This window comes from Grammomys surdaster, unplaced genomic scaffold (assembly GCF_004785775.1).
Source record: "Grammomys surdaster isolate TR1022 unplaced genomic scaffold, NIH_TR_1.0 126278, whole genome shotgun sequence".
In the NCBI taxonomy this organism is placed as follows: Eukaryota; Metazoa; Chordata; class Mammalia; order Rodentia; family Muridae; genus Grammomys; species Grammomys surdaster.
The window spans coordinates 4496696-4563478 of NW_021621078.1; the positions used below are offsets into that span (position 1 = coordinate 4496696).

General features: G+C 50.1%; 2 protein-coding genes across 5 annotated transcripts in view; both read left to right on the forward strand.

Annotated features, from left to right (window-relative positions):
- The window catches only part of Slc13a2 (solute carrier family 13 member 2), a 25022-nt gene extending 5832 nt beyond the window's left edge, over nt 1-19190 (forward strand). The window contains exons 2-12 of one of the 2 annotated variants that reach the window (XM_028759405.1): nt 8726-8854; nt 10895-11031; nt 11126-11325; nt 12093-12270; nt 12389-12511; nt 15404-15622; nt 15790-15878; nt 16123-16244; nt 17126-17287; nt 17887-18024; nt 18431-19190. In XM_028759405.1, the coding sequence (XP_028615238.1) occupies nt 8726-8854; nt 10895-11031; nt 11126-11325; nt 12093-12270; nt 12389-12511; nt 15404-15622; nt 15790-15878; nt 16123-16244; nt 17126-17287; nt 17887-18024; nt 18431-18598 (1665 nt within the window). In that variant the 3' untranslated portion in view covers nt 18599-19190. Of the gene's footprint in view, nt 1-8725; nt 8856-10894; nt 11032-11125; nt 11326-12092; nt 12271-12388; nt 12512-15403; nt 15623-15789; nt 15879-16122; nt 16245-17125; nt 17288-17886; nt 18025-18430 lie in introns of both variants that reach the window. The other variant, XM_028759406.1, reaches the window with a different exon arrangement.
- A 10930-nt stretch (nt 19191-30120) lies between these two features.
- Nucleotides 30121-58729, forward strand: Foxn1 (forkhead box N1). 3 transcript variants are annotated; one of them, XM_028759355.1, is made up of 9 exons: nt 30121-30234; nt 44608-44759; nt 45137-45598; nt 47574-47687; nt 49406-49536; nt 50326-50422; nt 54679-54886; nt 55027-55518; nt 57251-58729. In XM_028759355.1, exons 2-9 carry the CDS (start codon nt 44637-44639, stop codon nt 57568-57570), a joined length of 1947 nt encoding a protein of 648 aa, XP_028615188.1. In that variant the 5' UTR covers nt 30121-30234; nt 44608-44636; the 3' UTR covers nt 57571-58729. The 3 variants fall into 3 exon arrangements, with proteins under 3 accessions (XP_028615188.1, XP_028615190.1, XP_028615189.1); XM_028759357.1 differs by having other exon boundaries at nt 45140-45598; XM_028759356.1 differs by lacking the exon at nt 30121-30234 and having other exon boundaries at nt 44616-44759; nt 47577-47687; nt 57251-57570.
- Nucleotides 58730-66783: the final 8054 nt, after the last annotated feature.

Genomic DNA, 66783 nt, shown 5'->3' on the forward strand with positions numbered 1-66783 from the left:
CAGGCAGAACCTGCAGCAGGTGCAAAGTGCCATCGCAGGGGTGAGCTTGGTGAGCTGACAGGGCAAACGGCAGTGCTGAGGTAGGGGCCTGCGCAACAACAGTTCTGTGTCAGTCAAGTTCAGAAAGAAGGGGAGAGGGCAGCCAATAGCAGCCCTGTGAAGCTGGGGGAGAAGTGGGGGCTTCCTGCTTCAGGCAAGAAGGGATAAATAACACATTCAGAGCCCTATAAATGTCAGTCAGGAATGCAAAACCTCTTGGAACCTAAAAAGAACATCTGCAAAAAAATCAGTGACCGTGCCATGTTGTCTGGAGATCATCTGAGACAAGCATGTTAATGTTAAGAACAGGAGAAAGCAGAATTTCCTAAGCATGGCCACAGGACATACAGCTCTGGGTATTCTCCAGACAAGCTATTCCTGTCCCTAAAGCGGGGGCTCCTGTTCAAGGGATTTAGACTCTCTGAGAAGACAGAGAGTAGAGCATGGCTTTTGGAGCCAGGTAGATGACAGAGGGTTCTCACCCACTCCAGGACATTGCCACACATCTGCAGACCTTCCGATCAGCGAGTGCCATTATGAAATGGAGATGCAACCCCAGCACCCATCCCAGGCTGGGTGTCCCATCCCAGGACTCCATAAACTCCACACACCCCTTCCCATCTGCCCCTGGCTCCTTGAGAGCACAGAAGCCCTTGGGCCCTGTGTGGATACCACACTTCCCCACAGCTGTTCAGATGAGCTGTTAGCCCCACCTTGGATGCAAGGATGCTTCTATGAAGTAGAGAGGTGTGTCTTGTCACATAGCCCCAAATGGTGAGTGGTGGTCCCCAGCAGACGGGGGAAGCTGGGATGTGTGGAGGTAGGTTTCACCTAGAAGCAATTAGAAGCAAGATTTGAAAGAGTCATTCTCCCCCACCCTCCAAAGCCAGGAGATCCCTTGAAACAGACAGAAAGTACCCTCATGTAGATTTTACCCGCTGCTTACTAAATCATGACCTGGCTCATCAGCACCCCAAAGGAACATCATGGGAAAGGAAGATAGAATGTTTGATGGTAAAACCTGATTACAATCTGCATGGAGACCCTGGGCTACCGGGAGGATTCAATTCCCAGCAGGCCATGGGGATGCCAGTTCATGTCACTCAGCCTGAATAAGTCCACTCTTCAGCAGCTGTAGCAGGCCTAGCTCCAGGCACAGACTGTAAAGTCAGGAGTCATCCTCAAAGCTACTTGGTGGACTGAGGCAGGAGGATTATTTGAACCTAAGAGGTCAAGGGAATCTTGGATAATATAGTGAGACCTTGGCAAGGAGAGAGGGAAGGAAAGGAAGTTCTCTGACAATGGCAAGTGATTGGTTAAAACTTTGTGACTATGAAGAGTTGGAGTGTTGCAGATCAAGAATTACTCAATTATCTTTAGTTCCCTTAAAGGCCATTTGATACCCGGCTTGTATCTGACCTAACATCTCTGTGATGGCTAGGAAAGGTTGGTGGAAGTATTGCTAAACTTAGCAATCCTAGTACCTCTTCTAAGCCTGGTGCTGAGAAAGCTATCAGTCGGCGTCTAAGTGAGACCCATAGATGAGCTCTTCCAGCTTGGCTGCTGCCTCTCACTGCCAGTCCCTCACAGCACATTCAGAAAATGCTTTGGTTTCTGACTGTCTTTCATTCTGAGATCAAAACTGTGCTTGTACCGGGTGGTGGTGGAACATGCCTTTAGTCCCAGTAGTTGGGAGGCAGACAGGAGGATCTCTGAGAGTTGGAGGCCAGCCTCATCTACAGATGACCAGAGCTATATAGAAAAACACTACAGAAAAAAAAAGTGCACAGCCTTCCTTCTTTGCTTCATCATCTTCTGTCTTTCTTGGGCTGAGATGGAACCCAGCACCTCTTGTCTGTCCAACTTCACCCAGCCTTCATGTAATTGCTTGATTAAAACTTCAGCCTGACTCCTCTTCCTCCTCCTCCTCTTCTTCCTCCTCCTCCTTCCTCTCTCTCTCTCTCTCTCTCTCTCTCTCTCTCTCTCTCTCTCTCTCTGTGTGTGTGTGCTTCAATCCTTCAAAGGCCTTCCATTTTCACTGGCCTATCTTCTAGAGAAGGTTCTAGATCTCTCTCAAGGCAGACAAGATTTTTGTCAAGTATACAGCTCTCAGGCACCTAACCTTTCTGCCTCATTTCCACCGCTCTGTATCTACTCTCCACCCGACTTCTGCTGCCCACCAACTAAACTACACATCCCTACGCTCCCGCTCAGCATCTCCTCCCTAGAAGTCTTCCTCAGTCCAACAGTAGGGGCTCAGAAAAGGGCATCTCCTCTTGGGACCCTCACTCTTCTGGGCTTTCCTTTGTAGTGGTGCTTGACAAGTTGCCACCTAAATGTCCTAGCTTGATTGAAACCCTGAGAATGTCTCTGTGCCCCGGTAGCAGCATCCCCATTTTCTGGGGCTCAAGGGCAGTTGGAATGGCTCGCTGTGAGCCTGTCATCTCCACCCCAGGTTAACCTTCAGTTACCAGGAGGAATGACCTAGGGCACCATTGAGACTGTGGGCATTTGCTACCACCTCAGAGCTGTGCTGTGTCTGTGACGAGTAAAGGCCATGCCATCCACAGCCCTTGTCTTCCCTGGCTCCTCTGGCACCGACATTTCCATGTGTGTCTCGTATATCTGCCTGATTCTCTTGAAGGCCAACACTTACTCTACTCTCAGACGAGCCTACCTACTGTTCACCAGGTACAGTCCATTTCTATTCAGCCATACCTGTTAGCCCACTTCCTCCCTATCCAGGAAAGATTTTTTTTTCTCTTCCCATTAAGGAGACACATCTGTGTATGGCTGGGGAAAGAATTCCTTTCATGTTTTTAGGGTATAAAAAAATCCAAGGATGCGCCGACCATGCTGGGTCTGGGCACTCAGGTTTTGAGCAGATGTGTTCTTTCTACAGTGAAATAAGTAAGCCCTCAGCCTCGGACCTGGAGGCTCCTGTAAGGCACTAGTCTTCCTATCTACTTCTGGCTTTGCAGGCCATCCCACGTAGCTAGCCCACAGAGACTCTGGGACTCCCTGAAGGCTAAGCCGGGCGTGAATCATATCTTACAAGGCAGTACATCTGCTCACTCTTTTGTCGGTTCGTTCTTTTAGCAGAAGCAGATTTGGACAGTCTATGGCCCAATGACAATGATTAATATTCATGTATTTCATAAAACTGAATGCTGCCAGGTCTGGTGGCCAACACATGTAATCCCAGCCCTTGGGAGACAGAGATTCCATCATGACCCTTAGAGTGAGCCTCAGTCTCTAAAAGATGGGGGAGGGGCTCCCTGACAAAAGAATACCCAGTGAAGATCTAGGAATGAGAGGGCATCCATTGGGCAAAATGGAGAGGAAGACAAAGTCCAAAAAGAGGGACTTCTGTGCAAAGGTTTCTGTGGCCAGAGCGAGAACAGAGGACTTGAGGGAGCCGCAGGAGAGAATGTCTGGCCAAACTGGAGCAGAGCCCAGAGTGGAGTATACAGTACAGGGCACCCAGACTTAGTACAGGACTCAGAGAACTTGGGCAGGCCATGCCTGCCAGCACTGAGCCATCAAACAACAAAGAATTAGTTACTAAGACAAGAATAAGTTGCTTTAGTGTTACAATGTGGACCCATAGCTGGGAGCAGCTCCCCTCCAGGTCTGAAGAAGGAAGAGGCAAAAAGAGCTCAGTACCAAACTCTCTGCTATTGCCTGAGCTCTGGGCCCACTGACAACCCTGGCTCTGCCCTCCCTCCAAACAGAAACTGTGCCTCTGAGATCTGTGTCACCCAGTGGCCCTGGGGAGCTGCCAGAAGCCAGCATGTAAGCCTCTGGGGCTCCATGTCAGGGCTGCCTGCCCACATTCACAGTTTTCAGCTGTGAGACAATGAGCCTTAGTGAGGCCTGGAATCCCTGAAGTCCTCGTCCCTAGAGCCAGGGATGCCAACTTGGAATCAGACATAGTGTGGTGCAGAAGAGAACGTCTCCCCAGTGCCCTGCCCTCTGGCAGTGACGAGGGTGGCACCTAACCACAGAACCCTGACAGCACCCTAGCTCCAAGCTGGACTCTCCCACCTTCAAAAAGTGGGTTAAAGGCATTGCCAGACCTCCCTCACTTATTCCAAGAATATGACTTGAAAATGCACAAGACAAACAATGAAGACTGGCAAAGGAAAACAGTTATGAATCATGGTTTCCAGGAAAACCCCACTGCGGTTTAGAAATAATGTGTTTCCTTGCTGGTGTCATTTTCAAACACTATGCTGAGATGGATCCGGAGGTGACAGGCAGAACTCATGTGGGCAGGTGTCCAGTATCTGATAGCTACAATCCAATGTTTCTAACAGACCCAGGCCTTGTGGCACATGCCTATTGTCCCAGCTACTTGGGAGGCTGAAGTGAGAGGGTCATTTGAGTCCCAGAGTTTGAGGTTAGCATGGACAGCTTAGTGAAACCCTGTCTTAAAAACAAAACATCTGTAACAAAGTCACCAACCGAGAAGGACAATGGGGAGCTGGGAAGACAGCTCAGTGGGTAAAAGGATTGTTGTGTAAGGGTGAGTTAGAGTCCCAGTGTCTGAGTTTTAAAAAGGAGCACAGTTGGCATACACCTGTGATCCCAACACCTGTGATCCCAACACCTGTGATCCCAACACCTGTGATCCCAACACCTGTGATCCCAACACCTGTGATCCCAGCTGTGTGGCACTGAAGCCAGAAGGATTCCTGGAGCTTTGGGGCTAGCCAGACTAGCCTAGTCAGGAAGATTCAGTGAGAGATCCTTTCTTAAAAAACTAAAGTTGGCCGGGCAGTGGCGGCGCACACCTTTAATCCCAGCACTTGGGAGGCAGAGGCAGGTGGATTTCTGAGTTCGAGGCCAGCCTGGTCTACAGAATGAGTTCCAGGACAGCCAGGGCTATACAGAGAAACCCTGTCTCGAAAAAACAAACAAACAAAAAATATGGTAAGATGTAGAAGGTAGGGTAAGGCATGGTGAGGTGGTATGATAAGGTGTGGTAAGTATGGTGAGATGTGGCAAAGTATGGTAAGGTATGGCAAATATGTTATACTGTGATAAGGTATAGTAAGGTGTGGTAGCATATGGTTGGCAAAGTATGGTAAGCTGTGTTAAGGTACAGTGAGATATGATGGTGTGTGGTAAGGTTTGGTTTCTGGTGAATGGTTCTCAGTGTAAATACGATGTGCCAGACTCATAGTGAGCCTTCTGTGAGCCAGGGCAGCCTGTGCTGACATTTTCCCTGGCTGTGCTCATAACCCTCACTAGACGCATCTGAAGGGACAGTATAGGTCTTCCATCTAAGTTCAAGATCCCAGGATTCCCATAACCCAGGAAGAACAGGTGAGCAGGATTCACTGTGCTTTGGTAGACTGTGGAATGGGGACACAGGACTGAAGCCGCCAGGGTCAAGGAGGCTAGATGGGACTTTGAGACGCATTGGAGGAGCTAGGCATAGTGGGTGAGGGTAGGAGACCCGTGCTAGACATACAGGACCCGTAATCTTTCCAGGCAACTGCCTCCACTGTGATAATGGGGTCTCAGAGACGAAGCACCTTGCCCGGGTGTGGGTGACACACGCCAGAAGACTTAGGCAGAAGAGTGGAGTGAGACCCGGAGTTTGCCTCAGCCTCCCAAATGCTAATCACAGGCATGAGCCACCTCACTGTGCGAGTGCTTGGGGGACAGTCCAGTTGGTAAAGTTCTTGCCGTACAAGCATGAAGACACAAACTTGATCCCCAGCACTCACAAAAAAAATCTGAATATCGTGTTCCATGCTAGTAACCTCAGTGCTGGGGAAATGGACACAGGAAGATCCCTGGGGCTCACTGGGCAGCCAGCCTCACCTGACAGGTAAACCGTAGGACAGAGAGAAAAATCTGGCTGACGGGTGGTCCCTGAGGAGCAACCCTGATGTTGACCTCTGGCCAGCACACACACACACACACACACACACACACTTATAAATAAATAAAGCAAAGTCCCTTGATGAATCTGGACAGTAGGAAGTGGCAGAGAGATTCAGTAGGAAGTGGCAGGCTCTGGGAAGGTGATGGCTTGGCTTCAGAACTCCAGTTCTCTCCCTGTCCAGTCACAGGAAGCCACGCCCCTTGCAAAGGGGAAGAATTGAGCAGAGGCGGAAGGTAAATGCAGAGCCCAGGAGCTAGATGGCCTGGTTTGCCCACTCACTATTTGTGTGACTTTGACATGTTGACCTCATCAATCTGCACCTTTCTCTTTTTATCTGTGAATGGGAGGACAGCAGTTAGGACCTCAAGGAACAACTGAATGTGACTGAAAAGCATTCAAAACCCACAGGGAGTGGAGCCTGGCAGGGAGACATCTTGGGATACCCAGCAAAGCTGTCTTCTAGAATCAACAGTGTTGACCTCCAACCTCCTGTCTTTGAACTTGCAGTTCTAGGGTTTGGGCCACAAAGGTCCAGAGGGGATGGCCTGCCCTTAGTCCTGGGGTGGGTAAGCAGTTGTCTGTCCAGCCAGGGCAAGTACAGAGGAGCAAGAGAAAAACTGGCATCAGCAGAAACCAGCTGGCTGAGGAAGCAGGATGTGCTCTGGTCAAGGGTCATAGGGGCCCTACCCCTGGGCTAATGAGTTCAGGCCTAGGACTGGAAGGGGTAGAGGTTGAGTGTGTTCAATCAATTCTTGGTATCTCTAAATTAAATGAGAGCTTGCCTGGAGACAACCAAGAGACTCTGCAGCTCCAGGAGCACCTTTGTATCTATTTCCAAGGGCATGTCCTCTGGAGTACATGGCCTTATGCAATCCTGCCACTCAACCGAGTGCCTGTCCTAACTAACTCAGCCACTCCCTAGTTCTCCAGAGACCTTGAGCAAGCCACTTGCTCTCAGGAACATTAAGACCACCACACCCACCTTAATGGTACTTACGTTTTCAACCCAGAAGTCCTAAAAGTTGATCAATAACAACTTCCTCTTCCCTGGAGCCTCTCCTCCTCACTCTCCAAGAAACTGTCTTCATCAGAGTACTAAGGCTGCTGAGTATAAGGAGAAAGCAAACAATTAAATGGATAAGGGTCCCAGCCCACAGCCTACAAAACCCCTACCTGCCATCCCTTTCTCGGCAAACAGTCTAGGCAGGTGTCCCTACCCAGAGGCCTCCCTCTGGCTAATCATTCCCTGGCCCTGGGAGAGGCCCTGCCAAGGAGGCTGGACCCCTGATGTCTTGGGCCCATGTCTGGTCTCCAACTATTCTAGGCTTAAGGTCAGGATCTGTGGGCTAGAAGAAGGAAAGAAAGAATTTCTGGTACCTCAAATCTGTGCCTCAGAGTAGCCTCAAATCTCTTACATATTCAAGGCTGGAAGAAGATTTCACATAGTCTGTAAAAGTGAATTGTGCCTTGGTTTGTGTGCTGAGTGGTCCAAGCACAAGGCAGGAGATCTATCTGTCTCAAAGAACTCCTGGGGATTCCGTCCCTCAGACAAGATTAGCTTCAAAACTGAGACCCATAGATCCTGGGCACCAGGGATCCAGATGCCACCAAGCTGACCCTGTCCTGGGATAGGACTCAGTGTTAGAAGCCTTGCCCAGCATGCATAAGGCGCTGAGTTCCACTCCCTCTCCAGAACCACTAAATAAAGAAACATATGAAAAGGATCAGAGTCCTGGGCAGGGCCAGACCCTCTCTGGCAACCCTTCTCTCAGCTGCCTCTCCTGGGACCATGGAGTCTTGATCTAAGTGGGGCTTGTTACAGTATCTTGGCCCCACAGGGCAGTGGTGGTACATGCCTTTAATCTCAGCACTCAGAAGGCAAAGACAGACAGATCTCTGTAAGTTCAAGGCCAGCCTGGTCTACAGAGTTCCAGGGCAGCTAGGGTTGTTATACAAAGAAACCTTGTTTCAGGGAAAACAAAACAACAACAGCAACAACAACAAAAATAAGCAAAATTTAAAAAAAAAAAAAAGTCTTAGCCCCAAGGTCAAAGACAAGAGGAAAACACCTTACTTAGTTTGGGACAGGGTCTCACTGGTGACACATACTATTATTCCTGTCACTTAAGAAGCAGAGGCAGGCAGATCTCTGTGAATTTCAGGGCAACTTGGTCTACAAAGTAAGCTCCAGGCTAGTCAAGGCTCTGTTTCAAAATGAACAAACAAACAACAAAAATAAATAAATCAAAACTTAAGAAAATGTTTCATGCCAGGGAGTGGTGGCGCATGCCTTTAATCCCAGCACTTGGGAGGCAGAGACAGGAGGATTTCTGAGTTTGAGAGTTCGAGGCTAGCCTGGTCTACAGAGTGAGTTCCAGGACAGCCAGGACTACACAGAGAAACCCTGTCTCGAAAAACCAAAAAAAAAAAAAAAAAAAAAAAAAGAAAGAAAGAAAATGTTTCATGCATAGCCCAGGCTGTCCTCAAACATGCTCTGTGGTCAAGGATGACTTTGAACTCCTAATTAGCCTGTGTCTACCTCCTTACAGGCTACATGGCGCTTGGGATTGTATATGAGGCACTATGCATGCTAGGAACACTCTACCAACTGAGCCATATCCCTAGCTCTTCTTTGTTCATTTCCATCCTGAGATGGGACTTTGGACTTGGGTCAAGTGTTCCCAAGCTCTCCTCATGCTCTACAAATGGCCTGGTCTGTTTCTCTGGAGGGTGGAAGGAACCGTAGCTGTGCCATCAACTGTTATGCATCTCTCTTCCTACCCACAGGAAGCCTACTGTGCTTACACCATCATCCTCATGGCGCTGCTGTGGTGTACCGAGGCCCTGCCCTTAGCTGTCACCGCCCTGCTCCCCATTGTCCTCTTCCCCTTGATGGGTATCATGGACGCCTCTGAGGTGAGCACATCCGTCCATAGGAGGAAAGACTACAGGGAAAGGGGAAGTCCTCCCTAGAGCCGTGGAACCAAAGAAGTCTCATCACAAGGTCATGGAAGAAGGCAGAGGGCATGAGGGAGGATCAGCCAGGAGGCAGAGAGTATCCTAGCAACATGTGGCTGTTGTGAGAGTTCATTCACGCCGGGCGGTGGTGGCGCACGCCTTTAATCCCAGCACTTGGGCGGCAGAGGCAGGCGGATTTCTGAATTCGAGGCTAGCCTTGTCTACAGAGTGAGTTCCAGGACAGCCAGGACTATACAGAGAAACCCTGTCTCAAAAACAAAACAAAACAAAACAAAACAAAAAAAAAGAGAGTTCATTCACAGTAGGAGGGATGAGGCCTGCCAGAGAGGTGCAAGGCATGCAACAAGAAGAGGCCTACAACAGCCAGCTAAGGGACTCACCCAACACCTGGTCCTGGTAGCACATTACTGTAAGGCTGGCACCAAGAGGCTTGAGACAGGAGGATTTTAAGTTCAAGGCCAAACTGGGCTATGTAGGTACACACTGTCAAAAACAAACAAAAAGATCAACTGTCCTATCTATCTATCTATCTATCTATCTATCTATCTATCTATCTATCTATCTATCTTTCTCTCTCTCAGTCTCCACAGAGCCAAAGTTTGTTTTAAGACACCCTTTGGATTCCATTATCCCAGGATGCTCCATTCTCTTACATAAGATGCATAGTGTTTTTATAGTGTTAAGACACATCTTCCTTGTGATACCTAAAATGAATAAATACTTTCTATAATGTATTGGAAAATAGGTCTGGGAGATGGCTCAGGAGATAAAGACACTTGCTGACAAGCTTAACATCCTGAGTTCAATCCCTGGGATCCACATAGTAGAAGAAAAAACAACCCTGTAAGTCATCTACAGACCTCAATACTTGAGCCATAATGCACATACACACACACACACACACACACACACACACACCACATACACACACTCATGCATGCATGTAAATAAGTGTAAAACTTTAAATAATGATGTACAGGAGAGTCTGTACCCTTCAGAATAGGTGCAAGTTCTGCCTGACTATTTTCTATACAAGGTTACCTCATCCATGAATGCAGGCACCACATACAAAAATCTAACAGAGGGCTGGCTACATATTCTTTTAAAAAGATGTATGTGTTTGATGTGTGTATTTTGTCTGCGTGTGTATATTTATGTGCATCACATTTGTGCCTGGTACCCTCAGAGATCACAAAAGGGCACTGGGGTCCCCTTGTGTTAAAGATAGTTGTGAACCGTCATAGAGATACTGAGAACTGAGCCTGGGCCCTCTGGAAGAGCAGCAAGTGCTCTTAGCTGATGAGCCATCTCTCTGGCCCCCAATTCTATACTTCTAATGTAATGGCTCTTGAATCTGAACCACACCAGAACTATCTGGACTGAGGAGCAAACCACATAGATGAGCCTATGCCTGAGCTCACCCAGATCTAAAGGATTTTCCTCTCTGTCTCATCCCTCTTTCTCTTTCCCTCTTCTTTTTCCTCCTTCTCTCTTTTTCTTCCTCCTCCCTCTCTTCTTCCTTCTCTTATTCTTCTTCCTTCTCCTTCATTCTAACACAGCTTCTTGCTGTGTAGCCCAAGCTGGCCAAGAATTCACAGCTTTCCTGCTCCTGGGACTTCAGCAGATCGACCAGGCCTAGCTGAGCATTTGGCTTGTAACCGGTCTCAGGTGATGGTGATGATACTGGCCCAGGGACGACCCATACTTTCTAGAAAGAGCAGAGAAGTAGTTATCTCCCAGTTCTCAGCTTGAACCACAACTGGATTCAGGCTAGAGCCTCCCAGTCTTAGAGAGGAGAAAAGGAGTGAGTTTGGTAGGAACCAGGAACCTGGCTCCGGTCAGCGGTCAGTTGCCCAAAGACTATTTCCATTTGGTTCTGAGGTCTGAAAGGAATACCAATTTGTAGATTGTTCCCCATAAGCTCAGTGGTATCAGGAGGAGAGCCCAGAGTCCCCTCCTGTTCGCTGTCCTCCCCAGGTCTGCATAGAGTACTTCAAGGACACCAATATATTGTTCGTCGGGGGGCTGATGGTGGCCATCGCCGTGGAACACTGGAACCTGCACAAGCGCATTGCCCTTGGAGTGCTCCTTATCATCGGAGTGCGGCCCGCCCTGTGAGTCCATGCTAGCCAGGGTGGGAGGGACAAACAGGCATCCCATGTCTGGAAGAAAGCTGGAGCAGCAGTGTGTCTGTCTGTTTGCCTCTAGGCTGCTTCTAGGTTTCATGTTGGTCACAGCCTTCCTCTCCATGTGGATTAGCAACACTGCCACTACAGCCATGATGGTGCCCATCGGGCACGCAGTCTTGGAGCAGCTGCAGGGCTCACAAAAGGATGTGGAGGAAGGCAACGACAACCCCACCTTTGAGCTCCAGGAAGCATGTTCCGAGAAGGAGGTGCCCAAGCTTGGTAAGAAACATGAAACAGACTCTGCCCTCAGCCCCTCCGTGCTTGGGAAAGATCTAACATGACTACAAGAGTAGTCATCTTGGAGCCCATGGGGGGGAGGAGAGAGAGAGATGAGTGGCCGACCTGTCCGGGTCTTACCGAGGCTTTACCAGATTTAAAAATCCAGTGGAGGCTGGTGAGATATCCCAGGAGGTAAAGGTTCCTGCCAGCAAGCCTGAAGGCCTGAGTTCGATCCCTGGGATTCACATGATAGAAAGTGGGAACTGACTGCTGCAAGTGTAATAATTATTAATAATAGCAACAATAATAATTTTGTCTCAAAAATATTAAATGCCAAGATCCATGGGCTAAACCTGTAGCTCAAGAGTAGGGCAGTTGCCCAGCATGTGTGGAGCCCTGGCAATACAACAACAATAACAACAACAAACACACAAACACCACTGACAAAGCTAAGAATTCTGTGCTAGGATCCTTCAGTCCTAGCAATCCAAGAGTTTGGCAAGAAGTGATCTCAAGTCTGGGAAATGGGAAGTGGTTCTGGGCTTTATTCCTCCTTTCCACATCTCTGTGCCTCAGTTTCCCGAGACATGTTGAACCAGATTGTGTCTGAGAAGCCTAAAGCTCCAGAGAATGCTGGAATCTGGAGACAGCCTCTGCCCACTGTCAGCTCAAGTTCACTGACCAGGGACCCTGGAGGCCTCAGGAAACAGCCAAGACCCCTGCAGTTACTCTTGTCCCTGTCCCCACATGCTTTTCCTGGTTCACAGATAACGGGCAGGCTGTATCTGTTTCTTCGGAGCCAAAAACACAGAAGACTCAAGAGCAAGAGCATCACCACTTCAGACAGGGCCTGAGTCTCTGCATCTGCTACTCAGCCAGCATTGGGGGCATTGCCACCGTGACGGGTACCACGCCCAACCTGGTGCTCCAAGGCCAGGTCAACTCGTGAGTGCTGGTGGTGGGGGCAGGATGACAAAGGGGGACTTGCACTCTCACTAGTGGCAAATGGGACCAGGCAGTTTCAGGGACACTGTTACACAACAGTCCATGTTCCCTTAATCAGGATCTTCCCCGAAAATGGCAATGTGGTGAACTTTGCTTCGTGGTTTGGTTTTGCCTTCCCCACCATGGTCATCTTGCTGCTGCTGTCTTGGCTATGGCTTCAGGTCCTCTTCCTGGGTGTCAAGTAAGTGGTGCCTTAGGTAAGAGAAGCCCAGTTTCCTGACAATACCCCCAGGGAGCCTCTGTTTCATACAAATGTGGTGGGGAAACAAGCTGCGAGAAGCCTTCTCACTCTTTAGGTGCTTGGCCACCCACATGAGAGAATTACTGGGTGCAGAATGCTGCCCCTGTTAGCAGACAGGCAAGATGAGTCTGATGGAATGGTGAATTCTGGGAAGGAACATGATGCCTCCTCTCTGTGTGTGTGTGTGTGTGTGTGTGTGTGTGAATGTGTGAGAATATGTGTGTGTGTGTGTGGTGTGTATGAGAGTATGTGTATGCATGTGTGTGTGAATGTGTGTATATGTACGTATGTGAGTGTGTGTGAAGTGTGTGTATGTGTGTGTGAGAGAATATATGTGTGTGTGGAGTGTGTGTGTGAGTGTGAGAGTATGTGTATGTGTGTGTATGTGTGTTGAGTGTGTGAGTATGTGTGTGAGTATGTGTATGTGTGTGTGTGCTGAGTGTGTGAGTATGTGTGTGAGTGTGTAAGTGTGTGTGTTGAGTGTGTGTGAAGGCCAGAGGTTGACATTAGCTGTTTTCCTCAATCATTTTTCACCTTATTTGATTATTTTTTTTATTTATTCACTTTACATCCCAAACACTCCCCCCTTTCCCAGTCCCTCCCTCACAAGTCTCTTCCCCATTTCCCACCCCCCTCTTCTCTGAGAGGGTGGAGGTCCCCCTGAGTATCCCCTGACCCTGGTACATCAAGTCTCTGCAGGGCTAGGCACATCCTCTTCCACTGAAGCCAGACAAGGCAGCTCAGTTAGGGGAGCATAGTCTATAGACAGGTAACAGTTTCAGAGACAGCCCCTGCTCCAATTGTTAGAGGACCCACATGAAGACAGAGCTGCGTATCTGCTGCATATGTGTGGGCGTTTCCCCTTATTTTTTGAGACAAGGTCTCAATGAATCTGGAAGTCATCTGGGTTACTCTGGCTAGCCAGTGAACCCTTGGGATCCTTTTTTTTTTTTTTTTTTTTTTGGTTTTTCGAGACAGGGTTTCTCTGTATACCCCTGGCTGTCCTGGAACTCACTCTATAGACCAGGCTGGCCTCGAACTCAGAAATCCGCCTGTCTCTGCCTCCCAAGTGCTGAGATTAAAGGCATCCACCACCACTGCCCGGCTGAGCCATTTTTTTATATGAGTGTTGGGACTGAACTCAGATCTTGATGCTCACATGGCAAGCAGCTTACCAACTAAACCATCTCTCTAGCCCTGAAGACCCCAGCCAGGCACCTTCCCATAGTGCTCTGTGGTCCTTGGATGAGCAGTTGGGGATTCCTCAAGGAGCACAGTTTGTTAGAGGAGCAAGTGATTCTTCTGTTTGCCTATGCATGCCCTAGACACTGGGACTCCTAGACCTTAGGCAAATCCTCATCTTTGCCGTTCTCCATCTGATGGGTGATGATATGGTGGGAACCGTAAGAGAGGTGAGCACAGGGAGTGGCCATTCCAGAACATTCCTGGACATGATATCAGTCTTACAGGACTAATAGCCAAGTATAGAAGTTTAAGAAGGCATCCAGGCAGGACAGACACAAAGCACAGAGGCCAGAAAGATCTAGGTGTGTCTGGGAAGTGGTTGGGGGACAATCACGGGGAACTTTGTGTGTCACATAGAGTTAGACCTTTGACCTTAAGGCCAGGATGAGAAGGTAAATATCAACCCTGAGTTATTCCTCATTACAGACTAGAAAACTGTGTTGAAATCTGTGTAGCCAGGTAGGCAGTACATACTTGCCATCTCTATACCTGAGGAGCTGAGGCAGGAGGATCACAAGTTTAAGGCCAGCCTGGGTTATATAGCAAGACTTTGTCTTACAAACCTAAAATGGAGTAAAGTAGTCATATGCCTTGCTAAGGTTCATTTGAACTGGAGTCTATAATCTATTAGTGATGTCTACTGGGCACATAGATCAGAATGGTAGTCTGAGTGTTACTGGGGCATGAGTCATGGTTATTAATCCATCCTTTCTAGGGAGAGGAGAGCCCCAGCAAGTTGTTAACCTGTACTTTGAACAAATCACTTGGGAAGGTACAAGGAGGCTGGGTTAGGGTTGGAAGTTGCTGCAGGACAAGGGAGTAACTGGTGAAGTCAGCACACTGTTGGATGCTGTGAGGAGTCTCAGATGCGTGAAACATGGTCTTTGCCCTGAGAAACTCACAGACCAGCAAGAGATAAGATTTACCCAAATGTAAGGTTAAATGCCAATACAAGTTTAAAGAAACAGCATGAAGAAGCAGCCAACGCCTTCTAAATGGCTAAGGACCATAAAGGTACAGCTGAGGCTGGTAGGGATGCCCAGGACTGGGCAGGAGTTCCTGGAATAGTGATGAGACGTGGACTCAGCATCAGGACCTGAAGTCACTTGGGGTCTGGACCACTCATCCTTCTCACCCTGGACAGGAAGGACTCGGCACGAGAGACTCTTCAGAGGAAGGGTCACAGTAGGGAAGACAGGAAGATGTAGCTTCCTTGTTGAAGAAAAGCCACAATCCCAAGCCAGGCATGGTGGTACACACCTATAACCCCAGTACTCAGGAGACTGAGGCAGGAGGATCAAAAGATGGAGAATAGCTTAGGCTAAAAGCAAAACAAAGGCTTAGAAATGTAAGTCGGTAAGTGGAGAGCTTACCCAGCATCTATGAAACCCCGGTCCCACATGATCTGAGCATGATAATGGATGCCTGGGGTCCAAGATCATCCTGGGTTATATGAGTCCCTGTCTGGAGTGGGGGAGTCAGGCCATGATGCCCTTCTGAGTTTTGGACTCTTCTAGAGCCAGGACATTAGAGCTTGTCCATGCCTGGTGCAGACCCTTCATACACTGTCCCTGCCTCTGCCTACAGCTTCCGGAAGAACTTCGGCTTTGGGGAAGGGGAAGAGGAACGAAAGCAGGCTGCCTACCAGGTCATCAAGACCCAACACAGGTTGCTGGGCCCCATGAGTTTTGCAGAGAAGACTGTCACTGTCTTGTTTGTCCTGCTGGTGGTGCTCTGGTTCACGAGAGAGCCGGGCTTCTTCCCAGGCTGGGGTGACACAGCTTTCGCCAATGAAAAAGGGCAAAGGTGAGACCTTCTAGAGCAGGAGGGGATCTGCACAAGAGAGCAGGAAAAGGAAGGAAAAAGCCGGGAAGGGAGTTAGGGAACGGACAGGGTGTCTCTCTCCAGGGCATGCTGATGGGAGGGATCGCTCTCTGTCCCCTACTCAGCCCTCCCTCCCACCTTTTCCACAGCATGGTGTCAGATGGGACAGTGGCCATCTTTATCAGCCTGGTTATGTTCATCCTGCCTTCCAAGATTCCAGGACTAACCGAGGACCCAAGTAAGCACCTGCCCTGGGGCTGGGAAGGGTCTCCGGCAACCCCTGTATATAGCCTTCGACCACATTTTTGGCAAGAGCCAGCAAAGCTCATTTGGGTGATCTGCCAAATACACAGGGACTCAGGGACAGAGTTGGAATACTACAGAGATGGGAGACTGAAAGCTCTGATAGGAACTCGCTTAGGAAGGAGGGGAGGGGAGGCCTATTCACTTTTGGTGACCATCCTTGTCTGCTTGGGGAGTAGAAAAACCAGGGAAGCTGAAGGCTCCTCCTGCCATCCTCACCTGGAAGACAGTGAACGATAAGATGCCCTGGAATGTCCTGATCTTGCTGGGTGGGGGCTTCGCCCTGGCCAAAGGCAGTGAGGTGAGAACCTGTCTGAGGGAGACCCTGGGATAGTCCCACACTAGGCTTAGGCACCTTTCCCGAGATGAGTTCTTGAAGCCCAAAGGAGGGTAGGTCTCTCTCAGCGATAAGCCCCACCCCACACCACCCACGTTCTCTTGAAGCCAGAGCAATGAGCCTAAGCACCAAGGCTAGCATCAGTTTAATGCAGTACCAGAGGAAGCCTCCAGGAGGCGCCAGATAACAGTCTTCTAGGGACCGAAGCGTCTTTCTCTTGCCGCTCCATCCAAAAAGAGCTGAAATTCCGGATACTGTAGCCCCGAATCTCCAGGTCCTAGCAGAGCTGAGCCAAGGGATATAGGAGATTCCTGTGATTAGCGTATCGACAGTCTGGGCCAGGCACATTGCTTGGTGTGGAGGAGTCAGGAACACAGTGCCTGGGCACAGCATTAGCAGCAGGTCCCACAGCCTGGCATGACAATGGGCAGGGCCAGACCAGGGGCTCGTCCTACCCTGGGACTTGCTTGTTTTTCCCAATAGCCTCTTCCCAGCCTCTTCCAGGCCCTGCTCCCCCTCCCTGTCAGGAGCACGATCCCTTAAGCCCTAATGCTCAGCAGGGAGAGGGCTCAGGTGATCCAGGATCTCCAGAGAGTCAATAAAGTAAGGCGATTACACCCACAAATAGCTAGGTTGTCTACTAGAACCTCCCCCTCCTCATCCTACTGGTCTCAAGGAGCACCAGGGAGCACCCTTGATTCTAGCTGAGTACCTACTTTCTTCAGCACTGTTTGACTTAAAGGCCACAGAGGTGTGTGCAGGGACAGGGTTTCCCGGAGTTCAGCTGAGAACCTGAGGACCCCAGGCAGTTCTGTCCTATATATATTGCCTCCTTCTGACTTCAGAAATCAGGTTTATCTGAATGGCTGGGAGACAAACTGACCCCGCTGCAGCACATACCGCCATCAGCCACTTCAATCATCCTCAGTCTATTGGTCGCCATCTTCACTGAGTGCACCAGTAATGTGGCCACCACTACGCTATTTCTGCCCATCCTGGCCTCCATGGTGAGCTGACGCTGCAGCTTCCTTCAGGCAGCCCTCCTGTTTGCCCTCTGTCCCCCACTGGTCAGAGTGGCTGGTCTAAATCTCTCCAGGAAGAGAACCTCCTAAGTGTCCCCCTTCTTCTCCAGATGTTGACCTCTTAGGTCCTAAGGCCTTCTGGCCCCTGAGTCACCTGTTTCAGGTGACATCACTCTTTGAATATCCCAGTGGGGCTGACTGGAGGCCTCACCCACCTCCCCACCCAATCCCCTGTTCTGGTCATTCCAGAAGTGACGGGGGTCAAATTGCTCCCTGGAGCGTCCCCAGCCCCTTCCTCCTCAGGCGTGTCCCCACAGTCTTTGATGACACCTCCTGAGCCCCTTTGAGATCAGTTTTATGAGTTCCTCCCGTCACTGCCCAAAGGGTAGGGCAGCACCTTAGTCTCTTCTGAAAGGTCAAGGGCCCTCTCCAGGTCACCCGGAGCGCTCTGCCCAGGGACTGGGTTCATGACAAGAAAGAGAAGGGGCGGGGCGGGCCCCCAAAAGGGAGAGGCAGAAGAACTGGGGTCTAGCCTTCCCACAGAGCCTGAACTGGGATCAATTATGTCCACTGTCATCCTCCAGGCACAAGCCATCTGCCTCCACCCGCTCTATGTCATGCTCCCCTGTGCCCTGGCTTCCTCCCTGGCTTTCATGCTACCTGTGGCCACTCCACCCAACTCCATTGTCTTCTCCTTTGGAGGTCTCAAAGTGTCGGATATGGTGAGTGGCAGGGAAGTTGGAATGTCTCAGCTGAGGGTCACTGAGGTGCCCAGGGAAGAGCTGGTCCTAGCATGTGGGAGTTGGAGTGGGGGAACTCTGACGTTTTTATGTTCTACAGTACCAGATCACAAATAAGGAGAGGGTACATTTGGAAGGTGGGGGAGCAGCATCCCCATTTAATGAAATGACCTAAGAGAAAACAAGGCCCAGAACCTCAGGCGTGTATAAGGAATCCCCATTTTCCCTGTTAGGATCAGTCAAATAAGTGACAAAGACATTGCCTAACACTGCAGGTTAGACTGAAGGCAGGACTTCCCAAGGAGGGCTTTGCTGATGGGAGGGGTTCTGAGCACCCCTGACAATTGAGGAGTATGTCTCTGATTCACGTTGGCTTGCCTCATCCTAGGCCCGTGCGGGATTCCTGCTCAATATCATCGGAGTGCTGGTTATCACATTATCTATAAACAGCTGGAGTGTCTCCATCTTCAAGCTGGACACATTCCCCTCCTGGGCCCACTCCAACACAAGCCAGTGCCTTCTTAACCCATCTAATACCACTGAACCAGGCCTCTAGACTACGGTACAACCTAGCTGTGCTCGGGAAAGCTGCCGGTGCCACTCTTCAGAGCCAGGAGGGGGCGCCCCAAACACCAAGTCCCAGGCCAGAGAGCCAAATAGGCCAGCGCATGTGCAATCGTGCATTCGTGTGTGCCTAGGTCGTACGTGTGCTCTCCGGTGAAGAGGAAGATGCTCGTGTCCTCGTGTGGTGCGTGGATGCTTGCGTGTGGTGTGGCCTGAGAGCTCCTCAGTAGTTGTCTGCATCGTAACATCACCTGCCCTCTGTCTCCCAGCTAGGCCTCCAGATCTCTTTGCACTGTATTTATTGAAACTCTGGGTTGGAGGCACCTGGGAGCAGGAACTCCAAGGTTCATTAAAGGCTTTTTCAGTAGAGTCCGGGTGTGTTTCCCGGTGTTCGGGGCCTGGAAGCAGAGGTCATGCACCCCTGCCAGACCGTTTGGAGTGGGCGCAGCCACCCAGCAAAGTTGCAGTGACTTCACCAGCGGCTAATTGGGAGCTGCCAGTCCCTGCGTGCCTTTGGGAAAACCGGCCTCCCCGTTCCCAGAGCACTCCCTGGACATTTACATAAAACCCTCTGCCCCTGCCAATTCCTCACCGACCCTTCCTCCAGCTGGAAAAACCGGTCTCACCAGCTCAGAGGAGACAGGCTGACCCATGCCGGGTGCTCAAAAAGATGGACCCTCATCCAAAATGGCAGCTCACAGGAAGCTAGATGAGGATTAGACACATAAGAACAGGCTCAAACCTGCCATGGCCTTCAGAGTCCAGAGTCGGATAATATATAGCAATCTGTCTCCTTACCCATCCCACCCCACTCTCTCATAGACCCCAGATACTCATGTATCTGGAAAGGGGGCGTGGTAACACCACGTTACCATCCATTTGAGCATCAACACCTCTCCTTGGCTGGAAGTCCATCTCTGTGTCTGTTCTAATTCTCTCAATGTGGATAGTGCCATGTAAACCTAGGATTCATTTGAAGAGTTCCATCTGGTTCTTATCCGGTTCTGCTCTGCAGCAGAGGGGGAAGGGGAAATAGATAAGCTTTGTGTTCAAATGAAAAGGGGTACTATCTATGAAGACAGAAAATACTTCATTCTTGTCTCCCAGCTGGGAGTCAGCATCCTTACAGAGCTGGGTATCTCAGGGTAGAGCAGCTAGGAAGAACATGATTGTCTCCAGGGGACATGGATCCTGACAGGACATGCCAGGCATCCGGGGGGAGTGAGGTGTGTCGGGAGAGTGGCTCTGCCCCCACACTGCACCCCCACTGGGATTCCTTACGCATGAAGTACAGCCATAAACCACAAAAGACCCCCGCCCAAGGCCTCAGGGACAGTCCCCATAATTCAGTGGATTCCCAGGAGGGCAACAGGAAGGATCTTCTTGGCTACTATGGATACCTAAAGCCCAGCACTGGGGAAGGCTTCACAAGGCACAAGCAACTGCTTGCTCGTTTATTTGTTCAAGTTTTTGAGACATGGTTTCTGCATATAGCTGAGGTTAGCCTGGAGCTCACTACGTAGACTAAGTTGGCTTTGAGCTCATGGTAATCCTTCTGCCTCAGCCTCTTGGGTGCCTCCAAATCCAGCTGGTACTCATTCAACTCTGTACCTTATTATCCCTGCTCAGAAGGGCAGGTGCAGACTGAGGTCACTCTGCTAGTCCCACAGCTGGTGGTCTTACTAACCCTGTCCTTTTTTAGGGCAGATGGACAGCACCCAGACTAGGGCCACAGTTGGGCCATACAGGTGCTATCTCCCCCAAATGCTCAGCACTGCCCACCTCAGAAAGATGGGGTGAGGAGGGCCAGGCTGCAGGCAGCCTTTGTAGGCCTAATCACCATCATTAGCCTAATAATAAAGCACATGGACCTGGCTGGCCTTTGAGGCAAGGGCCTGTCACCCTGGGTCAGAGCCATAGCAACAGCCTAACCACTCCAGCCTGCAGCAGGTAGGTCAGGCCTGATAGCAGAGGATGCTAGGCCACCCTGCTAGGCATGCATGCCCCAGCACTGCTGCTGTCAGGTCAGGGAAGCAAGAGGTTTTGGGTGTCTCCTGGTAGCTGGAACTCAAGAACTCAGGACATGAACTCTCCAATGCTGTGCAAAACCAAGAGACTAGAATACTTCACCACAGTCTACCAGATGGAGCTGGGTTCCTGGTTTCTTCATGCGACCTGGTACACAGAATGTCATATAAAACAATGAGTGTACCAGGAGCACAGAAGTCCCTTTTTCCCCTGGAAGCCAGCAGGTCCTCAAATCTCTCTTCCAAGTTGGCTTGTGGGCCAAGCTTTGTGACCGTAAAGCAGTGTCTTGACCTGTCTGTCATAACCTGACTTTAGTTTCAGCAAATAGGCCCACATTTCCCCATTCCTGTGCCTTGAGACCCTGGGTGGTGGAAATATCTGTTTTCTACTCCCTCCTCAGCCCACCCCCACCCCTGTCAACTAGCAACAGTCCACATGGATAGTCGCGGCAGCCAGACCACAGAGACAGCAGCTCCCAAACCTGTCAGAGACACCTGCAAGACAGAAAAGAGCTTGTTAGGTAGATAGAACGAGTCCAGGTCACCCCATTGTCATATCTATACCCAAAGCATCCCGAGGTTCAAGGTCAGCCCCTCCAATTAGGCCTCCTAGGGGGTCTCTGTCTCCCAGTCTCTGAGGAAGGGATGGGGTCAGTAGAGGATGAAGAGAACCGGGTCTTCCAGCAGGGCAGCTGACAAAAGGAGTAGTCTGCAGCCTCAGCTGGCTATAAACAGGCTTAGGAGGAGCCAGCCTCCACCTGAAACACAGATCTGTTCCAAAGGAACAAGGTTAAGTGGCAGGACTGTGATCCCTTAAGGGTGGGGGACCCCTTAAATATGGTGACCCCTGTTCTCAAAACCCTGGACTACACTTACCCACATTCTTGTGCTCACAGCCACTTCACACCCACAAGTCACAGAAAGCCACGGTCACAGACATCTATACATCATGCTCAGACCCACGAGTCTTTACAAGTGTGCAGAGACTCACACACAGCTCTAGCCAGCCACACCCAGCCACACATAGTAGTTTCATACCCCACCATAGCCTTGGGTAAGCCTGAGGAGGGAGAAGGTACCAGTGAATTCTGCAGCAGAAAAACTGTTCTTAGAGACAAGTCTCACCTCCTGATCCCAGTGGGGAGGGATTCGGACTTGAGTTTAGCACCCATCCAAGGCCTGAGGACTCTGCCCGCTCCTCCCCCACAGACCCTCCCCACCAAGCTTGGAAACTCCCTGCACTTCCCAAGGGTCAGCCAACCAGAACAGGGGCGGACCTCCCTGGCCAGCTCCCCTGAGGCTCTGGTCCAGTTGTTCTATCACCTAGCCAAGGAGCCACCGCCCCCCAGCATGCCCAAGTCTAGATCCCTCTGGATCCCTGCAGCCAACCTCTGTAATGAGGCCTGGTCCTTAGCATTTCATGTTGGGGTAGACTGTAGAGGGCAGTGTGCTGAGCCCTGAAACCAGGGCCTCGAGTATGTTAAGAGTATGCTTTACCAGAGCCCTGCCCCAGGACGCCTCTGCAGACCGTCTTCCTAGTCGTCTAGCAGTGGAGTGAGACAGAGTGTCTGGAATGGCAGGCTCAGTCTTAGGAACTCACTTTAGAAAGCAGAGCCCAGCCTATAGGAGCAGAGTCAGACAGACACATCAGGCATGGGAAACTGTGCCTATAATCCTGGGCAGAGGAACTGCTGCAAATTCACAGCATAGAGAATGACCCAGCCAACCAGGGCCACAAAGTAACACTGTCTAAAATGAAAGAGAATAGGGGACTGTCTTAGTCAGGGTTTGTATTCCTGCACAAAACATCATGTCCAAGAAGCAAGTTAGGGAGGAAAGGATTTATCCAGCTTACACTTCTACCTTGCTGTTCATCACCAAAGGAAGTCAAGACTGGAACTCACACAGGGCAGGAACTTGGAGACAGGAGCTGATGCAGAGGCCATGGAGGGGTGCTGCTTACTGACTTGCTTCCCCTGGCTTGCTCAGCCTGCTTTCTTACAGAACCCAGGACTATCAGCCCAGGGATGGCACCACCCACAATGGGCCCTCCCCCCTTGATCACTAATTGAGGAAATGCCTTACAGCTTGATCTCATGGAGGTATTTCCTCAAGAGAAGCTCCTTTCTCTGTGATAACTTCAGCTTGTGTCAAGTTGACAGACAAAACTAGCCAGTACAGAGACCAAGCGTGGAAAGAAGGTTCAGCCAATAAAGTGCACATCACATAAACATAAGGACCTGGGTTCGAGCCTCAGAAGCCACATAAAAGCCCACACGCAGCATCTTGCAGCCTGAACCTGGGCACAGGTGGATCTTCCTAGCCAGTCACTACAGTTAAGTCAGCTTTAGATATAGTAAAAAACTGTCTCTGAAAATGAGGAGAGAATGAGGAAGACATCATATGCTGACCTCTGGCCTCCATTCACACACTCAAAACACACCCACACAAACACAAGCATACACCCTACCTGGTCCCAACCCCTCCCACACAATGTATAACTTGACCGAAGATGGTGCATTCTGATTTAAGGCAAGGGCACCCATGCCTGCTCCATGACACAGGGGCTCCAAGCATGAAACTGCCCTTCCTGCTTGTGTCTCCTCAGTCTTCCTCTAGACTGGAACCTGACAGACTCTGCTGCAGGGGCTTCCACACCTAGCCAGCCCTGGGCAGAGCTTTGGCAGGCAGGTAACAGTTCTAACCCCTCAGCTTCCCAGGCCTGTTCAAACAGTAGCTGTGGACAGCAGGACCTACGACAGTGCAGCTCTGTCTGCAGGAGGGCAGGAGTGCTTTCTGAGTCAACACTTCAGATACTAGAATCGAAGTGAGTGTTAGAATGGGGCCTCCGGACCTAGGAGAGAACACTGAGGGCCTGGTGTGATGAAAGGAGTTAACAGTCCTGTCTGTTATCAGGAGGAAGACCTCACTCAGCCTCTTGATCCAAGCTCTGCTTGGATTCCCAACTCCTATTCCATCTCTCAGGCTACAGTGATGAGGGGGCCGTCCGAAGGACAGAGGGAGCAGAGGCAGAGACTGCAATCAAGAGGAAGGGGCTTGGCACATGCAACAGAAGACTACTGGAAGGAGTGGTGATGTACACCTGTAATTCTCAGCTCTTGGGAAGCTGAGACAGGAGACTGTAAGTTTGAAGGCAGTTTGGAGTATACAGTAAGCCCCAGACTGCATACAGATACCTTGTCTTTAAAAGACAAAACAAGCCGGGCGGTGGTGATGCACGCCTTTAATCCCAGGACTTGGGAGGCAGAGGCAGGCGGATTTCTGATTTCGAGGACAGCCTGGTCTACAGAGTGAGTTCCAGGACAGCCAGAGCCACACAGAGAAACCCTGTCTCGGAAAAAATAAAAAATAAAAAAAATAACTGAAAGAAGCAGAATCAGGTCCAGAGAGATGGCTCAGTGGGTTAAGGCTCTTGTCACCAAGCCTGAAAACCTGAGTCTGACCTAGGACCCTCAGAGTAGAAGGGGAGAACTGACTCCCACAAGATGTCCTCTGACCTCAATACAGCCACTAAGGGACACACAGGCATGCACACATACAAATGTATATATACAAATATGATACAAAATTTGTATCATACATACATATGTATGTATGTATGTGTGTGTGTATGTGTGTGTGTGTGTGTGTGTGTGTGTGTGTGTACTTGTAGATGTACTTTTAAAGTCTTGAAAGAAGGAAAGAATCTTACAGTAGGGACAGTCACAGTCTCCTGGGATTCCACTAGGGCCTTCCCAGAGTCCCTGACTGTTGAATTAACTTCCATTCTCTCAATTTTTAATGAAGTTGAAAGTCTTTCATTTGTGTTTTGGCCATTGGTAGTTTGCTTGTACAGTCATGATTACTGACTATTTTTTCTGAGAGATGGCCTTTATTTTATCTGGAGGAGTTCTTTATATATTATGGATACTAATCCTTCACCATACAAGTTGCTACAGTTCCTTCTAGCTGCAACTTAAGTCTTTTAACTTTGTTTACATTGTATTTTGTTCTAAATAAATTTTGAATTTTTACTTAGTAAAATCTGTCAATATATTCCTGTTTGCCTTCCTGATTTGATGTCATGCTTCAAGGTGTCTTCCTTACTTCATACTTTTTAAAAATATTTTCTGCATTTTTATATTGATTTGTATGGTTTTCCACTTTTTCGTCTATTATGGGTTTGGGAGGTATGCAATTACTTTGCTCATTTCCTCTGAATCTCACTCTGTAGACCAGACTGACCTGGAACTCACTATGTAATTCCTGTAGCGGGAGATATTTGAAAAAGCAGCATGCAGCTTGGCTCTAGCTAGCTCTCTGTCGCCGCCATGTTCCCGCTCTATGTTCCCACACTAGAGGCTGCCCCAGCTAGCCAGGAGCGTGAGTCCACAAGATGTTAGCATGGCTGCTATCTCTCTTTGCCAGTCAGCTCTGTGGAGTCTGTGGCTCTAAGCATGGCTCAAGGGCCAACTCCACCATCCCCATGTGGTAGGTATAACGATTCCAGTACCAGGTAGAAATAAGACTCTTAATGCTTAAGATTGTCCAGTGGATTTATATATTAGCAAATGCTCAATGCACAAGATGCCCACACAATCAGAATTGTTAACCCAGTTACCTAACCTTGATATGAATAACTGCTAGAGACAGGAGGGTAACATCTCCTGCCATCTTTCCCCTCCTCCTCCTTCTCTCCTTCCTCTCCTTCCTCCTCCCAACTCCTAGCTCCACCTACCTCTTCTCTATCCAATGACAGAGCTTCTGCCACATAATTCAGTCTTGACCTTGAACTCATGACAATCCTCCTGCCTCAGCCTCCCGAGTGCTAGGATTCCAGGTGTGTGCCACACACCTGTTTTCTGCAGTGTTTTGTTTTCTTCTGTGTTCTTCAGACAGAAGCTCATGCACTCGCGGGCTCTTGGCCTTCCTGCCTCCACATCCTGTCACTGTTAACACAGACTGTGAAGCAGGATTTCACTTTCTTATCCATTTCACGTCTGTTACCTCAGCTCCATTTGTGTACCTTCTGTGTTTTTCCTGCTGCTTTGTTAACTTATTATCAATGCTCAACACTCAAAAACATTTGACTTTACCCTGAACTCTTTTTCCATTAATGAATTCACTTATTTATTTTAATTCAAAACTCACATTTAGTCTTTTGGAGGGAGAGGGTTGGTTTTTTTGGATCATTTTATATATTTATCTATTTATTTATTTATGTATTTACTACTGGGGGACATGTATGTCATAATACACATGTGGTGATCAGAAGGCAACTGCACAAGATCAGTTTATCTATCTAACTATATGTGGGTTCTGGGGATCGAACTCAGAGAGCAAGCACATTTATCCCATAAGCCATCTCACCAGGCCAGGAGCGTTTTTACTTACTTTTGAGTCAAAATCTTGCTGTGTAGCCCGGGATAGTCTCAGACTGAAGCTCCTCCCAAGTGCTTGGATTCACCACCTACACCACCATGCCTGGCTCCAAAAGTCACCTGGTCTCACCTGTGAGGCCTCTCTGAGCGTTCTGAAGTGTGTCTGAGCGTTCTGAAGAGCTAGTTTTAAACGCTCTGAGCCCTTTGCATATTTTCACTCTTCCCCTAGACTTTAGACTCAACTTGTCAAGTTCTAAGGGACAAGGACATTAGGTTTTGAATTTGATGGACATTCTGTTTGGAGATTATTTGGACAAGAACCCATCTCTGTGCAACATTATATTTTCAGTTTTCTCATTCCCTAATAGGACACTTCTTTGTATTTCCATAGGCCTTATTTTTATATTGGCCAGTAAAAGCCTATTGTTTTTCTGATGTGGATTCGTGTTTCTTAGTAAACTTACTGGTGGGCTGCAATGTCATTGCTGTGTGGAGGTGTGGGTCTTCTGTGTCTGTTTATTAATTTCTAACATGAGGTGTGGCTATGACGCTGGGGCTGGTCTTAGATCCAATCCTCCAGTTCTCAGACTGGGGTTACAGATGTGCAACTCCACACACGGCCGTTGTTTCCTATTTTGTTTTCAGTTGCGTAGAAACGACTTTGACTCTTACTGCCCTAACTGCTCTTCGGCTACCCAAGGAAATTTGCCATCTCTAGCAGTCTTTCCTCCGACTCTGATTTCTTTTTCTCTTTCTTTCTTTTGTTTTGTTTGATTTGTGTTTTGTTTGGTTTTGGTTTTGGTTTTGGTTTTCAAGGCAGAATTTCTCTGTGAAGCCCCGGCTGTCCTGGAACTTGCTCAGTAGACCAGGCTGGCCTCAAACTCTCAAAGATCTGCTTGCCTCTGCCTCTTGAGTGCTGAGATTAAAGGCCACCACCGCCCAGTTCTTAAACGTCTGCATCATTTGCAAAATGTATATCCTTCCTTCTTCTACTTATACCTGATAAATAATTTTGTCACCAGTAAAATGAGTCAATTCAAGACAGATTAGATTATATTAAATGTAAGTTTATTGAGAAGCTGCTTTTGGGTCAGTTCACTAGCCCCAAGGGCTGAGACCAGAGAAGCCATCATGGGAAGGGATTGAAGGAGAAAGAGAAAGAGAGAAAGGGTGCACATGTAGAGAGAGGGAAAAGAGAGGGAGACCAAACTGTCTGAATTATATAGGGAGGAGCCTCTGGGGGAATCGTAACCCAGCTCCTGGGCTGAAAAGTCAGGGTTGGGAGCATGGTATGCCATGTAGGGACTGAGGGATGCTGGAAGAACCTGGAGGCCAGGCCTGCTTTGATATATAAAATATACACCTTAGTTTCTTGTCCCAAGTTCAAAACCAAACAACACCTCCTCCCTATATCACTTGTTTCCTTTTCCCCGCTGAGACTGGCTGTCCTGGAACTCTCTGTAAACCAGGCTGGCCTCGCAGAGATCCCCTGCCTCTGCCTCCCGAGTGTTGAGATCAAAGTGTGTACCACCATCACCTGGCTTTTGTTTTTCCCATTATCTTAAAACAAAACTCTTTTATTATATTTAGTTATTTATTTGGGGGAGGGAAGGAGCCTCATGTCAGGACATATGTGTACAGGTCAGAAGGTAACTTGCAGGAGCCAGTCAGCTCCTTTCACAACACAGGTCTCAGGGATTGAGTGCAGGTAATTTGGTCTTGGCTGCAAGGGCCTTTACTATCTTTTTTGGGTTTCCTGGTTCTCTGTGCCTAAAATCTCCATGCAGAAATACTTGTGAGTCTAGAAATGACAATCATCCCTGGATACATCAGACAGAGCAACAATTCCCAAACACACAAGACAGTCTTGGCCACACCACTTCTCTGTGAAACTCCATTCAGTATTGGTTGTCTGGTAATGGAGCTTTTCCTAAAACAGTTCCCCTTAAAGAAAGACAGCTCATCAGCCTTAGAGAGAGGTGAATTGACTCCGATTCTCTGGCCTAACCCCAGAAAAGATATCCTCTTCCCAAGCTATGCAAGCATGCCTGCGTCATCCCCTACCCCAGAGCTCGTATAGGGAAAGGAAATACATATTTATTGACCATCAGTTCCCACCGAGGGTTGTGCTGGGAACCATGAACGTAAGTGTTTTTTAATCCTTCCAATAACTCTGTAAATGACTTCCTGAGATGAGGACCAAGCCCAAGTGTAGAGAATCAGACAGGTAACCATTATGTACAAATACATCCACTGAGCCAGATGTGGTGGAGCATGTGCCTGTAACTCCACAGCTCAGGAAGCTGAGGCAAGAGGATGGTAGAGAGTTCTAGGCTACAGTGTAGGACTCTGTCTTAAGATCAAGATATCTCCAAATGGTCTCTGCTCATTCTCTCTCTCTCTCTCTCTCTCTCTCTCTCTCTCTCTCTCTGTCTCTCTCTCTCTCTCTCTCTCTCCCCCACCTCTGTGTGTGTGTGTGTGTTTGTGTATGTGTGTGTGTTTATGTGTGTATGTGTGTGTTTGTTTGTGTGTGTGTTTGTATGTATGTGTTTGTGTGTGTGTTTGTGTATGTGTATGTGTGTATGTATGTGTGGTGGGTGCACGTTTGTTCATGGGTGCACTCACCTGTGCATGCGTGTGTGAGGACCAGAGGTCAGTGCTATCAGTCTTCCTCATTCAGTCTTCACCTTACTTTTTGAGGAAAGGCATCTCACTGAACCTAGAACTTGTCATTTTGGCTAAACCGAGTGCCTGGGGATCCTCCATCTTATAGATGTGTCCTGCCAGGCCTGGCTTTTACATGGGAGCTGGGGACCCAAGCTCAGGTCCTCCTGCCTCCACCTCACCCACTGAGCCATCTCCCTGACCCAAGATGTCCTCATGTGTTTCCAGCCCACTCCATGCTTGTTCTACAAGACCTGACCCATCTTCCAGCCATAACCCCACTGTGTCTTTAGAGGGAGATACTGTGAATGGGGAAAGTAGACCTGCTGCACCCTGGGCCAGAGGCTGTGTCTCAGGCCCCAGTAAACAGTAGTTTTATCCTACCAGTCCTTAGCTTCAGGAAGAGGGATAGGTAGGCAGATAGGAGGAGGAGGACAAGAGGAGAGAGAGGGAAGGAGGGAGGGAGAGGATGGGAACATGAAACACCAATGGGACAAAAAAAAAAATCTGTGGAGGAGCAAGGACAGGTCCCAGGCCTATTCAGGTAAGAATTGTGGTGGCTACTTCCTAGACCCACCAGGCACTGCACCCCAACTGCGGATCCTGAGGGGCTGAGGACCAGCAACCACTCAGAAATCTCCATTCTGTAGATCATGAAGAGTGACTGAGAGGACGATGACATAGAACTAAGCAGTCTCCGTCCCTACCCACACCCATACATGGGGCAGGATGACCCGGAGCAGAGACACATGGCTATAAACTCAACGACACATAGCATGGAGACACAGGCCTGAGTACAGGGCCAGAGCCACAGATGCACAGTCATTAGAGAAGACACAGATGCAAACAGACAGTCCCTGAGAGGACCTGAGGAGAAGCAGCCATGCCCAGAGACATGGGACGGAAGTCACATGGATTTGGGGGTACACACTGACACACATAAGGTCAGATAATTTTGACATGTGATGAGCCAACCCTGTGGACGTCTCCCAGAATCACTGCTGGTCCACACTATATCTGGGAGGACTTAGTGCTGTAACCATGTGCTGCTTCCCAGAACCCCCTTACCAGCACCATGAACACACATGTGACGGCTGGGCTCTCCTGACACACAAGTGCATGTCCCAACAGGCCTGGGCCCCACCCATGGGGGCTGACATCTCTGTTCTGGGGTGCAGGTGGGGGCTGCAGAGCCACCCCTTCCCCCTCAAGCCACAGGCCATGCCCGCTGGCAGAGACTGGGGGCCCAGGCTGGTGCAGTAGGGGAGGGCTGGGGGGCCGGGCGCGGCCAGGGCGGGCACAGGAGCCAGTACCTGTCAAACAAGAGCCAAGGAGCAAACTAGCTTCTTAGTCACCTTTCTCTTCTCCCCGTTTTTGGCAGCAACCCCTCGGGGCAAGGGGAAGCTGATATCATAATTATTGGCTCACCCAGCAGCTGCCTCCCCTCACCTGATGTCAGCGCAGACCCAGGACAATCAGGCTGACGGACTGACAGACGGTCGGAGCTCCTGGCCCCTCAGACCCAGGCCCCCACGCCGACCTGCTTCACTGAGCAGGTAAGAGGAGACCTGGCCCAAGTCAGCCGTGGAGGCCAGCAGGGGAGGGGGCTTGGCTTTTTAATGGGCCCCAGGAGGCACCGGGTGTTCCTCAGCATCTCACTGCCTCTCCAGGGAGTCTCGGGATCAGGGTGAGTGCCTGGAGGCTGAGGGGACCCCTCTTCCATGTTCCTCTCTCTTTCCTGGCACAGGCCTTCCAACTTTGATCCTTCTTGCTGTAATGTAAGACGACTCTGTCCTGCCGTGTGTGGTGGCTCTGTGTGGTGGCACCCCCCCACCCTGGGTTGGGAAGCAATGATGACTCCAGATGGACAGCTAGAGTTCAAAGATAGACAGGCAGACCCCCAGCCATGGACTGGGTGGCTGTCTGGGTGGAATGTCAGGGACCCAGCTCTGGCAACTTGCCCCATCTCTCTGGAACACCTGGGCTGGGGTCCGCACGACCCAGATTCCATGGGAAGGCTTGACGTGCAGAAAGGAGATTGGTGCACCTTGTGCAGAAGCAGACAGGCAGCAACAGGTGCTGCGGCTGGGAGCCGATGCTGAGCCGGAGGCACACCTCTCTGAGCGCCGGAGATGTTTCTCTTCTTTAAGATCACTGCAATAGAGGAGTGGCCAGCAGACCTGAGACAGGCAGAGAGTTCACAGACCTCCCACCCCAACCTAAAATAGAGAAATCTAGCAGCCAGAAACCCCTTTAGCTACTGAGACTACCCTCTGCTCCGTACCTGACCAGGCAAAATCCTGGAATTTGCTGTGAAGCCTCCGAACTCTCCTTCAGTGTCCAAAGAAGCACATTGGGTTAAGGCTAGAGCAATAAGTGGGCGTGTTTGCCTCTTCACTGTGTACCTACAAGTGCAGGGGACATGTCTGGGTATGTGCAGTGGCAGGGTACAGCTGTTCAGCAAGAAAGGACCAGATGGGGAAGATGCCTCCCCTTGGGACACCATCTCATCTGTTCCGTACCTCCGTGCTGGGTAGCTCCCTCAACAGACAGAGCTCAGTCCTCTCTGTGTTCTAAACTGTTCAGGAGGAGAGTCAGTGAGTTCTCTCATAGCTTTTTTGAAATCATAACTGCTGTAGCATCCACCTCTAGTTTCTCCACTTCCTTCTCTTTCTTTTACTGATGAAGCCCAGTTTCCCTGCACTGACTGACGAGCATGGGGTAGAGAGGGTAGCAGTGAACTCTAGCCCTATCCCCACTGGGCTTGGCAAGAGCTTTTTTCCCATCCTGACCTACAGAACAGGACAAGATGCTGATGGTAGAATGGCATCCCAGCTGATGAGGCAGGGTGGCACACAGTGTCTGGCTCTTCTTTCTTGTGGCTCTGTGAGGGACTAAGATGGAGCTGAGCTGGGTCCAGAGGAACAACACAGGGTCCAAGTGCTGCCCTCGGTGGAGGATCCTCAGGGGTGAAGATGCCATGGGGAGGGGCACTTGCCCTCCCAGCTCTCCACCCGGCCCCGCCCGGGCAGCCTATGTGGAGCTCAGCTCCAGGCTGCAAGGCCTGCCGAGGCACGCTGCACCCCCAGGCCTCTCGCCTCACTCCGGGCCAGGAACCTGTTCTCCCGGGAATGCTGGGGAGTTCTCAGAGGACTTTAGTTCCCAGGGGTTTAGGGAGCCCAGAAATCCTCTGGACCAGTGAGTGAAGCCATGGAAAAGCAAGAAAATGGAAAGCCTGGGGAGAGGGGGTCACAAGGGCCCATCGCTGTCTTCATCTGTGTCTATCCACGCACAGATCCCACACTTCCCCCAGCTGACAGCTTTTATTGCTCTTCATGAGAACGCAGCCTTGGGACAGTTAAAGACAAAAGAAAAAGCCCCTCGTGGCACATGCTTTCTGTCACATGACATCCCTTGGCCCCCATGGAAAGTCCCTTCTGCCCTCTAAGAAAATGACAGGGCATCATCCCACTTGGACCCAACAGCTCCCAGCCAGGGAGTCTTTTCTGCTAGCCTTTCGTTTTCTGACTTGTGTTGAGCCTGGTCTTCATGGACCAGCAGAACCCCCACTACCTGCCCTGAGTCTACATACTTAGTCAGAGCCTGTTCCTCAGTACATAAGAGTCCTGGGGAATTCTCGACCTGCTGCCCTGTCGTTCTACCCGGCACCGTATTCTGACAACACTGGGGCCACCTCTTTTGTCTATTTTTTGAGACATGATTTCCCTATCTAGCCCAAGCAACCCTGGAACTTACAATGATCCTGCTGCCTCAGCCTTCTGATTGCTGGAATTAAAGGTGTGAATACCCCACTCACCTTATGGGCCACTTCTGGTTCCCCATACCAAAGGGACAGAGAGGATAAAGGGCAGAGGCCATCATCCCTGTTGAAACCTGCCAGGCTTCCACAATGGGAGATGGTGACTCCGGGGAAATAGTTCAGCATTTTAAGTTTAGTTGTTGCATGCAGCCAATGTAACCCCAGAAGGCAGCTTCCAGCACTGACCCGGGATGAATCGTCAGGCAGCACACTCAGCACAGGGAAAGACTTGCTGAGCTCTGAGAGACTAAATCCCAAACGTGCCCGTCCAGTGACCCTCCAGTAAGTTGCACTCCTATCCCTTCCAGCCTGCCTTGGTCCCTGCCACTTTCTGCAACCCAGCCCTAAACCCATCTCCCTTTACCAGCCCTCAGTTTGTATCCCGGGCTTGACTTGAGTGGGAGCTTCTGCTGTGTGGGTCTCCTGAGTCTACATGTGCAGCCATGACCCCTGGCCCTCCCTTATCTCACTTGCAGCCCCAGCTCAGCCCCGCTTCCTTCCCACCTTCTCTCCCTATCCTCAACTTTACCAAAGTCTACACAATCCTGTCTCCTACTTCCTGTCTTTATTTCTTTCTCGGCTCCCCCACTCCTTCCACCCTCCCTCCTACCACACTGATCCCATCAGTACCCCCACAGGATGGATGGGCATTCCTGTGCACAATCCCCAGGGAATCTAGAATCTCTCCCAGTGTTCCCTAATTTATTCTCTGAACTGAGAAGCCCAGAGGCATGTCCCAGGGACAAACGGATTGTATGGGATCATCCTCTAGAGAAGCTCTCGGCTTCCTGATCCCATGTGGGATCTAAAAAGCTGGATGCTGACAGACAGGAAATTGGACTTCAGCTGGAGTATAGCTTGGTGGGAAATCCTGTACTTTATAGGTCTGTGGTCCTGGATGCCAGCCTGAGCCCCCAAAATAAAAATGAGACCATCTAGGTGAGTTCAGATACAAGACAAGTGTCTGATGCTGCAGCTTTGTAGTCAGCAAAACAAAGCGGGGGAGGGGCTGGAGGAGTAACTGATCCATCAGACATGGCCAGGCCAAGGCAGGAAGATGGACAGCAGCTGAAGCAAGGCTGGCTGGGTTCTTTAGGAATGAGTGCCACTGTCATGAGTATCCCCCAGTCTCTACCCCGCCTGTAGCTCTTGCTTAGTCAGCTCAGATTAATGGGACTGGGGAAAGAATTAGCTGAATCGTGATCTCTCGGGGAACTAGAACCTGCTATGAGTCACAGGGAAGGGAACCTGAGCTCTCAGGGAGATTCTGAAAGCTCCCTGGGTGTGTGTGGGAGGGTAGGGGGTTATTCCTTAAGGCCTCTCTGAGATGCTACCTAGGGCCTGATTGCTGGGATCCACGGCCCTGACTCTCTACCTTGCAGAACGATAATGTGGTTAGCTAGCTACCAACATGCCCTCAAAAACCTTCCAAGGGCCTTCGGCACTCTCCCAGCCTGAAACCACTATATGTGACAAACTGCAGCCAGCCTAGCACCAACACATAGTCAGTTTACTTGGCACCATCACACAGTCAGTATACACACAGATACCCAGAGCAAGGCGTGGCCCTGGAACAAGATTGCCTGCAGACAGATGAAGTCCCACCTACACTTGTAAATTCCACAGCCATGTCCCAGACTGGAGCAGCCTATCAGGTTCAGCTCCATAGGATGTGAACAAGGATGAACACACATACACACACACACACACACACATCATTGTGATGTGAAGATCAGTTTTCACACTTGTCAACTCTCCTCTGCACACAGTCAGAAGAACTACATCAGTGTTCAGTCAGTGGTAGTATATACCCCAATCCTCTATAGAAGGGGTCCTACAGTCTACCCTGGGCACCTACAGATCAAGTGACTTAGAGAGATGTCTCTTATAATCCCAGCAGTGAGCAGACTAAGGCAGGAGGATTGCTGAATTTGAAGCCAACATGGGTAGTCCAAGCTACATGGTGAATCTGAAGTCTGTCTAAAAGAAAAAAGAAAAACAAACAAATAAAAAGAACAGTGAGGCCGGGCGGTGGTGGCGCATGCCTTTAATCCCAGCACTCGGGAGGCAGAGGCAGGCGGATTTCTGAGTTCGAGGCCAGCCTGGTCTACAGAGTGAGTTCCAGGACAGCCCGGGCTATACAGAGAAACCCTGTCTCGAAAAACCAAAAAAAAAAAAAGAACAGTGAGGTAGTGGTGGCACATGCTTTTACTCCCAGAACTCAGGAAGCAGAGGCAAATGGATCTCTGTGAGTTCAAAAAGAAAAAGGAAGAAAGAGAAGAGAAAAGAGAGAGAATCTGCACTTTGATGGTTGCTTAGAGTATGAGGGGTTGGGAGAGGAAATCTGGGGTGACAGAAAAGCCAGAAGATCGTAGAGAGTGAGTGTCAAGGAAAAAGGTGGAACCAAGTAGCAGCGCAGCTCAGGAAGTCCCTCTGAATCTCTCACGTCTTCAAGGGCATGATGGGACCTCAGAGCCAGCTCAACATGACCAGCATCCGGAGGAAGGAGTGATGTATACGACACACCTGGCTAACAAGTCATCCCTGGCCTGGCATGGCAGCACAGGTCTCTAACCCCAGCTACTCAGGAGGCTGAGGCAGGCAGAGAAGATGTTCAAAGCCTGCCTGGGACACATAGTGAGTTCAAAGTTAGCTTAAGCAATTTAGTGACTGCTACCTTTTTTCTTTTTTTTTGGGGGGGGGCGGGTTTCGAGACAGGGTTTCTCTGTATAGCCTTGGCTGTCCTGGAACTCACTCTGTAGACCAGGCTGGCCTCGAACTCAGAAATCTGCCTGCCTCTGCCTCCCAAGTGCTGGGATTAAAGGCGTGGGCCACCACCACCCCGGAGAATGACTGCTACCTTGTTTCAATATTTTTTTTAAAGGAGCTGGGTCTAAAGCCCATTGGTGAAGCACTTGCCAGGCACAGGCAAGACAGATGTTCAGTCAGTCCTAGCCCCACAAAAACCAACAAAGCTATCGTCTCCTTGGCTGGCTTCAGTTCTCTCTGTCACACAGAAGGCTTTGGATGGCAGTGTCTTCCAGTGTGCTTCCTCTTCCTTGGTTCATGCTTTAAGCCAATGACTGCCCTGCCTGCCCTTTGCTTGGACATAAGGCAGGAAGTGCGCCAGCCTGCATCCATCTTGTGCTGAATCAGGGTTATTAGCAGTGGTGGCAGAATTAATACCTCTAATAATAGATTGGTGGTAACGAGCAGTGCTGCTAATGATATGTACAGAGAGGCCTCTGACCAAGGGCAGTGTCCTCCTGGGCCACCGGAGGCCCCTACGAAGGTGAGCAGGCAAAGGGTGACTGATATCCCCACACGTCTATATGGAACGTAGAGCATTCTCATGCAGTGCCGTGGTTCCCTAGGAGCCAGGGGAGGAGGCAGAATGTTGGGTCCCTCCTTACAATGCTTCTTCATGGTTCTCACCTGCTCCTGGGGACAGGACAGCGGGGGATGAATGCAAGAGCAGAATGAAGTTACTATTTCCCAGAGATGGAAGTAAGCTTCATCCTAGTCACTAGCCCATGCTGACGACAGAGCCAGGAGACAGTGCTCCCATAGTGCCTAAGAGGGAGCGAGGGCTTCTGTAGGAAGCCAGGAGAGTCCCAAGCTTGGTGAAGCCTTCAGGAGAGAACCCAGGGTAGGGGAGGAGAGGGTCCCATCATTCCTACTGGATTTATAGATCAAATCCTCAGCTGCCAGCTACTGACATAGCCAATTGGCCCGGCACCCAATTTTAGGGGTTGCAGGGAAGAGGCTCAGTTCCAAATGATGTCATTGTGGGGTGGGGTTTCTTGACCTTTAATGGGCTCTCAGAAGCCAGAGGCTTCTTCTGCCCTTCAGCCTGTCCCCCTTCACATCTCTTCAGCAGATGTGGCTTGCCTCAGGAAGGATGAAGGTGATAAACCCTCCTGGCTCTTCAGTCCTTTCCCTCACCTACTTCTGTCTTTGGTCATCGCTAAGCAGACTGAGGGTTTGAGGAAACCAGTGTCTCTGAAAACCAATGTCTAAGGCCCCAGATCCCTGCTCTCTGTAAGGTGCATCCAGAGGGTTAAGCAGGTGCCCCACCCAGGACTCCATTCAGAGCCTAGTATTTCTTTTTACATGATGATCGTCATTGTCCTTCTGTGTAGCCCTGGCTGTACTGGAATTCACTCTGTAGACCAGGCTAGCCACAAACTCAGAGCTCCTCCTGAGTGCTGGGATTAAAGGCCTGTGCCGCCAACCACTGCTTGTCCTTTTTCCTTTTTCCTTGTGTGTGTGTGTGTGTGTGTGTGTGTGTGTGTGTGTGTGTGTGTAATATAGGGTCTCACAAATGCAGACCAGGCTGACCTTAAATTTGTGATCCTCAAATGCAGACCAGGCTGACCTTAAATTTGTGATCCTCCTGCCTCCGTATTCTGAGTACTAAGATTACACACTATCGGCCCAACTAGAAAACAGTTCTGTCTCTAAATTCTTTGTCAGGTCGCTCCCCACCACTCGGGGCTTCAAAATTCCCCTGGAAAGGTGGAGCTGGGGATCTTTCCCTTTCTGGCTATCCAAAGGTGTCATGTTCCTGAATATGAGAATACCTGCTAACCTTGAAGGGGAAGCCACCTTGCTCCTAGACACCAGATCTGGGGGTAGGCTCCTGGTCTAGGAGCAGGGGCGTCAGCAGAGGCAGGTAGGTAGAAGGGAGGAAAAGGCGGGTCATAAATAGCTCCCAAGAAGAAAAGCAAATGTTTCTATGGGTGAGGACAGTCGGGTGGGTGTGAGAGGTCTCTAGAAAGAAGTCTCTAAGGAGCAGGAGTCCAGGAGGGTCAATCTCTTAAATTAGATGGCCATAGCAAGGGAGAAGGGAGACCTAAAACAACCTTAGGAGTAGATGGTAGCTTTGAGGACCAGCCTTTCTTGTTTCTTTACAATCTCTTTCTGACCATTTACAAGACAGGCATCCATAGGTATGTCAAAGACATCCATCCATCCACTTGTCTATCCATGGCCCATCTATCTGTTCATCTGTAAGTCATCATCTATCTCTTCATTCACCCATCTTCCATCCAGCCATCCAGCCATCTATCCATCCACCTGTCTAGAGAGGTCAGGGCTACTGGGAAGGGCCTGTGGTCCTGTGGCATTTATGGGGCATGTGACTTGCCTGCTTGGCCTGGGGAGGCAGTCCCACCCCTGCCCTGGAGCAGGGGGCCGGTCCTGGCATGTGGGCGTATTTATACCTGGATGGAGGCTCCCCTGAAGCTGAAAGCTGGATGACTCCCCAAAGCCGGGATGGTGTCCACGGCCCAGAGCCCACTGTAAGTGTTTAGACATGGCTTCATTGGGGGTTCAGGACTGGGTGGAAGAAGGGGGGAGGGTGGCTGGGGTATATGGAAGCTGCCCAGAGGTGGCTACAGACTATGGAAAGAAAAGTAAGCTAGCCAGATGTTTGTGAGAAGAGAGGAGGCTGCTGGCATCAGACATTCTCAGCAGAGCTGGGACCTTCCACAGAGATGGAGCGAGCCTGTTTCCCTTAGCTAGTGGGAAGTGGTCCTTGGTGCATACAGCAAGTGGACAAGGTTATAAGAATTAAGAACAAATATCCAGGAAAGTTTCCAAGTCCCTTAGGGCAGAGAAGGTAGGTCAAGTGTTTCTCGGAACAAACATTCTAAAGGATGCTTTCTGAGCAACCTGCTCAAAGAGGCTGGGGGAATAACAGGGATCTTTATAAAAGACAAGACCGTGATTGGAATGACCTGGCTGCAGGTGTGAATGGCTCACAGGATGTTGCAAGAGGGATATGATTGCTTTCCTTAATAGTGTGTGTGTGTGTGTGTGTGTGTGTGTGTGTGTGTGTGTGTACATGTGCATGCATGCCACAGAAACAGTGTGGAGGCCAGGGGAAATTTTGCTGTAGTATTCAGTCCTCTCCAGCTACCATGTGGGTCCTAGGTATCAAACTCAGGTTGTCAGGGTTGACGTGGGTACCTTTTCCTGCTAAGCCCCCTCACTTGCCTCTGGCTGCTTTTCATCCATCACTCTTTACAAACCCAGGCAGCATTCAGAGCCAGAGAGTCTAGAGGGCTGCCTTCAGGACTCCAGATTAGTAGAAGGAAACCTGCTAGAAACCTCATCTTCTTGACACTCCTAGACTCCCAGCATCCTGAGAGGTGTGAGCCTCAGGCACAGTCCCCAGGTCTTTCCCTGACACCCCCAACAAGGGTAATTAGGGACCTGCTCCAGGGAACCCCTCCCAGCAGCCAGGCAGGTGGAGCCTCGGGTGGGGCTGCAGGCGAACACTGGGCACAGCCCCACCCCTCGTAAAACATGCTGCCACAGCCAGCAACAGAAACCATTAAGGTGGAACTGAGCCGGCTCCGCCTGCTCATAAAGGGCGGGCAGGAGGGCGCCGACGGGTGGGGGGATGCAGAACCCCTTCTAAGTGTCCCTGGCCAGGCAGAAGTGTGTGACTGGCCTCTGTGACTCAGCTTCCAGCAGGGGCTCCATGGACAGACCCTCCCAGGGAAACCTCAACCCTGTTGAGGCGGGGCTGTGTGGTATAGTGGTTAAGGAGAGATTAGCTTTGAAGCCTGAGTCTGAATGGGGAGCACAGTTTACTAGCTGGGGGACTTGGGTGAGTCAGGTAAATCTCCCTGAGCCTCAGTTTCCTGATCCATAAAATGGGGTGACAGTGCAGTGTCTCCCCCCTGGAACATAACCAGAATCCCTGGTACAAGCCTAGCAGGCCACTCCATAGACTACACACATCCATAGGACCAACATCAGCATCTTATGATTCAAATGATCCCTGGGTTTCATTTTGCCTATAGAAGAACTGAAATGCAGATGAGGAAATAACTCATCCAAGGCCACAAATCTAGCAAATTAGGTGCCCCCCAAGACCCACCCTTAAACAGCCCCTTCTGCCTGAGTGCCAAGGAGACAGAGTCTCTAGGAGGCAGAGGTACCAATGGCTAAGGGCAGTGTAGGACTGGCTGTTACAGGAAGGGTACAAGGTGAGGATGCTGATGTCCGGGTACACAGGACAGCAATAGCTGCCACTGACTCACGATCCCTGCAGCTCTCAGTGTTCTGGAGGGGCTTCCTCTCAACCTCCCTTCTCAGGCCAGAGGGCCATTTCTCTCTTCCTTTGATTCAGGGCTGATTGGGTCTGTTTTTTCTGTCCCCAAACTTTTCTTTCTCCTCTCCAAGGATCATGGAAGGAAGGTTTGCCTAGGATGCCCAGACCCTGAGTAGGTCTTTAACATGTCTTGCTAAAGTTGTAGCCCTGGATAAGAGTGTCTGGAGCTCATGAGGTACAAGAGAGAATTTTTCATTCTCTCTATGGGACCCTAGGCTTGTTTCTTCTCTCTTGGCCTCCTCCTCCTATCCCCTGTGAGAAATGGAGCAAATACTATTGCTTCTCTACCTGCAGTGTGTTGGTAAATTTTCATCAAATATCAGCTATCAAAAAGGGGAAGGGGGAATTCTGATTTGGTTTTATGTTGGTTTGTTTTTGGTTTTTTTGTTTTTGTTTTTTGGGTTTTCGTTTCGTTTTGTTTTTATGGTTTTTTGTTGTTGTTTTTGGTTTTTTGTTTGTTTGTTTGTTTGTTTGTTTTTGGGTTTTTTTGTAAGTTTTTTTGAGACAGGGTCTCACTATTCAGCCCTAACTGTCCTGGAACTCACTCTGTAGATCAGTCTGGCCTTGAATTCACAGAGATCCACCTGCTTCTGCCTCCCCAGTGCTGGGCTTAAAAGTGTGTGCCAACACACCAGGCAGCATTCTGGTTTAAAATTTAATGGTGTAAAATTTTGCATGGGCAGCTATGTAGCTACGGCCAATTTGCCTTTATTTTGCTGAATGTGGAATTGGAAATGATGGATTCAGTTTGCTCTCTAAAGAACTGGCTCCAGTATTCTATGACCACTGTCCTTGGGGATAGAGAGAGGAAGAGATGAAGCTAAGATTAAAAACATGCAACGTGGACTTCCGAGAGCTCCAGTGATGAAGGTCTATGATGATTATGGCCTTACAGCAGAAGGGAACTTGACCCATATCTTCCTCCATAGTCCCCCATCTATGAAAGAGACACACAGTGGGCAGACATCAGTACTAAGTGGTGACATAGGGTGCTCTAGACCAGCTCTGGGGATTCTGTATTTGGGAGAGGGGGAGAAGGGAAAGGAGAAGTCAGTTTGTTGACACTGGTACACATGCCATTCATTCTGTTCTGTGAAACCAAAAGAGGTGGGCTCAAGGTTTGACAACAGAAGGTTTCTTCTAAGTTCATAGGCCACTATCAGGACACTGGGGCCAGCATGGATGGTTCCTGGGGGATCCAAAGCAGTAGGGACATCCTATCTGTTCCATTCCAGGACATTGAAGTTTCTGCAGCCACTGGCTCTACTGCAGGGGAATGAACAAATGGCCTGAGGCCTGAGTGAAGAGGAAGTTCAGTCTGTCAGTGGAGGAAGCTGATGTCAGGGAGATAGTTGGGGGTGGGGGTGGGGAGACAGGAAAGGGCAAGAAAAGGGAGTTCCCTCCCCCACACCAGAGCCCATGCCTTAAATTAACTCTGTCCCACTGCTAATTATTAATAATAGCTATCATTTATTGAGTATGTACTGTGTGGTAAGCTATTTACAAGCAATATTTCATCCAATCCTCCAAAGAGGTATGCATTATAAGCTCTACTTTACAGAGGAGGAAACTGAGGCCCAGGGAAGGAAGTTAAGCAATGTGTCCAACCAAATTCTCACCCTGATCAAGATGCAGACTCAAACCTGACTCCCAAGTCGGCAGCTTTAAGAACTCTACCCACTGCTCCAGCAAAGGGCTGGCACTAGCATACCTCTCCCCACTCCCCACCCCCATGCTGAAAAGATCCTCCACAAACACTAACTAGGGGCCCTTTGTCCAGCCCCTGAAGCAGGTGACCCCTTTAGGATGTAGTTGATTGAGGGCTCACATCCCTAGACAGTGTGGCCTTAGAAAATCAGTTACTTTTCTTAAGGGACACATAGAACAGGGAGGGCTTCAGCTGTAGGTACCAAGGATGCAACATGGTCACTGAGCTAGAAGTCAGTATTTATAGAAACCACTCAGAAGAAAGCCTGGGGGAGGACCACTCTGGGACATCTGCATCCCCAATGCAAATCAAGGGGAAGGCCTATGAACCCTGCAGAAACAAACTCAAGTCCTGGAAAAAAGGGTGGGGGTTTGCAGAGCCAGAGTTTGATAGTCCAGGTTAGGAACAGAAGGCCTTTGATGCACAGGCTCTCTCTGCCTGGGACTTATACAAATAGCTCCACCTAGGGTTGAGGGATTGGGGAGTGAGGCATAGGTGCTTCTAAGCAAGACAGAGCTTCAAGAGGGGAAGGCCCAGCTGGAGCTTAGGTTCAAATCCATAAAGCAGGGCTGGTGTCTGAGTCTTCTGAGGTCATGATATATAAAGACCAGGCAGACAGGGAAAGCCAGCAAGGGCAGCTGCCACCTGGGGTCAGCATCATCTGCATCTCTCCCCTTAGACTATGAGGCCTGAAGCAGCAAGACTGTCATGGTAACTGTAGAGCCTGGGATTAGAGGCCCTTGGGTCCAGCTACGTTTAGCCAACTGAAGCCAGAGGTATGAGGTGTGTGCCTGGCCATTTTCTGGGTATCAGCATCATACCACTTAATCTTCAAGAGGCCCTAGTGAGATAGGTCCACACACCCCACTTCTCAGACAAAGAAAGTGAAATATAGATTTACATAGTGTGTTCAAAAATCACAGAGCCAGAATGTGACAAGGCTTGGAACTAAAGTCAGATCTACCTCAAGCTCAACCATTGCTGTTCTCCCTCCTCGGACTGTAGAGCCTAAGATGGGGAGGAAAGGCCCCAGCCTCGTACCTGGAGGGAGATGAGACTGCATCTGGATGGCGCCAAGTTCACATGACACCACCTCCTCTGGGAAAGGTAGTTCTGAGCCAGGGTGAGGCATGGCAGGCAGGCCCGAGCTGTCCAGGGAACAGGGACCAGGGCAGGCAGTCATGCAAAGCTAGAGATGGGGTGTCCTCACCCCTGCCTGCTCCCTTGAAGTGTCCAGTTACAGCCAGCTCTGCGCTTCCCGGTCACGCCACATTTAGCATTGCTGAGAGTGAGCCTGCACAGGGATATAGAGAAGGGTGGTAGGGACTCTTTGAGGGGTGGGAGAGAACCTCCCCACCCTCAAACCCATCGACACTTCAGCCACCAGCCGTCTCCCAGACTAATCCAATGTGGGACTCTGGACAGCTTCCCTTCCCTCTTTGACACCATTATCCTATCTGGAGATGGCTAATTCATCAAAGACGTGTCAACTGCTGACTAGGCCAAAGCTCAGAAAGATGAGGCCTGCCCTCTCTCTCAGATTTCCCAGAACTGCACCTCTACCCTGCTGTGACTAGCGGGGTCTTGGGTGGAAGGCATAAGTGAAAAGCTCTGGTTCTTCTTTCTGTTTGGCCCCCATAACATTCCGCCATCAAATACAGTAGTGGGGAGAGAAGTTAGCCAAAGCTTACTTCAGGTTCTGGCGACCAAGGGTTGGCTGTGAGACTGGGAAAGTCACAGAATCCCTCAGGGCCTCAGTTCTCTCATTTGAAAGACTGAATTAATAATATGCCATCCTCGAAGCAAAGTGATGGACTTGGGCATGGTGGCTCACACTTGTAATGCCAACCCTTGGGAGGCTGAGGTCAATCGATTGTCAATAGAGGCAGAGGGCTGACAATAGTTCAGGGTTAGCCTGGCCTACACAGTGAATTCCAGGCCAGCAAAGACTATATGGCAAGAGCCTATATTAAAAACAATAGGGGCTACAGATATGACTCACTCAGTAACACGACTGTCCATCATGCAGGAAGCCCTAGATTTGAACACAAAACTGAGCACAAAGGTATGTGTCCGTAATCCCAGCACCTGGGAGGTGGAGGAAGAAGTAACCTAAGGTCACCTTCAGTGTATGGAAAACCATCCAAAGTAGTCGGTACAGAGCAGTTCCTCAGAAAACAATGGCTGCTATCAGAGATGAACTCAGGGGCGTGAGTTCAAAGGCTGATCATGGAAGAGCCCCAGGAATAACACTATTATTAATAATGAAACCTGGCGTGGATCAAGCCCTGGTGTGCTTGTGCTGTGCTCTGAGCTTTCTCTGCATGATTTCATTTCACTCTCAGCGCCCTGTGCGAGGTTCTGTCACTCATCTTGTTTGCAGATGCTGCTGTGGAAGTGCAGAGAGCTCTGCTGACACAGCCTGGGATGGACAGCCAGCCTCGCCTGGCGAGGAGCCCTAAGGCCTCCCAGCTGCTCTATGGTGCTGGGTCAGGGTTCTGCAACAGTTCAGAAGGGGTCAGCCCTCGGATCTAGTCCAAGCCTCAGCTTTTCATAGGCTTTCAAGCTGAAGAGTTCAGAAAGAGGGCAGGGATGGGAGCTGGGGAGCATCTTGGAGGGCAATGGGTTCAATCCCACACAGAGCAGGAAGGGAGGAAGAAGAAAGGGGATAAGGAAAAGAGAAATGCTTGGCACATAGTCACTAGTCACAGATAACAGCTTGAGGGAGGTAAAAACAACACTTACCAGATATCCCACAGGCCCTACCAGCAAGGCCCTTGGTCATCCCACAGGGCTACCCTCTGTACCATGGGAATTACTGTCACATGAAGCCTAAGCAGGATACATCTTCTGGCTCCTCCTCTCAGGGCCTACCCAGCAACTGATAAGGCCACCTAGCATAGACATAGGAAACCTAGCAGCCAGGGCTCCCTGGGAAGCAGGAGCTCACTGACTCACTGACTGACCAGGTCACTGACCAGAAAAGCTATAACCAGGCAGGACCTCTCTCCTCTGAGTATCCGATCTGGCTCATTTCTCTCTCATGATTCTCCTGTCTCATCCTCTTCAGCATTTGCCTACCGGCATGTAACAATGTTCCACCATGGCTATCTATCTATCATCTGTCTGTCTATCTGTCATCTCTTCTTTTCTCTCCGTCTCCCTGATCAGATGGCTAGCTGCAGACAGGGTCCCAGTCTAGGGAAATGGTAGGAATGGAGGTGGTGGGCCTGGGGTAGGCCACGCCTAGACGTTGGTCCTCATTCTCATCGTAGCTGGCTTTCTTCGAGGCCAGGACTGGGTGATGGTGTCACTACTCCCTCCGCAATCTGACGTCACACTTCCAGGCTCTACCCGACTGGAGGGCGAACCCCAAGGGGACCTCATGCAGGCTCCGGGCCTCCCAGGCTCCCCTGCCCCACAGAACGTAAGTACCTGGAACCTAGGCCTGGAATACTACAAGCTTGGTAGCTCTCTGAGCATTGAGTAGACAGTCACTGCCCCGCACAAGGACCTCTGCACTGACAAATATGATGACTCTAGACCTAGGACACACAGATCTCTGTTCATTCCTTGGTTTGGTATTTCCGAAGGCAAGATATGAAACTCCATCAGCCTTGGGGGTGGGGGCAAGGTTAGAAGAAGCTTGTATCAGATTGAAATCCCAAGAGCAGCTTGTCCTTCCCATCACTTTGGGATTCCTGTGAGCTTAGCCATACTCTATAATCTCAGTACAGCACAGGGTCCTGGCAGGTCCCCTGGTCCAACCTCCATTTACAGATTCTCTCTATTCTGTCTGCCCAGAAGCATGCCAACTTCAGCTGCTCGTCGTTTGTGCCTGATGGCCCTCCAGAGAGGGCACCCTCACTGCCCCCCCACAGCCCAAGCATTGCATCTCCAGGCCCAGAGCAGATCCAAGGCCACTGCACCGCCGGACCTGGCCCAGGCTCCTTCCGCCTTTCTCCCTCAGACAAGTATCCCAGCTTTGGCTTTGAGGAGGGCCCAACAGGCAGCCCAGGGCGCTTCCTCAAAGGCAACCATATGCCTTTCCACCCCTACAAGAGGCACTTCCAAGAGGACATCTTCTCTGAGGCCCAGACGGCCATGGCGCTTGATGGACACGCCTTTAAGACTCAGGGTGCACTGGAAGCCTTTGAGGAGATCCCTGTGGATGTGGGCGATGCTGAGGCCTTCCTGCCTAGCTTCCCAGCAGAGGCTTGGTGCAATGGACTCCCTTACCCCAGCCAGGAACACAATCAAGTTCTGGTGAGTACCAGTGGCCAAGAGCCTCCCACCTCCTCCCTCCTGGCTGTCTAGAAAGAATCCTCAAAGCCAGGAGTGGTGGCACATGGCTGCAATCCTAGTACTCTGGAGGCCGAGGCAGGAGGATTGCTTGAGACAGAGGCCAGCCTCTCTCTGCCTATGTATGAAGACCCCATCTCAAAATCAGAGCTCCATAGAAGGCAGCAAGCACTGAGAGTAGGAGCCTCCTGGTTCCATGCTGATCCCCTGGGGAGGGGGGATGCTAGCCTGGCAGGCATGGAGGGGGCAGGGACGGGGAGGAACACATCAGGGAAGGAATCTGGCAGCTTCCCAGAGGCTGCTGAGTCAAGATTCCAGAGGGTGACTTCTCTGTTTATTTAAGTGTCAAGAATGCCAAGCCAGACCAACACACCCCTATGCAAATGTGAGGAGGAAAAGCACATTCCAGAGAGAGAAGGTTCTGGGTTGAGCATCAGAACTAAAACCCCACCAAATATGGGCTGGGGACTTCACTAGTAGCTCTAGGCCCCTTCCAGACCCTGCCTTTATTTATTTTCATGTGTGAGACAGAAAATAGCTATGTTGCCTAAGGCTATCCGTGAACTAGAGATTCCCCTGCTTCAGTGTCGCTGGTGCTAGAATTACAGGTGGCTCCTGGACCTATTCTATGGCCAGAGCCGGCTTCTATGGATAAGTGACGTGGGAACACCTCAGAAGGTGGACTAGCACTTCTGCAGCCAGACCTGCAAGCTCTGTGACCTAGGGCAAGTCGCTCTGAGCCTCGTGGGAAAAGTCATGTTCAGGGTTCCTGTTTCAGGAGTGTGGCTTTGGGAAGCAAAGTGGGGCTTGCCCCCTGCTCCCTATCTCTGATCCCACGGCACCCGGGTGTAATAGCTCAGCCTCCTCCAGGAGTCCACCAGCCTTCCTCACCTCCTGCTTCCAAACAGGCCCATTCCAGTCCTTGGCCACTCCTATCAGGAAGGAAGAAAGGGAAACAGATGAATACCCAGGTGTGTCAGGTGTGACCAAGACAGGATGCTCTGCTGTTTCTAGAGCCGTGACTGCTTTTTCTCGAGCCTTTAGAATGTGACAGGAGCCACAGCTCAGCACCCAGAAAGCCAGCAGTTGTTCCCCATTGTCCACTCGGTGTAGCTCCTAGCCATTCAGCCAGGAGATTTCCTCCCAGGGTTCCATCATCACTCCAGAGTTCCCACTATGTCCATCTTGAGAATCAGGACCTGGCACTCTCTGGTTGAGGCCTCATAACTTACCAGGACAACTGTAACCTGTAAACAGAAATCCACCTGGTCCCATGGAGACAAGTTGTACCCAACTGCCTGATCCACTCTGAGTGACCGGTGTCCCGTAGCTTCCCCTCTTTGGGAGCAGCTCTATCATCTGTGAAATGAAGGGGTTGGACTCAGTGTTTGTGGCCCTTCCGGGCCCAAGATCCTGCGATTATGGCAATCTCTGCATCGGCTGCCCTGAGGCACACCCAGGAAGTGGTCACAGCTAGCTTTCACCTCTCTGGGCCCAAATGTCAGCTTCCCAAAAGCCTGTGGGAATCCTAGTAACAGCAGTCTGATCCTGGCTTATTTATCTGCTAGGTAGGTCTTAGCCACATGCCCTTGCTAACTATATTCAGGGCTCAGCTCTGGGTTAGGCCCTGAGGACTTCACATGGGTCTTTCAGAAATCCCTGATCTCATTCAAGTCTATGTGACCACTGGCAAGTCTCCTCCATTTCTCTGGTGGCCCAGCCTAGCCTGTCACCTGCAGTGAGGTGGAATGTGGGAACACTGTCAGTCAGCCAAGCCCCTCCACTGGCTTGCTGATTTCCCTCAGGAAAATCCCTATCCATCTCTGTTCTCTGTTCCTTCCCCCTAAGAGTTAGCCTTGAGCGGGTCACAGAAAGGATTCTTTTAGTGTGAGGTTCAAGACAAGAGAAAGAAGGAGGGGGGAAAATCTTTCTTTTCCAGCAGGGGTCAGAGGTCAAGGTCAAGCCACAAGCTCTGGACAATGGTCCTGGGATGTACTGCTACCAGCCTCCCTTGCAGCATATGTACTGTTCTTCTCAGCCCACCTTCCATCAGGTAAGTCTGGGGCAAGTGGCTATACTTCCTGGACCTCTCAGGAGGCTATGTGGGTGTCACTGTGTGCAGTGTTTGTGTATATGTATGTGTGTATATACGGACAGGCAGGTGAAGATATCAGAGTCCTGAACCTCAGGCTGGGTTATCCCAGGTGAAGAATAGTGGCTAGTGGGGAAGAGAAACTATTTCTCTTTTCTAGGGGCTCACAGACTTTTCTGAACCCTTGGTGGAGGCTGGGGAGCCTCAAACAGTGCAGCCAAGACTGAGGCAGAGTCGTGGTGTGAACCAAAGAAGGAGGGGAGGAGAAGCAAAACATCCTAGACAGACAGGAGCAAAGAGGGAAGGGGTGTGTGGTATGACACACTGGCTGAGCAGGGAAGGGAACAAAGGCTCTCATCTAGGTCACACCTTGCTGTGTGACCTTGTCCTTACATTTACCTAAGGCCGAGAGTGGTGGGCACAAGCAGAGGCTGGGGTCCTCTCTATAGTCTTTGCCACCCTCGCCCTTCCCCACCCCACTGCCCGGTTCAACCTCTCCAGAATGGATGACAAGATAAATAATTGCCCCACACTGGCAAGGGATGGAGGATTTTTGAAAAGAGACAGAAAAGAACCCCAGAGCAGCCAGGCAGCTCCCTTGGAGTCACCGGGCAAGACAGAGCAAGTGGCTGCCCAGCGCCCAGCTCCATCCACCTGCAGCCTGGCACTCAGACAGGCCCTGCCTGTGGAGCAGGTTCTACTCCCGCTCTGGCATTGGCCCCGATCCTGGCCAAGCCAGGAGGCAGGCTGGTGGGGGGAGGTGGGGATCAAGTTGCCTGTTGTGGGTACAAGTGACAGAGAGGGACAAAGAGACTTATGACATGAGGGGACATCCTCCATTTTAGAAAAGGCCTAGCTGCAAAGGCCTGAGCTTTTCTGAGGTTTCTGGTCTGACTCAGGCTAGAGGGTGTCCCTAAGGCAGTCTGCCACATCAGGGACCAAGTCACCACAGCATGAAGGTGATCAGACCCTAAGTGCCCTGGCTATGCCCAGCCCTGCTTTGAAGCCCTCTGTAGTCTTCAATGTCCTTGAACAAGATGGCCGCACCCAGGGCTTTATGGAGCCCAGAGAGAGGGTGACTCAGGCACTAAGTGTCTTTCGGTGACCTGGAAAGAACACTTCAGCCTGGAGCAGCTGGGGGAGTCAGAGTCTCCAACCCCCAGCCCCCATAAAACACCATTCCTGGCACCGCAGCCACTCCCTTCCCCGTGTAAAACTACCTCCTACCCCCACCTGCCCACCATCATGACCTGCTCTTTCAAAGAGCCACTGAAACTCGTAAAGGTGGCCATGCCTAGAACACACCCAGGCTGGACATCCCACTTCCGGCCCATTGCTCTGAGAGAGGAACAGGAGAGGAGGCCTGGAGTGCCTGCCTGGAAAGTGCAGACTATGGGCTTTTCCCCATCCCATCACCATAGTAACCAGGGTACCTCAAAGACTGTGAAGCAAGAGCTAGAGGAAGACAGCTTTGAGTTTTGGAGCATGGCTCTCTACCTAAGCCCAAAATGTCTGACCCCTGCCCATTACTCAGCCATGGCATTGGGTATGGTATAGGGTCCATGACCAATGGAAAGAGAATCTGACCTCAGCTTCCTCTCTGGACACGCATGAATGAGGAAGGGTTCCCCACCTAGGAAGGTATCATGGTGATAACTCTGTCTCTTTGGGCTCTACAGTACTCCCCAGGTGGAGGCAGCTACCCTGTGCCCTACCTGGGCTCGGCTCACTATCCCTATCAGAGGATCGCACCCCAGGCCAACGCTGACGGTCACCAGCCACTCTTCCCAAAGCCCATCTACTCCTACAGGTACATGTCCTAGCACAACTGGGGCAGAACTAGGAGCAAGGAGGGCCCTTAGGGAAGCTAAGGTCTCATGATCCTCACAATGTAAAGGTTATTGCAGGGGACAGAAGTCATACCCAGTAACATCCAAGGATGCTGCAGAAATGATGCCTGCAGGTAGGTAGGTAGTAGTTATATAACCTTTGACCTTTTGTCTGACCCTGAGGAGTCTTAAGTCTGGTTGGATTCAGTAGATACTGCAGACTTGGGTGGGTGAGCCTGTGAGGTCCCATCCTGGGTATCTGGTACTAGAGTTTAGGTGGGAGATTAAGAGAGCTGTTCATTGTCTTCCCCCTCTTCCAGCATTTAAAAAAAAAAAAATCAATGAACAGCTCTGTTACTTCCTAACTGAGAAACTGTTTGGTTGTCTGGAAGGCAAATGGGGAGACAAGTTGGGCTATCTAGAGTTTTATGTAAGAGAATGTGGGCAGAACAGTGCTTGGCACCCGCAAGAAGCCTTGTTCCCTTCCTCCTGCTTAACAGAGGCAAGGGGAGCTGAGGGCTGAGTGGTCAGGGCCATCCCCCACAGCTCTAAGGATGCTACTGTATTTTTGTCATTTCAAAACTAAGGAAACAGGCTCAGAGAGGCTCAAACAAGCTCACACATCTAGCGGCTAAGTCAGACAGCGATCTGGTTTTCCAGGTTCCACAAAATGCTTGTTCAGTCTCAGCCTCGCAGAACCTGTCGGCCAAGGAGAGCTGAAGACGGAGACCTGGTCAGAGGGCCAGGCTCTTACGATCTCTCTTTTGCAGCATCCTCATCTTCATGGCCCTTAAGAACAGTAAGACCGGAAGCCTTCCCGTCAGTGAGATCTACAATTTCATGACAGAGCACTTCCCTTATTTCAAGGTGAGTCTAAAACCCACTTCTTGCTCCAGCCCAGCAGGAAAGCAATAGGGGCCTGGCCCTAAGATGCTTCCCCTGTGTCCACTGTGAAGTGCAAAGCTCCCAAGGGGGCTGGCTATATTTTCAGGACCGAACATGGCTCAAAGAGAGAGCCTCATACCTACCAGGCTCCAGGTTCCATACTCAGTAGCAAAGGGGGCTGGCGGGAGGACTGTGAACAGAGAGCTCAGGCTGCTTGCTCCAGGTTACACAGCAGCTGGGAGGAGCTGGAGAAGGGGTTGGGGTGAGTCCTGACAGGCTTTGGGATTCAGCTACCTATCCCCTGACTGAGAGAGGAAGGCAAGTAATGGAAGTATTTCTGGCCTCAGTCAATATGCTGTGGGGCTGGAGGAATTCCAAGTTGGAGCTGGTCACTAAGGTGAGGATCACTTTCCAGAGTGAGAGTAACATCTGCCTCTATAGGTGGCATGCCGAGCTTCACTTGTACCCAAAAGTGGGGCTCACAGTCTTGGGGTGTCCCAAGGATCCAGTGGGTTCTCCCCCAACCCCATGTGTGGCATTAGCTTCTATTTTTCACAGAAGAGACTTCAGGCAACTCCCAACAGTTTCTTCCCAGTAGCCCTGGGACAGGAGGATTGAGAGGGACCCTAGGGAAACTGAGGCATGAGATTCCTCAGTATGTAACAGTTTTAGTGGCATGAAGTGGAGGTCCCACCCAATAGATTTTCAAATGTTCCTACAAGATTTCTGCACGGGAGTCACGGGTAAGAATATATCATCCCTGACCCTTGATCTAACCCTGAGGAGTCATGTCTGTCTCTGGGTTAACTTGGCAAAGCTAGTACCTTGGGTGAGCCTGCTGAAGTCCAACCTCCTGGGGACATGACAGGTACCTTTCTCTCCAGGTGAGCAAATTTATCAGAGGGTGATTTATCCTTCCAAGATCACACAGCAGATAGATCAATTGTTGGGTCAAGAAAAACACGTTTGGTTCACACACAGCCCCCTTATCCTTGACACATGTTCCCCGAGACCCTCTTGCACTGACACCTTCTCCAGAGGTAGGTGCAGAAGAGACAAGAGCTTCTGATGGGGAATACAGTCCCCAGGACTTACACTCTGGTGAATACGGTCTTATCTGCTAACCAGGCAGGACAGGAGCTGAGGCCCAGGCGACCCAGAGCCAGCTCTGTAGGCAGTGGAGATTCCTGTCCCCACTCTCTGCACCATAGTCTTGCGTGGAGATGGCTGCTGCCTGGTGTGCAGACAGCTTCGCACCTGCTGTGCTCCCTGCAGATAGGGAGTGGGCAAAAACATATTTCAGCATGGCTTTGGCTGGAATGAAAAAGTCCACTGACTTGAGGTTCTAGGTGGGAGAAACATCATAACCTGTACGGGCTGCTCCTGGACCCCAGAATCTCCAGGTAGAGATAGACACTCCCCTCCTCCTACGGTGGCAGCAAAGTCCTCCAAGAACTGAACAGAGAAAGGGAGGCGAGGTCCCTCCCTCTCCTCTGGGCCTTCTTCCCTGCCCACTCCTGGCCCTACCCCCAGCCCCTCCCTGCATCTCATCTTCCTGACTTAATTATTTTTCCTGGGAGCCGTGTAATCCCTGTTTTATGGGGCTGAAGAGTGAAGAGGTCTGACAGCTTTTTTGGTTCGGTTGTTTTTCTTAGCTGGTTGCATCACCCCCTTCATGCCGGAGTTTACATTTGACTTCAGAGCGACTGTGTAAGGATCCGACCAGCCCCATTGGCAAGGCAGGTCCCATGGGATGACCTGGGCAGGGCCCTTAGCTGGGGAACAGAGCTGGAGTCCATGCCTGGTTATCATTTCCTTGTGTGATCCAAGGCCAGCCATTTTCTTCTCTGGGCCTCAGTTAACCCCTCTGTAACACATCAGTTTGGGCCAGTTGATACCTAGCTTCCTTTCAAGCCAACAGGTTCCCTCCAAACCTCCCTAAAGAGAGAGTTCAAAGACTCTAAACCTCTCAGTCCTCATCTGGAGGTCATTTTTCAGGGCAAGGACAGAATGGACTCTGGAGTGGACAGTACTCATACCGAAGGCAGCCGCTGTGGGCGTCCCATAGGCCCATGAGTCAGGGACTGAGGAAGTGTCCAGCCACTGTGCATAATTGTTAGTGCTGACCATCTCTCGTCCAAACAGGAAGTGGCTGCGGTGGGGGCTGCCCTGGCATCCCGAAGTCCCACATTTATGGGACCATAAAAGTTCCCAGTGCCTATTAAGTCTGCTCACGGGGCAATGGAGCTTAGACTCTTAGGAGGGACAGCTGTGGGAGTTTAAGAAGATCCAGTAGCTCAAGATCCTCGCTGGTAACCCCTCATGAACTTTGGGGGTCATCAGGACCAGCCCCATGACAAGTTAGCTGTCTCCAAGACTCCAGCAGCCGCTGCCAGCAACTCTTGTGAGACTGGCATCAGGACCCAGGGCCCGGTTCTGCTAGACGTGATTCAGCTTGGCTGCCCCAGAGGCAAATGAGCTAGGGAGGAGGGCGTGGCCATCTCTCATTAACCAGAAAGAGGGGCTGAAAGCGAGAGGAACCAGGGAGTAAGGGCTCCAGGAAGTTCCATCAGCTGGAGAGGTAGCTCTCTATCCACCATCAGCCTATGTTGGGCTCAGGCTGGTCACAGAGCCTGCAACTGAGCCAGATATGTGGGACAGGAGGCCCATGCCCCTCCACCACCATCCCTGCCACCGCCTCTCACCCAACTGAGTCAGCTTAATGGTTTTTACAACCCTCCTTGGGCACAATTACTGCACTGGTGGCATGACCAGGCCTCCTAATGGGTGTTTATTCTGTTGGCACGAGCACCCCCTGCCTGAGGGCTGGCCTCCCCACCAGGGCACACCTCCAGGGCACACTCATGCGAACTCACACCCACACACTCAATCATGGATACACACGTACTCTGAGACACTTTCTCACACACAGCTATCATCACTCAGGAGTTGAGAGACCTATGGTAGGAGATGCCACTCACACAGAGAGATGTCTAAGGATTTGGTGCATATTGACTACCCCTGTCTCTACCAACACCACATCTGCCATCAAACACAGAAGCAACAGGTGTGCTAACTCCCACCTACTCACCAAGCCTTTTCTGCCCAGGTGGACCCAGAGGAGGGGCATTATGCTGTCCTCCCTTTAAAGGTGGCCCCAAAGACTTTAAAATAGTGATCTTCCTCTTTCTACAAGGGAGGCCCCGTGGACACATCCTGCGTCAATGGGTACATAGACCAGAGACCTCAGTGGCATTTACCAGCTGTCCCTTAAAAGGTTGGACATCACTGGGCAGTGGTGGTGCATGCTTTTAATTCCAGCACTTGGGAGGCAGAGGCAGGCGGATCTCTGAGTTCGAGAGTTCGAGGCTAGCCTGGTCTACAGAGTGAGTTCCAGGACAGCCAGGGCTACACAGAGAAACCCTGTCTCGAAAAAAACAAAAACAAAAACAAAAAAAAGGTTGGACATCGTGACTCATGTCTGCAATCTCAGCACTCAAGAGACTCTGAGCATCTTACTGTGAGCTTGAGGTCAGACTGGACTACAAGTGAGGTCCCATCTCCAAAAGGAGTGGGGGTTGATGGGTATTGGAGAGAGCTAGGGGGTAGAACACACCTTTAATCTCAGCACTCGGGAGGCAGAGGCAGGGGGATCTCTGATTTTGAGGTCAGACTGGTCCACAATTCGAGTTCCAGGACAGCCAGGGCTACACAGAGAAACCCCATCTCAAAAAACACAAAACAAAACAAACGAAAGAACACTGGAGAGATGGGGCAGTGGTTAAGAGCATTGGCTGCTCTTGCAGAGGACTTGACTTCTGTTCCCAATCCCACATGGTAGCTTACAAACAATCTGTAACTCCAGTTCCAGGAGATTCAATGCCCTCTTTGACAGACTCCTGTACACATGTGGTGCATAGACATACACACAGGCAACCGCACGTACATACAGAGTACATAATAAATATACAAAGGACCACGGTCCTCTGAAGGGTCTAGACTAAGAGCTAGGTAGGGTAACAGTAGCTTTTAGATTTTAGCTAAAAAATCTAACTTACAATCAAGGATTCTGCCCAATCCTTCCCCACAGCTAATGGGTTCTAAGCATATTTTTGGAGCTGAGGACATCAAACCAGAGTGTGTAGAAATTCTATGTATAGAATTGGTGAAGGAATGTTCTAGAACCCCCAGACCTAGACCCATTTCTTGCTGCCTGAACCCATGCTTTGCTCTGGCAGACCGCACCTGATGGCTGGAAGAATTCTGTTCGCCATAACCTGTCTCTCAACAAGTGCTTTGAGAAGGTGGAGAATAAATCTGGAAGTTCCTCTCGAAAGGGCTGTCTGTGGGCCCTCAATCCTTCCAAAATCGACAAGATGCAGGAAGAGCTACAGAAGTGGAAGAGGAAAGACCCCATTGCTGTGCGCAAAAGCATGGCCAAACCAGGTGAGGCTGGCAGGCCTGCGTGAGAAAGGCCCAGAGACTTCTGTACCAGAATGGAGAGGAGCGGAGCTTGCGGGAGGATCCCAGGCTGGGAGGCTGCAAAAGAGGGAGGCCTCATGAAGTTTTCTTTTGGGTCTTTGCAGAAGAGCTGGACAGCCTCATTGGAGACAAAAGGGAGAAGCTGGGCTCTCCGCTGCTGGGCTGTCCACCCCCTGGGCTGGCAGGCCCAGGTCCCACCCGGCCCCTGGCACCTTCAGCTGTTCTTTCCCAGCCTCTGCACCCAATGCATCCAGCTCCAGGCCCCATGCCTGGCAAGAACCCCCTGCAGGACCTACTGGGTGGTCATGCACCCTCCTGCTACGGGCAGACCTACCCACACCTTTCTCCCAGCCTGGCCCCTTCTGGACACCAGCAGCCATTGTTCCCACAGACAGATGGGCATCTTGAGCTGCAGGCCCAGCCAGGCACCCCCCAGGACTCACCTCTACCCGCCCACACACCACCCAGCCACAGTGCCAAGCTGCTGGCTGAGCCTTCCTCAGCCAGGACCATGCATGATTCTCTACTGCCAGATGGAGACCTTGGTACTGACCTGGATGCTATCAACCCCTCTCTCACCGACTTCGACTTCCAGGGTGAGCTGGGAGCAGGAAAAGGAAGGGCGGGACAGGACTAGAGAGGTGCTCTTGGCCCTGTGGTCTAGGTCTTCATGTCTCCAGGCTGCCACCTGCTGGCTCCTGAGTTTCTGGTCATCTGAGGCAGATGACTAGGAGGAAGTGTTGAAGGTACGCATTTACTCCCTGCCATCCAGATCATGAGGTTCTTCCCCATCTTCCTCCTCCTGGTACTCTGAACATGTCCTGGATGACTTCATCATCTTTTTTTGTTTGTTTGTTTTGTTTTTTTTGTTTGTTTGTTTTTCGAGATGGCTTCATCATCTAACTGCTCATCTCTGACAAAATTGGGAAATGCTGGACATTCCATAGTGAACCTGATTGTGAGGGACTGGGAGGCTGAACACTCCACAGTCATTTGCATTTTATCCGAATTCAGCTTTCACTGCAGGAGACAGACCTTCTATGGAATGGAAGACCTCAGAGCTAAGCATGTCCTAGAGAGATTTGAGGCTAGGAGCCCAGAGAGGGGATTCTATCCATTACCCCCACATCTGTCCACTCCATCCTGCAAGCAGGCAAGCCCCACCCTCTTCCCTTCTAAGTCCCGCCCCTTCCTGTTTAAATTGTAGTGTGCGGGCAGGCTCTGCCACTGACACGAGGTCTGGAGGAGGCTGTTGATCTATACCTTAGACTATTAGAAATAACTTCACATAGATCTTCATTCCATATCTGCTGCGGATGCAGAGAACAGGCAGCTGCAGAGGAGGCTATGGATGTAGGATACTATAAATTCTATCAGGAGGCTGGAGATGTGGCTAAGGGGTAAAGCGTTTGCACAGCATGCACCAGGCCTTAGTTAGGTTCAATACTCCAGCATCACAAAACCAAACAAACCCCTTAATTAATACCTACTCAAGCTCCTACTGAGTATCAGGGATCTCGCAAACAGCTATACATATATTCTCCCCATCTAGAGCTAGCGAGCGATACTACACACAGATATCCACTCGAGGTCACTGGGCCAGAAAGGAGTTGAACTGAGGTGGCCAAGAGCAGCAAGCATTGTCAGGTCTCTTTACCCTGCGGTGATGATCTTCCAGGCAGATATCCCTGGCCTGCCACGCGGCTGGTCACATGACCCAGAGGGACTTAGTGATAGCACTGTTTGTCTCTCAGAGTCTAGTGTCCCTCCTGGTTCTATCCCTGTACCTTGGGTCCTGTGAGAGGGGAGGCCTAGGGAGCTAGGCGTGTGAACCGCGCCAGATTCAGTGGTGCATTGTGGGAAGACTGTAGGCAGCAAATCAACCTTCTTTGGAAACCAAGACAGAAGCCTGAGTGAAGAGGTTCAGGGAGACTCTAGGCTGCCTCCAAGTAGAGCAACCTTCAAATGGGCAAATCCTTAATCTTCTCTAGTACCCGCTTCTTCCCAGAAAGGCACAGAGATTACTGAAACCATGGCAGTGGTTCTCAACCTGTGGGTCGAGACCCCTGTGGAGTGTCTAACGGCCCTTTCATAGGGGTCGTCTGCATCTATGACTTTCACACTTTGGCACCTTGAAGCTGGACTCTGGGGCCCAGAAAAAAAATCAGTGATTACTTGAGGTCCTAGAGTGGGTGCCAGGGTAGGTTTCTAGTCCACATAACCAGAATCCTGTTCTCTGAGGCTCCTGAGGCGCTTGGGTGGCAGTCAGACTGGGCTTAGCTCTCTGTGGCCTGCCAATGATGATGCTTCTTTCCTCTCTCCAACTAGGAAATCTGTGGGAGCAACTGAAGGATGACAGCCTGGCCCTGGACCCCCTCGTACTGGTGACCTCGTCCCCAACATCATCCTCCATGTTGCCACCTCCACCAGCAGCCCATTGCTTCCCCCCAGGGCCTTGTCTGGCAGAAACAGGCAATGAGACAGGTGAACTTGCACCTCCAGGCAGCGGCGGCTCCGGTGCTCTGGGAGACATGCACCTCAGCACCCTCTACTCGGCCTTTGTGGAACTGGAACCCACGCCCTCCTCGACAGCTGCTGGCCCTGCCGTGTACCTCAGTCCCGGCTCGAAGCCAATGGCTCTGGCTTGAGCTGTGCCCAACGTCAGCTCCAGCCTTTGCCTAGCTGGCTGCCCATATCGGGCTCACCTTAAAGGTCAAAGAAGGAAAACACTACCTGTCTCCTATGCCACTCAGCCAACTTATTTGTTAGCCGAAGCTGGGGGATCCACCCAAGATGCTACCTGGTGGACCCGCTCCTCATACTGGGCCCCAGCAAGGGAAGTGTCGGAAAAGAAGCAACAGCGCGCCCCCTAGCGCCAGCTCACTCGAACTTCAGCTCTCGAGCGTGAACACACCTGCTCTTCATGTGCCTTACACTCAGAGAAAGCCTTAGAATATCACGGGGTCTGATTTGATTTCTGGGGCAGCTGAGAGCTAAAAACTTTAGTAGCAAAGCTCAAGGCCAGTGTGACAGGTCAAAGATCACCCCCCAAATCTCATCCTAATCCCCATGTGTTCTACAGGCCTGGCCCACTCTAGTCATGTTCTCTCCCAGAAATCTCTATTTATTCTCCCATCTTACACCCTTACAACCTACAGGGGCTCCTTCCATGTGACCTGTGAACCCCTTACGGAGACAGCTACTTCACAGGATTTATCTATCCATCCTCACCATACACTCTGGCTAACCACCTCCAGGGTGACACAGAAGAGGCAGCATCTACCCTGGGACCAAACTGAGCCCAAATCCAACACAAAGTGTTTGGAAAAAACTCTTGTCCTCAGAAACTTGAACTTGCCCCCCTCTCTTAGTCTCAGCCACAGGAAAGGCCCCCTCCAGGTTGCCAAGTCTCACTCTTTCTCAAAGAGAGGTTCATATACTTTAGGCCCCAGCTTCCTAGATACTGTTAACATCTCAAGCATCCTGGGTAACTCGGGTTTTCAGCCCGCTACAGGATGGGGTGTATTGTGATGTGCGCACGCACACACACACACACACACACACACACACACACCTGCATAGCAGACTTGGGACTCCCACAGAGCCAGCAGAATGTCTGTGAAGCTGAGATTTGACTCAAATGCCCACCATGACCCACCAAGTGGGATCCTCAGCCTTCCCTGGGCATGAGGGCAACAAGTACCTCCATAGGTTGTCTCCAAGCTCACACAAGGGTGGGCAGATCCCTCAGTCATCTACCATTGTCCCCTGTTCTGGAACAATAAAGAAAGTGCCTGATGGTTGCAACTACTGAGCCTTCATTTTGGGACCTTCACTCCCCAAGCAGGGTGTCTAGGACTTTAACAATATCATACATACATACATACATACATACATACATACATACATGGTGTGTGTGTGTGCACATTGGAAAATATGTGCTGTGTATGTCTGTGCATATGTGTGCTGGTCCAAAAGAAGGCATCAGATCCCTGGAGCTGGAGTTACAGGCAGCTGTGAGCCTCTGGGTGGATGCTGGGAACCAAATCTAGGATCTCTAGCAGAGCAGAAAGCACTCTTAACTGTTTGAGCCATCTCTCCTGCCTTAGTAGGGCATCTAGACCAGTGGTCCTCAACCTGTGTTTAAGACCCCTTTGGGCCAAATGGCCCTTTCACAAGGGTCATATATCAGAGACCCTTTTATACCAGATGATATTTATATTTCAGGTCATAACAGTAGCAAAATTACCATTCTGAAATAGCAACGAAATAATTTTACAGTCAGGAGTCACCGCAACATGAGAACATTAGGAAGACTGAGAACCACTGCTCTAGACCAAGCTGGGTGAGCAACCAGGCAATGCCTCTTCTCAGAGGAACTTAAAAAATGGGAATCTGGGGTTGCCTATCCAAAGAAAGAAGGTGACTTCTTTCAATGCCTCTTCTTCTGACACCTGTCTGATGCTGCCATGGCTGACCCTAACCGCACAAGACAGAGTCACTGGTGTGGCTGGAGAGATGACTCGATGCTTAAGAGCACTTGCTGTTCTTCCAGAGGACCAGGTTTCAATTCCCAATGCCTTATAACCTCTGTAATTCCAGGTCCAGGGGATCTGATGCCTCTGGTGGCCTCTAAGGGCACTGCACTCACATGTAGGCATACACACCTTTATTTATTTATTTATTTATTTATTTATTTATTTATTTATTTAAAGGAAAAGAAAAGGTCACTTATAGGGTGTTTCTTCTTGTCACTACCTGGGAGAGATGCTAAGTGTGTTTGGGGCCCTGGGTTCCATGGGTGACAAGATGGAGCATAACCTGGTGCTGCCTGTGCTGTTGGTGGTGGAAGATGAACTTAAGAAGATCAAGAGTCCATTACAGTCTACCCCATAGGTAGGGGTGGCTGTCCCATTACAGTTCACCCCGTAGGTAGGGGTGGCTGTCCCAGTAAGGGGCAGTTCTATAGCTCTTCCTCCAGAAGCATGTACATGAGTCTAGATCAGCCACATGTGGGTCTTTGACTAAAGTTAGTCTGGGGGTCAGGCCTGGAGGCCACCCAACACTTAACAGGGCTCTAACAAAGAATCCCAGATCAGAAGCTCACCCCATATTATATGGGGTGAGCTCCTCTAGGAAGGAGCTGGGGTCGGGTAGGACGTGGGAGAGGCATGGCCAGCTGGCACACCCAAGAAAACAAATTGCCTCAGTGGAAGAGGGATACAGTTGTCTGCCAAATCCCAGGATATGTGGTGCCCAGTTTGACCAGCGCTGGCCTGCATCTTGACACCCAGGCCCTCAGGCACAGGACAAATGATTCCTAAAACTGTTCTGGGACCTACTTCCTTTGTTCTTGACACTTGGGACCTGGGGACACAGACAAGCTTTCTCTTACCCCTATATACCTTAAACTAGGAGACAAGGTATCTCCAGGAGGCCTTCAATCAAATCTGTCCCTGTGGCCTCATTCGGCATGTCATGTGTGAGCTGGCTGCCTGAGCAAGGACAGTGAGTGGAAAGCAGATAGGACTTTGAGTGTAATTGTCCGGGTCCTTTGTCCCTAGACTGCACAGCAGATTTTAAAACTGGACCCAACTCTGTTCTGAAAACAAAGCCCACACTCTTGCTGCTATGCTGCCCCCCGCTGGCCAGCCTCTGGTTAAGATGGAACTGGCCAGAGCAGTTGTAAATCCATCCAAAAGGGGAATTAGCCCTTTTGTTTACGGATTCCACAAAAATTTTCAAACTACTGGGTCATAGAAGTGCACATATGTAATCTAGGCTCTTGGAGTGTGGAGGCAGGAGAATCAGGGGCATGAAGTCAAGCTTCAGCTACATAGCCAGTTCAAGAAGAAAATAATTCAAAAGCCCATAAGCTTGGAGGAAAAAAAATACATCATCAAGTGCTGGAAAGATGAACCAGTGGATAAGAGCACTGGAGCCCTGATTTCAGACCCAAGCACCCACATAAAAAGCCACATGTGCCTGACAGTCTAGCAATGAGAGATGAGGGACAGAGACAGAGGATTGTTGGGCTTACTGGCCACCAGCGCTGTTCAGTCTCAAAGGAATAAGACAAAAAGCAGGGCCCTCTGGCCTATATAGAAGCACACCCATCCACACATACGCAATTACACACACACACACACCACATTCATATCCATACACAGACACAAAGTTACATCATTTTGATCTTTACCTGAAACTTAGCAAAGCTGAGACAAATCATAAGCTTTAGATTTTGCCAAAGAAGCCAAAGAAGCCATGCCTGGTGAGCTACTGCAGGCTCACCCCAACACTCAGAAGGCTAAAAGAGGATGGCCACTTGAGCTAGGATTTCAAAGCCAGCCTGGCTGCCATAATGAGATGCTGTCTTAAAACAGAGGAAAGCACACAGTGGTGGCGCATGCCTTTAATCCCAGCACTTGAGGGGCAGAGGAAGATGGATCTCCAAATTTGAGGTCAGCCTGGTCTACAGAGATAGTAGTTTCAGGACATCCAGGGATACACAGAGAAACCATGTTTTGAAGGGAAAGAAAATTTTTAAATAAAAAAAAAAACAGAGGAGAAAAAATAAACCACAAATATGATCTTAGGGTGAGGTTGGAAGACAATGGTTGAGTTCTTGCCTCGTGCTTGTGAAGACCTAGGTTCCAAGTTCTAGTTCTACAAAAAGAATAAAAAAGGAAACATATCTTCATAGAATATTATAAGCATTGCAATACACACAAATATGTCATTTTAAAGACAAACAGTTGTAGGATGTAACATGTATGTTGATGAAAAAAATCCATATTGTCCATAGTCTTTAACAGGTTGATGACAAAGGGGTCCACAATGCATTAAAAAAACTAGAGATGGCTCAGCACTTAGGAACATTAGTTGCTCTTGCAGAGAATCTGGGAGATTCCAGCATCTACATGGTAGTTCGCAACTGTCTGTAACTCCAGTTCCAGGGATCTGGTGCCCTTGGTATATACTCATATATGTAAAATTAAATTAAATTAAATTATATAGTTATTTTAAATAAGCCAGGCATTGCTATGCATACCTTTAATCCCAGCACTCAGAAGGCAGAGGCAGGAGGATCTTTGTGAGTTCACGTTATCTGTCTGTCTGTCTGTCTGTCTGTCTGTTTAAATAAACAAAGCATAAGAAGCTTTAGTTGCTTATGGATGGTGACACTTAGGGGAGAGGCTGGGCTAAGGCGAAAGCAGTGGAGCCCTGGACATCTGTTCTTTACCAACCGGATAAGATGTCTCCATGTTCTAACACCTGGGCTGGCAGTCCCAGCATACATCCTGAAGGCTAGCCCAGGTGGGTGACCAGTGTGAGGGTCCCTGCAATGTCTGGGTTTCCTGCTCTATCCAGTAGTAGAATCCTCACCACATCCTTAAAGACTCAAAACTAAAAAAGACTGGTTCACTTCAGTGAGATTATCTGAGACCTGGCAAGACCACAAGAATTGTCCCTTCAAGATGAACAACTCAGCAGCACCAAACACCTCACTTCCTTCTGCTTTGGCAGCCAGACCAACCAATGTGAGAGTTGTGAAAACTACAAGGGTCTCTCTCTCTCTGTCTCTCTCTCTCTCCCCTCCTCCCTCTCCTCTCCTCCCTCTGCTTCTCCCTTCCCCTCTCCCTCTTCCTCCTCTCCCTCCTCTCCCTCACCCTCTCTTCCTCTCACACTCTCCCCCTCTCCCTCTCCCTCTCTCTTTTTCCAGCCTTGCCTCCTCCAGGCCCAAGGAATGGAAAGAGCCAATCTGGTACCCAGCTACAGGGATGCAGAATATAGAGCCCCCTTGTGGTCTGAATTCAGAAGCGCAAAAAAAAAACCGCATTAGTAGCTCAGCCTACTTTTTACTTGCCTCTCCCTGGGGCACGCAGCTCAGGGTTAGGAGATGGGGGTGTGTTGGGGTTGGGGGAGGCTAGGGGGAGGCTAGGGAGGAGGTGTCCTTTACTATCAGTCATACCAGGAAGGAAGTCTTCTTTCTGACCCAAGTGTAAGTTCCACTTCACTATGACTTTCTGAAGACTTGTAACCCCACAAACTAAAACAATCACAAGAACAAGCCTGTACACCTGTGCAGCCTCATTGACAAAAACCCCTCCACATTAATTACAGTTTGTTTTTGTTGTTGTGGTTGTTTTGTTTTATTTTTGAGACAGAATCTATGTAGCTCTGGCTGACCTCTTGAGTGTTGGGATTAAAGGCATATGCCACCATGCCCAGACTAATTATAGATTTTTGCCACATGCCTTCACCACTTTTGTGGCCACTAAGGGTTTCTGAGATCTGGATTCCATGTGTCACACTTCCCTGTGAGGATACAGCTCAGTGGTGAAGCACTTGTCTAGGATACCCAAGGCTTGGGTTAAACTCAAAATAGGTAGCTACACTCTCCATGGTGAGTTCCCCTCCTACCCTGTTCTCAAATCCTGACCTCACCCAGTGTCCTAGGTAGAGTTATTATTTTTTTTTTTTTCGAGACAGGGTTTCTCTGTGTAGCCCTGGCTGTCCTGGAACTCACTCTGTAGACCAGGTTGGCCTCGAACTCAGAAATCCGCCTGCCTCTGCCTCCCAAGTGCTGGGATTAAAGGCATGCGCCACCACCGCCCAGCCTAGGTAGAGTTGTTTTTTTTTTCCCTAGGTAGAGTTATTAACACTGTGATGACGCACCATGACCAAAACAACTTGGGAAGGAAGGGGCTTATCTGAGTCTTACACTTCCACACTGAACAGGAACTCACACAGGGCAGAAACATGGAACGAGAAGCTGCTGCAGGAGGCAGAGGCAGGCGGATTTCTGAGTTCGAGAGTTCGAGGCTAGCCTGGTCTACAGAGTGAGTTCCAGGACAGCCAGGGCTACACAGAGAAACCCTGTATCTAAAAAACCAAAATAAATAAATAAATAAATAAATAAATAAATAAATAAATAAATAAAAGAAACTGATGCAGAGGCCGTGGGGGAGTGCTGCTTTATTATCCTGCTCCTCATGGCTTGCTCGGCCTGCTTTCTTAGAGAACCCAGGACCACTAGCTCAGGGATGGCACCACCCACCATGGTCTGGGCCTTCCCCCACCAATCACTAAATAAGAAATTGCCTATGGCTGGATCTTATGGAGGCATCTTTCTCAATTATGGAACCTCTTTTCAGATGATTCTAGCTTGTATCTGGTTGACAGAAATCTAGCCAGGACCAGGATCTCACGTTCATTTAGAGACCTCAGATAGGGGGCGAGGGACAGTGGCTTCGTTTGGTGTTTATCCCCTTCCCTGCTGATGATCTTCGCTACTTTGTGGGTTCTTCTTTCTTCCACCCTTCTCCATCCCCTTTCTTCCATGCTTTCAATCCCCCAACACTAGATAAGAGAGAAAAAAGGGATAGAGAGGAAAGAGAACCCTGAATAAAGTCAGGCATTGCAAAGTGGCTGATGCTATTGTTCCTTGGGCAAGTTTGATCCTTGCCTACTGTCAGGAAATCTGATTTCTTCTTCTTGTTTCTTTGTGCACAACTACTTAACAAACCACAACCAACAGCAACCAACAATCCACCCTACCTCCCGGGGCCCTAGCATTTATACAACCTCTAAAGTCCCCAGAATTCCAAATGTCACTCAATTGAGAAACTATCTGCAGCTGGCAAAACCACACCCCTGTTCGAGCACGAGGCCAATCATAGTCAGCCACTGTGGACACTGAAGCAGCCCCACATCTCCACACTTGGGTTTAAAATGAAACCACATTCCTATTTTTGTGGGTTTTTTTTTTAAAAGAAACCAAAATTCTCACTATACTTCCCCTCTCACTGACTCTCTCTGGTGTCAGTTGAGGACTTTATAATCAGACCTTATAATCACAGCTACCACAGAGCTGTTGCAATTCCTGAAGGATCCCTAACCTCCAACAATCACCAACGCCAGCCTTTATTCCCTTCCTGGTCTCAGGACCCCACTTTCTGTCTCTTGGTCATTGTTTCCAGGACATGTGTGCCACCGCACACTGTATCCCTGAGCTCCCGATATCCTGATGAGCTTCACCCTTACACAACCTGGATCCTCCAGCTCAGCGATGGCACCCTCACTCCCAGAGCACAGCCAGGCATTCGTCCTCTTGCCTCCTCATCTACTGGCCCCTCATCCAATTATCCACCAGTCTTGAGAATCTACTTCTTCCAAAATCTTGAGCAGGAGACCTGAGACAGCTTGGTGGATAAAGTACCACACAAACATGAAGCCTGGAGTTCTGATTCCCAGTACCCACATAAAAGCTGAGCATGAAGGTCAGCCTCCCAGTTTGTAGAACGTGGAGACAGGGTGTCTCCAAGGCAAGCTGGCTAGATTAGTCGAGTCAGCAAGCTCTCAGCTCGCCCGGAGACGCTCCATCAGTAAATCAAGTGGAGAGCAACTGAGGCAGACACCTGTTGTCAGCCTCTGGCCTCCACATGCATGCATACCCACATACCCACCTATGAACACACACAGGTACACACACAGCATATATATATATATATATATATATATATATATATATATATATGCATACAAAAAGTTCTCAGGTTCTCAGTTGAAAGGTCTGGAGACAGCTCAGTCAGTACAATGTTTGCTGCTCACGCAAGAGGACATAAGATTTTTTTAAAAAAATAGCTATTTATGCTATATGTACGGGTGTTTTGTCTACACATGTATCCCAGAGAGCATCGTATGCCCTGGAAACGGAGTTAGCAGTTGTAAGCTGCCGAGCAGGTGCTAGGTAATGTAGTGTAGTATGTAATTCCAGCATGGTAAGATGGGGCCAGGGACAGGTAAAGAATGACTGAGGAAGACATCAAGTGTAAAGGACCTTTGTCCTTTACAGACATGCACCCCGCCTACATATGGAGATACGGACACATACAAATAGAATTCCCAAAGTCCAGTAGAGATCCTGGACCTCAGCCAGAGCTCCACAGCCTGGCACTCTGGGCTTCCCGGGGCTAGGGTTACTCATTCTGGATGGTAGGCCAGGATCAGGTATGTGGAAAAGAGAATCTGCAACATCAGGCTGCTAACCTTAAGCTAGCCTCCTCCTCCTTCAGTTCTTGAACTCCCTCCACTAAAAGAGGGGCCTGGGGGCAGTGGTGGCGCATGTCTTTAATCCCAGCACTTGGGAGGCAGAGGCAGGGGGATTTCTGAGTTTGAGGCCAGCCTGGTCTATAGAGTGAGTTCCAGGACAGCCAGGGCTACACAGAGAAACCCTGTCTCGGAAAAAAAAAGGGGGGGGGGACTTGGGAGGGGTTAGAGGCTAACAGAAGTATTATACACAGGACTGGCCAAGCTAAGGGTGCTGCAAGGCACCTAAGTGCATGGAGACAGCTCTAAGCCTAGCCAAAGTCCTGCTCTTCTCTGATGAGGGCTGAGAGTACACTTAGAGTCGTCTCTGGAGGTCAGAGGAAGTAGAAAACAAAGCCGCCTCCCTGTATCTCTTCCTTCCCCATCCTGAGCTGATGATCTTTGCTCCAACCTCTGCTCTGCCAAGTCATTCCCTTTATGTCAAAGCTTCCCCTCCCAGACCCTGGGTCTCCATCATAGGAGAAATTCTAGCTTGAACCATGCCCTAAATACTCACTTCGATGTTGAGAATCTGAGGCCAGGAAAAGCCACTGGCCAGAAGGAACTGGGAAGTGGGGGTGTGACAGGGCCATGGACAGTGACAGCCATGGACAGTGACAGGTATGGACAGGGACAGGGCATGGACGGTGACAGGGCTTTACAGTGACAGCCATGGACAGTGACAGGGCATGGACAGTGACAGCCATGGACAGTGACAGCCATGGACAGTGACAGGCAAGGACAGTGACAGCCATTGACAGTGACAGCCA

What these genes read in the sequence shown, in the direction of transcription:
- Foxn1 (XM_028759355.1), top strand. Translation starts at nt 44,637, where the DNA reads ATGGTGTCACTACTCCCTCCGCAATCTGACGTCACACTTCCAGGCTCT. An exon ending in AAGCCCATCTACTCCTACAG is followed by an intron (nt 49,537 to 50,325) that starts GTACATGTCCTA and finishes TCTCTTTTGCAG; the next exon opens with CATCCTCATCTTCATGGCCC. An exon ending in AGCACTTCCCTTATTTCAAG is followed by an intron (nt 50,423 to 54,678) that starts GTGAGTCTAAAA and finishes TTGCTCTGGCAG; the next exon opens with ACCGCACCTGATGGCTGGAA.